Source organism: Haplochromis burtoni, unplaced genomic scaffold, assembly GCF_018398535.1.
Source record: "Haplochromis burtoni strain Fernald_Lab_line unplaced genomic scaffold, NCSU_Asbu1 Contig_153, whole genome shotgun sequence".
In the NCBI taxonomy this organism is placed as follows: Eukaryota; Metazoa; Chordata; class Actinopteri; order Cichliformes; family Cichlidae; genus Haplochromis; species Haplochromis burtoni.
Window position 1 is genome coordinate 1,035,781 of NW_024582514.1, and position 60,948 is coordinate 1,096,728.

General features: G+C 42.7%; 3 protein-coding genes across 5 annotated transcripts; 1 reads left to right on the forward strand and 2 right to left on the reverse strand.

Moving 5' to 3' along the window:
* Nucleotides 1–6,539: 6,539 nt before the first annotated feature.
* On the reverse strand, nucleotides 6,540–20,854 carry zc3h4 (zinc finger CCCH-type containing 4). Of its 3 annotated transcripts, none has more exons than XM_005932620.3 (14): nucleotides 19,337–20,854; nucleotides 15,715–16,006; nucleotides 15,518–15,622; nucleotides 15,207–15,411; nucleotides 14,687–14,838; nucleotides 14,310–14,403; nucleotides 13,750–13,883; nucleotides 13,529–13,642; nucleotides 13,101–13,212; nucleotides 12,478–12,587; nucleotides 11,812–12,284; nucleotides 11,038–11,360; nucleotides 10,688–10,936; nucleotides 6,540–10,456 (listed from the first exon to the last, which is right to left on the reverse strand). In XM_005932620.3, the coding sequence occupies exons 2-14, from the start codon at nucleotides 15,952–15,954 to the stop codon at nucleotides 8,757–8,759; spliced, it is 4,011 nt and encodes a 1,336-aa protein (XP_005932682.1). In that variant the 5' UTR covers nucleotides 15,955–16,006; nucleotides 19,337–20,854; the 3' UTR covers nucleotides 6,540–8,756. The 3 variants fall into 3 exon arrangements, with proteins under 3 accessions (XP_005932682.1, XP_042080799.1, XP_014192393.1); XM_042224865.1 differs by having other exon boundaries at nucleotides 11,038–11,357; nucleotides 20,530–20,853; XM_014336907.2 differs by having other exon boundaries at nucleotides 20,530–20,853.
* Nucleotides 20,855–21,621: 767 nt separating this feature from the next.
* sae1 (SUMO1 activating enzyme subunit 1) lies at nucleotides 21,622–41,934 on the forward strand. Its single transcript, XM_005932616.2, has 9 exons — nucleotides 21,622–21,848; nucleotides 22,429–22,540; nucleotides 23,528–23,701; nucleotides 30,956–31,101; nucleotides 31,242–31,341; nucleotides 31,847–31,952; nucleotides 37,653–37,797; nucleotides 39,129–39,198; nucleotides 41,632–41,934. Exons 1-9 carry the CDS (start codon nucleotides 21,757–21,759, stop codon nucleotides 41,722–41,724), a joined length of 1,038 nt encoding a protein of 345 aa, XP_005932678.1. The 5' UTR covers nucleotides 21,622–21,756; the 3' UTR covers nucleotides 41,725–41,934.
* Nucleotides 41,935–47,130: 5,196 nt separating this feature from the next.
* On the reverse strand, nucleotides 47,131–59,785 carry LOC102305517. Its single transcript, XM_005932627.2, has 4 exons — nucleotides 59,429–59,785; nucleotides 57,858–58,251; nucleotides 53,360–53,565; nucleotides 47,131–50,444 (listed from the first exon to the last, which is right to left on the reverse strand). Exons 1-4 carry the CDS (start codon nucleotides 59,498–59,500, stop codon nucleotides 50,349–50,351), a joined length of 768 nt encoding a protein of 255 aa, XP_005932689.1. The 5' UTR covers nucleotides 59,501–59,785; the 3' UTR covers nucleotides 47,131–50,348.
* Nucleotides 59,786–60,948: the final 1,163 nt, after the last annotated feature.

Genomic DNA, 60,948 nt, shown 5'->3' on the forward strand with positions numbered 1-60,948 from the left:
CAAAACAACATAACATACATGTGCTCAGGCTCTCAGTTCTCCTTGAAGTCTGATCGTTTGTTTGTTTGTTGGTTGGTTTGTTTTTCAGATAATGTGTTAAATCAATCAGCTGTTGATTTCATCATCTCACATTATCCGCCTGTAAAGTCCTAGTCCCAGTTAGATATCCCTGACAGCATCAGGAGCAGAGTTCCCACGACACTCTGGGGGGTCTAAAGGTCTCCATAATAATCCAGCAGTCTTTAAAAACATCTAAGTGGAGGCTTCACAGACAGATACAGAAGCAACCAAAACATCAGGACCACTGTAGTCAAAGGGACGTCGTTATTTCCATCTGCATATACATGATTCTGTTTTTCCATGTGCACATGTGGAAAGCGTGAGTCCGAAAGTAGCATCAAGATCCCAGCACCGAACAGAGCAGGCCTCAGTGGCAACAAGTCAGATATGGCATCCAGGGAGGAGGTGGGCTGCAAAGTAGCTTCACATTCACTATACAAACAGACACACTTATGCAGACAGACACATTTGTGGAACCATAAATTACGCTTAAACAGCTCCACCTGTATAATGTCTACCAATTGGATCTGTTGAAGGGTATCAGCTGAGCCATCAGCTGATGTTGGTAGGAATTGGCGGAAATGGACGGTGTGGTCCAGAAGTAACACAATTCTGCATGAAAACATGCAGAATTGCAGGGTTTCTTTCATCCACATGTCGCGTTCATTCAAGGTAATTCAATCAGAACATACAGTGAGTATTTCCAGCACTCAAGGTTCTTTGTACTGTAAGTTAAAGACCTTTGAATAATAATTTTAAAAAACCCAATATTCAACCAACTGTCACGGTCTGGCTGGCTCTCCCGACGTGTCCTCTTCCCAGTGTTAGTGCTCCTGTCTCCGCTTCTCCGTGATGAGCACCCCGTGCTCGCTGCCCTCTCGTCTCTCGCTACTCCTGGGAACATAAGAGAGAGGCAGCTGTCAGACACGCAATAATGCAGGAGACTCAAACTAAGAACTGGTCGAGAGACTAACGTGAAGCCACGCAATGATCCAGCGTCGGAGAGAGCTCCACCACACTATCAAGTAGCTCCTCCGATGAGGCCTGATCAGCTGCAGGTGTCACATGGTCTTCAGGTGTGGCCAATCACCTGCCAGGGCCACACCCACACAGACACATATGCAGGGAGAACGAGGGACAGCAATACAAAATACATATATTATAATATTAGTCCAAAACTGCTCAGTTTTGACACCAACCCCCTGTGAGAAGGCACTTTGTGACAGTGGGAAGGAAAAACTCCCTTTTAACAGGAAGAAACCTCCAGCAGGACCAGGGGAGGGGCGGGGCCATCTGCAGTGAACAATCGAAGGTGAGGGAGGGCAAAAGGGCAACACAAACAGTGTGGAAGAGATTTAGAGATTAGTAATAACTAATGATCGAATACAACATGGTGTATAAACAAATAGGAGATTGAAGAAGAAACACTCGGTGCATCATGGGAAGCCCCCAGCAGCCAAGGCCTATTGCAGATAACTAAAGGGAGAGTGAGTCTAAGGGTTCATTCTGGTCAGGATTATCTAATCCAGATGAGTTTGATATCAAACTCACTCTTTGCTACACTGTCACAAAAAATGATCTCAGGGTTGTATTTACTGTAAGTGAAATGATGATTAATACAAACAGCCACACACACGAAGGCCGATGCAACACAGATACTGAGCTGTGAGGCTGATCTATAGGAACGCACACAGGCACTTATGTGCACAGGCACAAGCATGTGTCTTCCACAAAGGCTCCAGTCACATGTTGAACAGATACATACCAGCACAGTGATGTCAGTTTGTTCATCCCAACCTCACACTGCTGATCTATTCATCAGAAACTCTGCAGCTGAAGGCCACAGTGAACACTGCCAAGTCTTTTAGCTGTCAGAGTCTCTCAGAAATCATTTGTTCTTAGGGTCTTCTGACGTCACGATAGGCTGTGTGAAACTCATCGGGTGTAGCTGTGCGCTTACATTTTCTGGAGCACCAGATGGGTGGAGTCAGCGCAGTAACAGAAGATGCAAGAAGTGGCACCAGGCGAGTTTTAAAGAAAATCCTTCTGACGCAGCAGGTGGAGCTGACACAGAAGGGAGCGTCCTGTTCTCGACTTTTCTTCTCATGCAGGAGAACCGGTCGCGATTCCTTCACCATCTCCAACAAAAAGTCGTTGCAGAACTCGTGTTAATCTGATTCCTGGTGGATCAAATACGTCAAACTTTAAGTGATCTATCATATGATTTGATACATTGTAAGTCTGATTCCCTCAAGAAGGATTCAGACTTTTAATTACTGTAAACAACAATATGTTTTTAAAATAGCTGATGTTTGCAGAAAGCATCAGCAGAAAATAGAGGTGTTAAACTCAGTTGGATATCGATTTGCTGTATCCCACCAGGTGCAGTTTGCTGAGGCATGTTGCCAGTTTGTGTAGAGGTCACAAACTGGCAACATGCCTCAGCAGGAGCAGAAACAGATTCATGGCTCACCTTCAGGGTTTCTCACCATTTCTACCCAAAGCACAATAAATCGTCCTGATATTACCACAGAGACAGTGTCATCAAACCTGAACTTGATTCTTTAACAAATTAAACATTTGATTTTATGTTTTTTTCCTCAGCACATAAAAATAACACTAAAGGGACATTCCACACGTTTGAACTTTTTATCATTTCCTGCATTTTCTGTACATTTTCTCCCATAAACACATTACATGAGGCCTAATATGGTCAGTCTGAAACATTCCCAACTTGCTGTTACTCTACTGATCACACGGACCACATAGCATTGACATTAGCTCAAAAAAATTAAAGGAACAGGTTTTAATCAGCGTCAGTTAAACTTCTGGGATATTTCCTCCCTTCTCATCTTTTCTGACTGTTATTTCACTTGATTTGCATTTGACTCGGGTCATGGTCACTACTGGTAGCATGAGGTGATACCTGGACCCTACAGGCACATGCTTGCTGAGGATGCACAGGTAGTCCAACTCCTCCAGGATGGCACATAAATACAAGCCGATGCCAGAAGACTTGCTGTGTCTCCAAGCTCAATAGCATGGAGGAGATTCCAGGAGACAGGTGCTTACTCTATGAGAGCTGGGCAGAGCCGTAGAAGATCCTTAACCAGTCAGCGGGACCAGTATCTGCTTCTTAGTGACAGGAGGAACAGGATGAGCACTGCCAGAGCTACAAAATGCAGCTGGTGTGAATGTCTCTAACCAAACAATCAGAAGCGTACTTCACGAGGGTGGACCCTGCGCTCACTGCCCAGCACCATCGAGCCCGACTTGCATTTGGCACAAAATACCAGAATTACCAGGTGCACCACTGTGCCTTTCACACATGACAGCAGGGTTACCTTGAGCACACGTGACAAACGTTAAAGGGTCTAGAGAAGCTGTGCAGAGGGTTCCTCCTGGTCCACGACAATGTCTGGCCTAAATCCAATAGAACACCTCAGGGACGTTATGTTTTGGTCCATGCGACACCTCAGATTATCCAGTGTCTTTGAATTGTTTGCTTGTTTACACAACAATCAAAACAACAAAGTAATATCCAGTGGGATTAGGATTAGACGGCTATGAATCAGGTCAAAGTTTGAGTCTGTTATTTAATAAAATAAGCTTTAATCAGGTTACAACACAGCATCTGAGGGTTTTTTGTGTGTATTGTGGATAAAAACTACTACCGTGTGCTACTAACGGTAATGAACAGAACTATGTATGTATGTGGCATTTTCTTTGCTGCTCTGTTCGGTTCAGCGCACACAGTTCCTACTTTCCTGCCAAACACGAGGATTAAAAATAAGCCTAATAACTAATAAGTCTCTGAGCTGGATCTGCTGCAGGATTCGGTCGCAGTTTTCACAGAGTTCAGAAAGACTTTCTGGCAGTTGTGTTAAAATGATCAGCTTGGCTGTCCCAACATAATAATAAGACAAAGAGGAGAAATGAGAGGTGGAGTTTACATTTGTGTATTTCTGGCGTTAACAGACACTCTTATCTGAATCAGCTTCCAACAAGCAGCTCACAGAGACAGACAGACTCCCTGTCTGGAGAGCGTGGGCGCCTGGGAGACAAAACGACCACAGGACAGTAATATGTTCTTTACTTTTATTTGACGCAGATGATGGGATTAGTTGGTTAATTGTTTAAGCAAAGAAGCTCTTTAATAGTAATTCCCAGTCCTCTGGGTGCAATAAATCCCTTTAGTCCTTTAACATCTGTGTCCTCCACTCTTCAGCGTGCAGCATGTGGGAATTTTTTAGAGACTCTCATGATAGCGAGACAGACGGGCACAAAAGAGAGAGACATAAGAGATCCTGTGAATGGAGATTGAAAGTTCAGCCCGGCCACCAACGTCACCCTTCTCACACTGCGCCCCCACAGGCGCAGGACCAGCACTGCGAGCACTGCGGCTCACAGACCATCAGAGTCCAAATCCAAGCTGAAGTCGTCCTCTAAGAGGATCACGTCTTCTAAATATACTCTCACCACAGGTAGTTTCCCCGAACAGGGAGCTAAGCAGATTACTGATAACAGATACGCCGAACGCACAACTCAGAGTGTGAGGGAACTCTGGGAAAACACCACTATCAGTACAGGTCATCCACTTAACAATACAAAAAAACCCAACGCATCATACTAAAAGCAGATGACAGCGCTCCACATTTCCCTATTTCAGCAATGAGGTTGCATGTTCTCGGAAGTCTGGATCACCATATTCCATCCCACGGATCTTATCTGGAAAACTTCAGCTGTGCTGAAGAGTGAAGAACGTTTTTGTGATTTCTTTTTTTTTGTTTGTTTTAAATTTAGTGGGTTTTCCAGACTGTCTTTACTTTACTTTCAGTTTTGTCATTATTAAAAATGTAAACCTATTTAGCTGTTTTAATGTTTTATAAATAAATTATAATGGAGAAGAAGTTGAGAATAGATATTACAATACAAACCAAAGTTTATTGAAGGCAGTTCACGTGCAGATGTCCCAAATTTTGATAAACATCTGCACCACAGCCTCCTCAGGCCAAATTAAGAAAGATAAATGTGACCTAATCAGGGCAGTCTTTACAGTTTTAAAAGCGCTTTGTCACATTAAATTATATTTTTATTTATAACCATGCTAAAATATTTTCTGATAAAACAATACAATGGTTTAAATCATAACTGTCTTACCATGAAATATATTTTATTGTCAAGAATGAAAAATCTTGACTTCTAAAACGTTGTTCCTCAGGGGTCTGCACACACTTGGGATCATTGTCCTTCTGCAGAGCAGAGCAACCAACCTGCCAGACGGCCTCACATTTCACTCTAGATTACTTTGGTAAACAGAGTAGTTCACTGTCGACTCGGTGACTGTAAGGTGCTTAAGCCTCGTGGCTGCAAAACCAGCCCAAATCATCACCCCTCCAACAGCGTGCTGGCAGTTGGCTTGAGGTGTTTGTGCTGATGTTCTGGGTTCTTTAGTTGATGCTGTGCATCGTTGTCAAACATCTCCACTTTAGTCTGCCGTGCTCCTGAAGTCTTTTGGTTTGTTCAGATACAACTTTGCAAACGTGAGCTGGAAACACGTCCAAACAAGCCCCACTTGTTCATTCTTTTTCTAATTTTGTCGTCATGAGCCAGCCGAGGCCTGAACATCACCGTGGGGTGAATTTGCTGAGACATTTGCCGACTCCATGTTTGTCCAACGCCTTACAAAAAGTAGTGTACAACTGATAATCACTGCCCTGTAGTTTTTGTTAAATAATTTTGTAATGTCATACTTTGTTTCTACCTAATCTTTAGACAATACTAATATTTTCCAATTTCTAAAACCTTAGAATTTAAAGTTGAATTTATGATGTTGTAGATTTGGTGTTTTACGTTACTTCGTTTGGCCAAGGAAGACATACGAGATTTAATGTCTGAGACTTCCTAATTAAATAAAGGTAATAATCATTTTAATTAGCTATTGGATAACCTTGTATAACATTGTGTTGTGCTGTGCTGAAGGTCACAGGCGGGTACAACACGTAGAACCAAACTGGCAGAGGAGAACATGTGCGCTCGCGTGTGTGATAGGAAACCTTTGAGGTTCGGGATGAATAGTTTGTCTTCCTGGAGCCAGCGCTGCAGGATGGGAGGGTAGCAGGAAGTGAGTCAGTAGTGGATCGTACTTAACCAGGAAACAGCCTGTGTGCTGCTGAGGTACTGATCCAAATCCACAGGGGCCGAGCCAAGAACTGCACGGTTCAGGTCTAAATATATAAAAGAACAAGATAAAAAAAAAACTGACAGCCTGCTTGTGAAAAATACATCTGAAAAGCAGGCCAAAGGGCGTTTTTAGATAATCAGATTTGACTGGAGACGCAGACAGCTCAGCGCTCACAACCTTCATCCGGCTGAACAATCGTGACTTCAATGAATTACTTAGAGACTTTGACAGAAAACAAAAATGCGTCAAATGAATCATCCGAGGTACTGACAACACAGGAAATACTTGAAACTGGTTGATCATGTATTAATTTTATTTAAATACTTACAACCTCACCTACAGTGTACAGTTAGAAAACTCCAGTCCTCCAAAGACGGGAACTGGATACTGGTCAAATTTACATAGTGAGGAAAAAAAGGAACCAAACAAAAAGAAATCCATAAAAGAAAAAACAAACAACTTTCACACTTGCTATAGCTGACACTCAGCCTCCTGACAGGCTTTTAAATGGACTGGCAGGGAGGACGACATAATAGTGAGTTTTTCTTATCTGAATCTTCATACACAAAACCAGACGTGAACGTCGTTCCTCTCCTCACACTGCTGCAGCGCGCCGACGCCCCACTGAGGTGAGTGGTAATCTCTGACATACAAAATGATTCAGCTCAAAATTTACAAGTGAGGAAGTATATTTACTCAAGTATAAAAAATAAATTAAAACGTTTATACACAAGATGGACGAACACGATCCTGAGAGCTGTTGTACAATCTTCACTTTCTGGAGGTCAAAAACATCTGAACCCGCCACAACTGACCGCTCACGTACAGATTCGCCAACGAGACTGGCAATGAAACCGCTCCCCCCTTACAACAAACAGGAACAACCGCTTTCCCTCACCCTAATTCAGACGCTGGATTCACTTCTAATTCACACAGTTCATGGCGTTTACGGCAGACGTACTGGAGAGAAGACTTGCACTCTCATCTAAGCTGCGAGTCCAAACCGTGAACATTTCCACAATTACACGTCCACTTTTTCAAACATTTTTTTTAGTTTGTTTCATTTATTTTGGTTGGCATGGTTCAGATGAAAAGCAGGAGGGAGCACAGATGAGTGCGACACGTACAAGTCATCTGAATTTTAGGTCCAAATGTAGTTTATGATTGTCATGGTGCCACCAGCCAAGCGTTTCAATTGAGAATGCAAGGCAAACTTCTCTATTCAGAACAGCTAATAAAACAAAGAAACTAAACGCTGAGATGTAGATGACTTTTAATTCAGTGGTCCAAATTCAAATGTAATTAGGAGGAAATACATGGAAATAACTTTGACAAAACCAGTTTTGGCAGCAGAGATAAAAGGACATGATTCAATGGATAACTAACCGCTACCTAAATGTGCCATTGGAGAGCGAAGTGACAGAGTCAGTCATCAGTCTGAGCAGCTAAACCTGTTTCCTGCTTTTTCCTAACGCCCCCTTAAGCTTTACGGAAACTAGAGCTTAAGTGCTCTCCATATTCACAAACCGATAAAAATAAATGTTCAAGTGAAAGTCTGTTTCTCCTCACAGCAACAAGACTGGAGTAAAGGCAAAATCTGTGAGAATTAGGGGCTTCAACGGTTGTGTAGTGATTAAAGAGCCTGTCACCTGTAAGAGCTAAACACCTGAAATGGAGCTGTACATGAACAGCCTGAAGGGTTACAGCCACTCAAAATATAAATACAAGCCTCAGAGACACAAGCTGACAGTGCAAAGGAGTAGAAAAATACTTAAAAAAGCATTTAAGTAGAATAAAGACCATTTCAGTCATTTCTGCAGAAAAAAAGTAACGTGGAAAGAAAAAAAAATGCTTTAGTTTGATGTGACGCCAAAGACAGTGGATGAAAGCAAAGGCAGTGATGTGGAGGGCATTTAGTTTTTGACAGGTGTAAAGTAAGTTGCCTCAGTGCTCTTGATTCTGTTTAAAGAAACACCAAAAATAAACAATATATTGTTGGGAAAATCAGATATAAAAAAAGCTTTTAATTTGTTACAAAGAGCACAGCCATCTGTAACTAACCAGAAAATATGCATATATACACGAGCACATCAGCTTTAAGAAGAGAAGGAATATGAAACAGAAGGATGTGAGAAACTTAAATAAAAGGAGATTTAAACACATGTGATGCTTAAAGTTTCATTCCATATAAATGTGTGTCTGTTGTCAGGATAATCATTTTCATTAAGCACTGAGATGAGAGAATACATCTATTTATACATCAATAAGTCTGTTTAAAATAGAGATTTCACTTTAAACTTTAAACGCTACCCGAGAGTCTTTTATAGAATCTGAAACACTGTGTTTGGGTGTGTGTGTGTAATATGTCTGCTGCCAATCTTATCAAAACTCGTCTTACAGGCAGTTGCCGCAGTGCACGTTTCTCTTTGCACTGACATTTTCAGTGTCCAAAAACCTGAAACAACCCACACCCAGCTGCCACATCTGGGGCGTCAGGGTCCCAGGATCAGTGTCACTGGCAGAAGGGAGAGGCTGTGGGGTCAAAGCCTTTGAAAACTTCCTTCAGGGAGCCGTTGTCCTGCTCTGCGGCCGCCTGATCAGACTGTGCAGGGCTGTTTCCCCCAAAGGGGCTGCTTGTCCCGCCAGGCTTACTAGCCTGCTTCACAACACCAAATAAAGAGGATACTGGTAGGTTATGGACCCCTGCGGGCGCCTGGTCTACAGCAGATCCAGGAGCACCCTGACCTCCAGCTGCAGCCACCCCAGCTGCAGCAGCCCCGCCCTGAGCTGTGGAGTTAGGTGAGGGCGCAGGTTTGGGCCGGGGCCTGTTATAGCTGTTGTATCTATCCGTGCCTTGCTCTGTACTTTTCTCTGGCTCAGGTTGGTCCAATGCAGACTTCCGAACAAAGAGGGGCTCCTTGGATTTAGGTTTACTCGTTGTGGGGTCACTGAGTTTGGACTCAGTTTGGCTGGCTGAGTTAGGAGAGTTGTTAGAGCCACTGCTGGTACCAGGGCTGCCTGGTTTGTTAGTCCGAGGGTCATACAGACTAATGCTGCTCAGCACACTGGCACCCCCTGGTGTCCCGGCCCCTACACTGCGCCCTGCCCCAACTGAGGAGAGCAGCCGTGGGTCATAGGGAGCAATGGCAGGTGGAGAAGAACTAGATGTTGGTGCAGGAGATGTGGACGGAGGGGGCACAGGTTCTGATGGCTGCTTCAGTGCCGACTTCGGTGGCTGGAGACGGGGATCAGAGGGGACTTTGCGGGCAACACGGGGGTCAACAGGCTTTTCTATAGAAGCTGCAGGCATGGACTGAGGTTGACCCATAACTGGCATAGTGGTAGGGGGTGTGGGTAAATGAGGAGGTGAAGGAGTCTGGGACGTGCTGGAGTTAACATTCTTCAGGATGCGAGACAGAAATTCAAATTCTGGGAGGGTAGAAGCTGAGGAGGATGGAGCAGGGGCGTCTAAGGAAGGAGGAGGCTGTACGGAAGGAGGTTGCGAGTGAGTGAGTGGCGTGTGTAACTGCTGCTGCTGACCGCGGGACAGACGTGAGTCAAGGGTGGACACGGGAGGGATGCCCGGGGGTAGAGGAAGCAGGTCCTGCTTGGGAATAGGGAGCGGAAGCAGATCTTCAGGAGACCAGGTGATGGTTTTAGCGAATGCTGGCATGTGAAGAACAATATCCTTCTTGATGTGGCTGAACTGCTGCAACTGGGAACGTGGGTCTTTCAGAGCCATACCCATGAGCGGATCCAGAGGAATCGGCACGGGCTTGTCCCGTAGAACCCGCTCAGTCTCCTCCTCATCCACTGCCGGGGTCGTGAGCGGAGGGGGCTTATAGACCAGGGGAGGTTCAGGCTTAGCAGCTGGAGGCGAATGGGAGGCAGATCCTGCTGAGGCAGCAGCAGCTAGCCTAGCTAGCCTGGGGTCTGCAGGTGGTCCAGATGACGATGGAGCGAGTGTGGAGTGGGTGGGGTCAGAGATTTGAGCTGACTCAGCAGCACGTGCCAAGCGTGGATCCCGAGCTAAGCGGGGGTCTGCTGGGCGAGCCGGAGGGTGGGAAGGAGAGGCTTTCACAAGGCGTGGGTCGCTCGGATGCACGTCAGATTTTTGAGGAGCCTGGGTCTGCTGACGGAGGGTCTTCAGGATGGAAGTCACGCTCCCACCGCCATCCTCATCCTCGCTAGAATACCAGTTCCCTGAGTCACCTAGGAAAAGAGGGATTTGACATTTTGGTCAACTCTAAGCAATCACTGAAAGGGTCACCTCCGTCTCATTTCTGTTACACACAAAATGGTTTTAAGTCTTAAGTCTTTGGTTTTACAGGTTTCTCCTGTTCTTAGACAGTCATACGGAAAGAGGAATACTTGCAAAGGATGCTACATCTCACTATGCCACAGGAATCATTTATACACAGATGCAGGTGCTGTTCCCTCTACCTTCAGTGTCTCTGCTTTTTTCTGCTCCTCCCTCAGCCATCCTGCGAGCTCTTTCCTCTTCCTCTTGCTGCTTCTGTTGGATCCTCATGAAGAGGACGCGCTGAGCAGGTGGCAGAAAGTCAGGCACAGAAATCCCCCCCTGATTGGCTGTGGCTCCATTAGCAGGGCCTTCCTGGTTGCCTGACTGATTTCCAAATGTTCCTGTGCCTCCTCTCTCGTCCATACCGGAAAAACCCTGGTAACTGTCACCTGATAGGGAACAGACAACATTCTCATAAGTTTAAGAGCCACTATTGTTTGAAGTAAGCTGCTCCAACTCTATTTTGGTATTTAGTATAAAATGATCTCACCTTCTTGAACCACACCCTCCATCTTCATACCCTCTTGCTGATTGTAGAAGTTATTGTAGAAGTTTCCTCCTCCCTGAGGAGGACCTGGAGGCATAGCACCTCCATGTGGAGGGCCCTCTCCTGTTGGAAATCCTCCCATCATTGGTGGTCCACCGGGTCCCATGTTGGGAGGGCCCTGGTTCATTCCAAGGTTGGGGCCCATGTTCTGCATGTCAGGGGGCATCATACCTGGAGGGGCAGGGAATCTTGGAGGAGGGGCACCAGGGGGCCCTTGAGGTCCAGGTGTTGGGGTCTGACCCTGGTTGGTACTGGGGGCCTGGCTTCTAATACAAAAGCGGGAGTGTGCTTTAGAATTCGGATAGTGACTCTCAAAGCAAACATTTTTTTTAATTATTTAGAGTTAATTTAAAAAATGTAGATACTAGTTCCTGTTACACATTATTCTCTCTGCTAGTTGTGCATTTCCTAGAAGTCTGACAAAACCAATAACCAAACACTAAAATAATTATTGCACTGAAAATCCTTTGTCTACTCAACACTCAGGGCCCGCGGGTTTTGGGAGGAACCTTTGAGCTGTTGTGAATCTAAGCAGCTGCTTCTCAGCCTTAACGCAGTTTCACAGATGTTCAGAAAACGTTTTCAGTTCTCAGAGTAAAAACCTCAGACGGTATTCCTACATTCCAAAAACTGAGAACTTGGATCTTCTTACAGACAAAGTCAGGATGCGGATTATACAAATACTCACTTTAATTCTTTGCATTTCTGATCTCTTACCTAACTGCGAGTTTCTGGGCCAGCTGTCCTGTGGGCTGAACTTTAATCTCAAACAACGAGGGGATCTTCTTCCCCATGCCTCCTCCTCCTCCACCAGCAGGAGGTGGGGGACCCATGTGGGGAGGAGGAGGAAGGCCAGGGGGATTCGGCGGGCCACCTTGGAAGGGACTTCCATCAGGACCGTGGACAGGTGGACCGATGCAGGGACCAGGGACAGGAACAGGCCCTGGTCCTGGGGGACCTTTGACAGCCATGGGCACCTGATTAGGTCCAGGAAGACCCCCAAAGTCACCAGCTGGAGGCCCAGCAAAATCCACACCACCTGTGTTGGTTTCAACAGGAACGGGCCGGGGAGGGGTTGGAAGGAGGCCGACTCCAGGAGGGGGCTTAGGAAGCGGGTTAATTCCTTGCTTCTTCAGCTCCTCCACCTCTTTTTCGTCCTCAGCTCCAGCTTCTGCATCCTCTGCCAGCATCTACAAAACCAAAAAAAATACTCTGCTGGGTGAATCTTAAAGAAACACAACTGAAGGCAAACAAAAACAACAGTCTGTCAACTTAAACTGGCAGACTGTGCGAGTGACAAAAATCTAACTTATATACACTTAATATTGTGAGAGTTTACAGAAAATAAACGAGGTGACTGTCTTCGAGGTCGGAGGTTCCTACCTTGTTAAGCAGCTCCCGAGTATCATCATTGAGTTCCTCGTGGGAGAACATACACTCGTCACCATTGACACACTTCCCTGTGGTGTGGAACAGCTTACAGGGGAATTCACGTAGCACAGGAGTCAAGGAGGAACACTCGTGTCACATTATCAGCTGTGTCAACATCAGACAAAGTGGGTACGAGGACTGATACAGCACTGCATCATAATTAACCTCCCTCACATACAGCAGTACATCAGTTACCCTGATTATTGGATAAAACAATTTGCTAGTTCATCTTTGCTTCATAGTGTTAATGGTTGTTAAAACTAATATGAAAACTAAATGGTCATTTTAACGATTGGAGCTTTTAAAAAACAAACCCTGAAACAAAACACTGGTGCACATATCGAGCAAAGGGTCAACTTTGGCCTGGTGGCCCGAATAAACAGGTGTAAACCCTGGATTGATTTCACTTATGCAACTTCATACTGGTAAATATTGCCAGCTTGACTCTTAACTTGACATACTAGTCAGAGATTCAAGTTTAATTTGATTGGAAAAACTGGTTCTGATCCACAACTCCAGACTGCCTTATCTATACTGATAAATAGGCTCTCCATGTGGTCAACAGCAAAGGATATCATGCATGTAAGGACAGTGGTCAGCTCGGGCACAGAATCCAGTGATGTAGAACTTGCACAACTCCTTCTTCTTTGGCAGCTCAATGTCATGGCTGAAGTTACAGTGGTCGCCCTGTTGTATGGGAAAAAAGTGTGTGTTATGGATGTCAGGGCTGAGACAGCAGCCAACAGATAATTTGTAGACCAAAATAAACAACACAGAAGACATTTCCTCTGCATCTTGCAGCTGTGGTTATTACATGCTGCTGTAAGAGTTTATATTAGTATAAAGCCTTTTATAATATTTGCATTAAGCTATAGATTCCTGGCACCAAACGTTGAATGTAATACAAAATTTGTATATGTGCACTTTGAAAAGTGAACTTAACTGTATGTATACAATAAAAGAGCATTAATAATACATATTATTGATATTTGTGCCATCCTACCCAAGTGCATCTCCCCTCGATGTAGTACTTGCAGATGGCCTTTCCTTTCTTGTCCTGGTGCTTTTCATTCTGATTCCTCCTCCCCATTCCCGGTCCATCACCTCCAACACCATCCTGAATCCACCCCACACAACAAGCAAATACAAATTAGCTGTACTGTCCAGTTTGTTACCAGATCAGGGCGCTTTAGGCTGAGCTCATAATAATTATGAAAGTTTTACCCCGTTGTCCATGTCTCCGTTGTCATCATCATTCCCCATGTCTCCTCTTCCTCTCCCTCTGTTTCGACCCTTTGCTCCTCTAATCATGCCACGCCCTCCTTTACCTCTGCCTCGCCCGCGGCCCCCTTTACCACCTGGTGGAGGAATCAAAAGACAGTGTGAGTGAACTTTTGGGCAAAAAAAAGGATATATTTCCCCATTAATTTTGCATAAATCCTAGTTTTAGCCATTTTAGTTCCCTTAACCCTCCCTTTAATGCAACTTTCTGCTGATTGGCCTCACAAACTGTGTGCCATAGTATGGACATCTAGCTTCTATGACATCAACAGGATGAAAGATTTTAAAAGGAATACTGAAACTGAGTGTTTAGAACAGTCTGGTACCTCAGTTTTTGGCTCACAGAAACACTTGCACATACACTGATGGCATTATTTGAGTCTTTGTCCATATTTAATACGTGCACACACAATTACCTCAATAACATATGAAAACAAGAAAAAACAAACAACGTAGGTCAAATTTAAATAAAAGGAAACGGAAGGAAGAGACGAAAAACAAACCTCTGCCTCTGTCTTTGGACTTCTTGTACTGGTTGAGCTCTTTCGAGTAGTCATCATAGTCATCATCACCCATGTCGTAGTCATCATCTCCATACTGTAAGGACGGGGATTATTATTGTCATTTAACTGACTCTTCGTGAACTTGGAGGAAAATATAAATAGAACAGAAGTTGTATGTTTGTCTAAGCCAGATCAGGCTCGTTTTCTGAAGTAAATTATTGCTCCGTGTGGTCTTTGTTTACTGGCACACTTCCAGTATATTTAAACAACTGCACACACACACAAAACACAGGAAATGTAGGAGGGAAAAATTTTTGCCTTCTAAACTTTGACCAAAGCAAAAGACAATGGGTTTTATTCTGAGCTCTAATCCTCACCTCCATTTCATCTCCGTAGCCGTCTCCATCATCATCTCCTCCCATCTTTCCTCCTCCGCCTCGCCCTCCTCTTCCTCTGCCTCCTCCTCTTCCCCTCCTCCCTCCTCTCATTAATCCACGGCCTCTGTGGTTCTTCATACGACCTCTGGCCCCTGCACGAAGACAAAGAGAGAAGTGAGAATAAGCTACAAAAGTGGGACTCCACCTGTCAGCAACTTATCTGAAATTTGTATTGATAAGAGAACTTGTGTGTATGTATGCAAATATGCTCGAGTGCAAATTCAACTGTGGTGCAGGTAAAATAGTGAACTTTGATAACACAGTGATACATTTTTCTCTTTCCTTGTTTGAAAACATCCCCAGAAAAGACGGCCGGCCTTGTCACAACGTTGGATCTTAGGTTTGATTTTTCCGTGTACAGTCTTGCTATGAAACCGTGTTGACTTGTCAGCTGAGCACATATTTAGCATACAGCAGAATATGTTTAAAGAGTCTATTTTTCAAACTGCCGTGAAATTACCTCGCCCACCACGGCCGCCTCCTCCCTCCTTGGCCTTTCGGTACTGGTTGAGCTCCTTGGTGAAGTCATCGTAGTCGTCATCCCCCATGTCTTCATCTTCCTCTCCCTCAAAGTTGTCATCTTCGTAGTCATCGTAACCTCCGTAACCCTGTTTCTCCATCTTCATGTAACCACCCCTCTTTGAGCCACCGTAGCTCCCACGAGACTAGAGAGAGATAAGACATTGATAAACTGAGAATACTTTCATAATGTTCACATTATATTATGCACATGTAACATGTGTGTTGGGAAAGTTTTCTTTTCAGACTTACAGAACCGTACTGGGGGCTGTACTCTCTATATTTCCTTTTCTCACTGGGACTGTAGTCAGACTCATCACTGTAGTCTGAGTGGTCATCATCCGAGGACGCATGACGCTGAGAGAAAAAGGGACAAATGTTAGAGTTGATATTTTTGGGTTAAGCCAGAAAACGGGTGTTTTCATCTCTGCGTTTACTACAATTCTTACTTTATGTCGTGATTTGCGTTTCTTCTTGGACCTCCTCTTTTCTCTTTCCCGCTCCTTCTTCCGCTTCCTCTTACGACGGTGGGCTCTCTCATCGTCTGAACCGCTGCTAGCGTGGCGCTCCCTACTTCGCCGAGGCCGCTCCGCCGACCCTTCGTGGCCTCCTTCACCTCCACCCACTTCTTCACCGTCTCCACCTGGACCGACTGCTGACACACCTCCTGCTATTTCTTCCTCCTCCATTTCTCCCCCATCATCTTCCAACTCACCCTCCTCCAGCTCTCCATCTTCTGCCCTGTATATGAAAAGAAAGCCATCTTTAATATTATGGTCACAAAATTTTACAAAGATAAATGCACAATAAAATTATACAAACAAAGAGGAGGAAGCAAGAACGACTTTATACACGCAGCTGGGGGTAAATCGGCGAAAACAAGTACAGAGGCTCGGCGAATTTGAAAATTGAAGATACAGGGATACACGCACAATTCAAGAACGAGTCATCGATCATAATCTGCTGCTAATATCATAGATGGTGCCATTTTTTCCCGATTGAGCCGTTGCGATTTCAGACTTTTCAGAAAATTATCGGTCAAATTAATCTAGATCCTTGTTTACTGTTTGTTGTATTTTTGTATCCTAGGTATGCCGCTGAGAGGAGACCCTGGGATAGATACAGGACATGCTGGAGAGATCATGTCTCTCAACTGGCTCAGGAACCCCTCCGTGTCCCCTTGGAGAGCTGGAGGATCTGGCTGGGGGGGTCTGGGGGTCTCTGCTTACACTGCTGCCATGTGACTGTGATATGAAACACGAGCTGATGGTTGTATATAATTCTAAAAGAGACTATTAATCTGTAGCACGTACCACTTTCTGCCAGGAAAATTTCTGATGCTGAAGATTTACAAGGTTATACGGTGTATTCTGATGGACCGTCTGTCACACCGTTAGATGGGTAAATGTAAATTTAACTGCAGAATTTGAAATCTATGGCAGGTTGATGTTAAAGTTAATGATTTTGTATTTGTATACACATGCATTCCTGTAAAGACTGCACATAATAAGTACCTGGGATTGCCATAAGAATAAGATGACCTTTCAATCGTATAAGCCAGGTGAAGGAAACACTAAAATGTCAAACACAACACTTTATGCATACACTGGGAGGGCTATATAATCGCACTCAAGATTAAAAAACAAACTCAAACGCTCCTGCAGTGAGGTTAGACTGCACAGCTGCTTATTGACATATTATCTAGGTCATCCAAACAGAAGGATAGATAAAAACACGCTGAATGGTGAACTAAAATACTGTGTATTCAAGGCGAACTTTCTACATCGTCTACACAGCTTCCAGAAAGCATCAACACCTTCCCTTTGGATTTAATCTCATAACGTGACGAGCACGAACAATTTCAGACTTCAAATTAGGTCATGTGTATATGTAATACTGTGCTCCTATTATTAACACTCACGACAGCAATACTGGTGTGTTTTCACCTCGTGAGCCTCTGTGCGTGTGTTATCATACACAGATAAAATGCAATCATCACTCCTACAGCAGCAGAAGTAACCACAAAGGAAGTCTGCGCAATATGCCAAGTGTTTGTGTTTTTGTCTGTACGCAGACAGATTTTAGCCACCACAGCTGGAACACTGCCAGGGTAAAAAATACCCTATAAGGCCTTTTTTTTTTTTTAATGTATTTTAACTTCTAATATGAAGGACATCCATCTGGTGTAGAAAAAAAAATAAACAGACAGTTCCTGCTGTTTGATGTCTGCTGTTACTGAGGACTACCTCAGAGAAGGTTGAGTACTTTAACGTGTTTATGTTTGGCCATCTCTCAAAACAACAACAAGAACTTGCAACAGAGTGTTGCAGTAATGGGTCTTAATCTCAGATTAAATTGCCGAACAAAATATGTATTTATCATAAACTTTTATTTCCCACAGAGCACATTTCCTGCCACAATCTAGAAGCCCGTGGAAACTTCCTACTGGCTTTTAGCTGAGGGAGCCAGATCGATGCCAACTTCTGGGCCAGCCCACAAAAGGAAAAGAAAAACCCTGTGGCGCTCTGTTACGTCAAAACTGTGCAAGACACACGTCATAAAATGTTGACACAAAAATGTTAGTAACAAAGAAAAGAAAAAATATTAGTACCTCCCTAAAGGCCAACACCCAAAGTAGGCTGACAAGCACTGTGTCCAGCAGTCAGAGAGAGGTCTGAGCTCTGGATGATGTGAACAGGAGTTAACTGATTCACTGAGAAGACTACTGCCATTCAGTATCAGACTCTCAAAGGCAGGTTTTGTCCTCCTCTGAGCCCACAGTGAGCTAAGATGGAGCAGGTGGTGGAAGACAGCTGATCTGCTTTTGAGGCAAAATGTCAACTCCACTGTACGTGTAGTCTGCACCACATCCTCAGCTCACCGGCTTTCTCAGGGGAAGCAAATTAATCAGCCTTAATCATCAGAGCCCAATTTCTCCCCTCAAAACAGCAAATATATTATTAAAAAAAGAGAGAATGCCACAAACACGTTAGCTTAAAGAATGAAAACTGTCTACAGCAAAGTCCAACTTCCACCACAAACCCTGGCTGCTACCAAGATGTAGCCTGCCAAGGGACTGCTTCAAGGAGTACAAAGGTCATCTTTCATTAGTAGCTGTTCCAGATTTGACTGATTTTTAGGTTTTAGAGTGCAAAGATATCCACAGATGACCTAGTAAAGTCTCACTTTTATTAAAAATGGGCTCACAAAACCTGGATTCACTGCCAGAAAAAAAAAATCAGTTATCTGCTAATGGCTCACAAGACACAATCCAGAATAAACTACAAAATCTGTCTTCATATTTGGTACTCGGGACCATGAGCCAGAATTAAACTACACTTATTCTCTCTGGAAATATGTAAAAAGACACGCAGTATCAGATACCAACTAACCCAGTCCAGTCCATTTTTGACATATTATCTAAAACACTTTAACAGACTCTATAAGATGATTTGTCCTAAAAAAGCTATCAGCTTTTAATCAAACACCACAAACTCAGTCCCCTACTTTATGACTGGCATGATTGCACAGACCTGTTACAAAGGAGCGCTCCCTTTCATAGCACAGGGATTTGGCTGTATTGTGGAGGCAGGTTGTTGTGAATAGGGGGTGGCTGGGAATCGCTATGGGCACAAGCTGTTGCCCCCCCTGCAATTCTGAAATACCCCCATACACACACATATCACCTGCTGCTTCCTAATTTAGGGAATAACATAAAACAGCAAACCCCATTCAAGCTTACTCTATACTACCAAAACAAGCTTAGCTGTACAGAGCTGTGGAGAGGAAAAACTGTTATTTACTTTGTTATTTGTAAGCTGAGCACAATAAAGACCAGTCCTGTGCATGATCAGTTCGCCATGTTAGTTACACCAGACAGTTTCCATTTATATCCAAAGTGTAAAATCTCCAAACAAACCTCCTACCAGACAGCTTAGGTTTAGCAGAGCACATGATTATTCCGGATCAAATGGTTTACCATGCATTATGGCACATTATTAGCTCAATATTCGACTCCATAACTTAACTCTATAAGCACAAAGGGCCACATTTAAAATGGGGAATACTTACTGTGACGGGCTTTCTTCACATTTTGCACTCAAAACAACAAAAAAATAAAGCTTCTCGCTAAACTTTCGGGGACACTAAGTGGGAGTTTGTGGGGATTGGAAAGTGGGGGACCAACCGGGTACAGCAAATTTTGCCAACTGGGGACAGTGGAGAAGGGAACTTTTGTGTTTGACTTTAAACACTTTTGGGATGCTTTGCAGACGTTTTACACTTTTTGGGGGAGGTGGGGGGACTTCGGGGGGATGTTGGGGACGAGTCAGTGTGGGCACGACTGTGAATAAAAATGGCATGTTAGTTAAAATACATCCATAACTACAGTAAAACGAAAAAAAAAATCTAAATTTAACGACAATTAAACTTAAATGTTTGAGGGCGTTCATAAGGGGAGCTAAAGGGTTTTTCTTATTTGAGTTATTTACAATTAATGAGACGATGACAATTTTAAGTGCGTAACGCCAAGGGTGCAATTAAGCGCTACGCTCCGCCAACGGCACATATGCATTTGAACCGATAATAATCGACGATAGTGATCAAATAACTTAAAGTTTGGCTACTTAAAAAACAGCAGCCATTAGAAATATCGACGACCTTAAAAATCACAGTCAACATAAGTATTAGCCCTTAGCTTAGCCTTTCTCTGTTGTTGCCAACAGCATACGTTAGTAACACCAGCTAACATGCTAACGCTGCTAGCCTGAGTAGGCCTCACCGTTAGCAAAAAAACCCACCAGTTTAATGTTTGTTTGTTTTTTCCTTTTACCGCTGTGATCGCTACTGATACCAAACACACACGATTAATTGAACTAATTAGTTAAGTTTTTTAAGAGAGGGTGATTAGTTAACCAAGGCGCCGTGATCAATCGTCGAATTGTTAAGTATGGTCGCTTAAAGTATGATTTATCAGCCGTTTCAACCTCATCTCTTTTCCTTGAGACAGGCTGGCTCGAGTCGATTGCTCGTTGATTGTGATAAACGTAAATAAAACACAGGGAACAGCGTTATCCCAGAAGTTTTTTTGGCCTCCCAGTTGGCGTTGTCGTATCAACATGGCGTTACCTCTGTACTCGTTTTCCAGAAAAGGCGAATTTAATCCCTCTGACAGAAAAAAAGGAAAAAGAAACCCCGGGCTTTTTGTGTAAAAGCACAGGACAAATAAATAATTTCATTTAAATATGACTGTAGAATTACTCGACCTTTCGTCAGTCAGGAGACTGTTGTGTTCGTGGTTGGTAGTTGGGGAGTTTGGATGGACAGTCATGCTTTCCACAGCCATTTCCTCTAGCTACATTGAGGTGCAAAAAATTACAACTCGACACTGGAAACTACTGGCTTATGCGTCACTTCACACTAGGATCTAATTGTTTTGATTTTAGGAAGAGTTTCAGTTCATAGTAGGCAATTCTCCACTACAGTTGTAAGAGAAATATTGAGTCCTGACGTTCTCCGTCCTACTGTAGCGATGTGAAATGACGACTGATGAACCTAAAATGGCCGACCGTCTTCTCCAAGGAGAAAAGGGGCTGGCCTTCCCGAGAGTGACATCATGACGAATAGCGTACGCTCCTCACGGAAATCAACGAATGGCAAATTTGCAGGGTAAAATGTGGCCTGGATATTGACTTGCAGGTAAACCGTCTCCCCCAAGTAATCTTATTCGATTATTAACGATTTCGAAACGTATATATTTTTTTAATGTTCGTACTAGATCGATGTATTTCTCCCTGTTATTTACGTTGGCTTGAAGTCAATTTCATTCACTGTATTTTATTCTTAGGTCGCTGTATTATCTTTCGTATAATATTTCGTGTTAGTGAATAAAAAGATTGGTCATTCTACATCCCATTTTCTCCCGTGGCCTCGTACTTGTTAGGGTCATTATAACACAAAGGTTCAATATGTTCTTAAATTCTCGACACTCTGCGGGCAGTCTGATTTTAAGGCAATACCCAGGGAAAACTCTGCCCCAATCTCCTGCACAGTTACGTGACAAAGCTGAAACTTACTTAATTACGTACGCTTTCAAGTTTAAAATTTAAGGGCTCAGTGACCAATGCATACGCTAAATCGCAGCACGGCGATATATGTATATGTTTCTATATCTATATTTCTAATACTGAACTCATTAAAAGTTAAAACGACATTAATTATTATTATTATTAAGTGAAATTAATATAAATATAGCATTCTATTTACAACATGTGAAACTACGAATAAGAAAAAATACATATCCTCAAAAAAAAGTTCGTTAGAAAAGGACTTCGTTAAAAAAAAAGTCATCTATTGTTTTGTTCTGTCGACGTCATCAGCTAGCGCCTGTTCAGCGGGACCGTCGCGGCATTTGAAACAGCTCCATCTGTAGCTGCACAAAATATTAATTTACCCCGGATTTACCTTCATTGGAACGAATTGAAGTGATCGATATGATCGAGAAGGAGGACCCGGTTATTAGTGAGGAGGAAGCGGCACAGTACGACCGCCAGATCCGACTGTGGGGACTGGATGCCCAGAAGAGGTCAGTTAGCTCGGGAGGCTAATCGGTGCAGCCGGAGCTTTGACTTGCTGTACTTACTCTGCACCGATTTTCAGCAGAGTACATCGTTAAAGAAATCTATCTTTTACAAAAAGCCACGATTAAATTATATAATTTACTAATGAATAATAAATGTGTTATGCGATCTTACTTGAAAATATTGATAATTAGCTGAGTAGGTAATTTCTGTGATTGCTTCATTCAAACAGATGATGTAAATAATATCGGCACAGACTTCTTGTTCAAACTGGAATTATTACATGTGAATTAACTGTTTAAGGATATATTTCAGTTAATGCTCACGTGATATTAAAGCTTCAAAAGGCTGCTGAATCTCACAAAATCAAGCTTTAGTTTCACTCTCAAACGGCTCAATATGCGTTATTTGTAACAGCTGCTCGTTTTATTCTGTCTGAATGTTTTTTTTAAGAATCTCTTTAATGTAGTCAAAATGTTTACAGAACATTTCATTATGATTTTCTTCCAATCAGCACACAATTACTTCTGAAACCACACAGTAAGCAGTACTTAAACTGGTTTTTAAATTCTGTCTGTATTCCAGGTTGCGAGGGTCTCGAGTGCTCCTGGCAGGTTTGGGTGGTCTCGGGGCTGAAGTGGCCAAGAACTTAATCTTAGCTGGCGTTAAAGGACTCACCTTGCTGGACCATGAACAGGTAAGCACTCTTCATCGTTATCCCTGATTAGAGATGTCACATCAAGAGCAGCAGGAATTCTTTTACACATTTTTCAAACAAAACACATTTACTCAAATCCAATAAAACAGTGGAATAGTATGTGAGACCTTTAGATTTGCAGTACTAAAAATGCACACTAGGTGGTTCCAGTAGCTAGATCTTTTCAAAGCTATTGATAAAAAGTGCATTTAAGTATTAAAATAACAACAAATGAAAAATGTTTTAAGTACAACAAAAGATGAAATACAGTGCGTCAAAATGCAAACCTTTTTTTTTTGTACAGGTAATCCCCAGATAGAAAAAGAACAGTTGCTTTGGTACTTGTTTCTCCTACTGAAATGTTGCATCCAGAGAAACTGAATTAGTTTTTGACAGAAAGGATGTAAATAACTAATATTCACTTTGAACATTTCCACATCTTGCCATAGAAGATATCTTCTGTTCAGTATTTGTCTGATACCCTCCAACCTCAACCCCACTCTGTGCATTTTTCCAGTTCCAGGCCAATAAGACGAGACTGATCAGGGTTTATTTAAGCAGTTTTTGTTGTTGTTTCTTTCAAAAACATCAAAATTCATATAAAAAAATGTTCCTCTGATAATCTGACGACAGGCTCGTATTATTAAGCGTGTTTGTATCAAATTACATCAAACACCAAATGTGCAATCAATCTGTCAGCGGGAATTCACATTTTGTGGGAAAGTAAAACTGAACATTGTAATTTAGCTGTTCTGTGATGATTTTATAATAAAAGTTACACACTTCTGTCTTCTTGTTCCTTGTTCTCTGACACTACATGAGGGAAAAGTGGAGTAAAAATATGATAATTTATATTTATGATCATATATTAACACCTGTCTGTGTGTATTTAGTATAATAGGAGATCTGTTATGTGAGCACAACAGCAGTAACAGTTGCGGTAAGAGCCTCATCCAGCTGTGCGCTCCCTGTCGGGGTGTCTTCCAGGTGTCGGAGGAGTCATGCCGAGCTCAGTTCTTGGTTCCAGTCACGGCTCAGGGTCAGAATCGTGCCAAGGCCTCTCTGGAGCGAGCGCAGAACCTCAACCCAATGGTGAAAGTGCACGCTGACCCAGACAGAATCGAAGACAAACCAGACGACTTCTTCCTCCAGTTCGATGCGGTGAGTTTAACATGCTGACTCCTTTCTTCGCTGACTTCCCTCTCGTCACCAGAGGTGCAAGATAAGGAGGTGAGGCAGCAGAAATTTAAACCAATGAGACATGCTTACCTCAGAGCTGCTGTTTTAAAGTAAATTCCAGTTAAAAATGACACCTGGTTGTCAGGCCAGCCTCTTGAAGTCTGTTTTTGTCTGTTTGGTCAGAATTCACACCAGTGGCCCATTGGAGGTCACTTTATAGCTCTGACAGCGCTCATCCTCTTCCTCCTCACCTAAAGGAACAGATACCGATCCTGCTTCTTGGTTACGGGCTTTCTACGGTCCTGTGCAGCTCTCTTGGAATAACTGTTTGTCTCCCAGAATGTCCTCCATGTTCTTGAGACTGTGCTGGGAGACACAGCAATAACACAGCAGTAACAATAAGTAATCCTGGAGGAGGTGGCCTACCTGTGCAACCTCTATAGGCGTCCAGTATCGCCTCATGCTACCAGTCTTCACACTGACCCAACCAAATGCAAAACAGTCAGAAAAGATGAGGAGGGAGAACATTTCTCCACCTGTAAAACCATTCCTGTTTTGAGGATCGTCTCATTATTGCCCCTCCAGTGCACCTGCTGTTAATTTCAGTGACCCCGAAACAGCTGAAACTGATTAAAAACCCGCCCTGCTGCTTAACCGACCAGATCGATATCCCAGAAGAACAACTCTGATTAAAAAATGTCCTGTTACATTTTTCAGCTGTGTGTTGACTGACTGCACCTCACAGGTTGACCACTAGGTGGCGTTATCAGACCACGTGGTGCACTGAAACACCTGCGGTGAGATAATGTCTGCAAGGTGTGGTAATGACATGAGCTTCATTGTCCAGCCAGTGAAAATAGTGACGTTTAGAATTAGATGCTACACTGATATAATTAATATATAATTATATGCAGATTATAAACACAGCCATGCTGCTGTGTATGTGAGGAGATTAAACCTGAAACTGAACAACTTAAAACCCGAGAGGCTGGAAGGAAGAAGGGCCACATTAACCCCCCCAACCCTAACCCACCTTTCACTAAGACCACACTGACTTAAAGTACCCACCTGTCAAACCACGGTGAGCAGACTTTCCTTGTTTGTGTAGACTTTGCCTGAGGGAATTACCCACACTTCAGACTGTTGCAACATTAAACACGGGGGTAACAGGGGAAGCCCTGAAGCTCTAGGGAAAAGGGCAAACAAGGAATAAAAAGACTAAACTAAGCGAATGGATTTTTTAACAGCGTCGTTCACTCAGTGAGCCGGCAGAAGGATGTCCGGGTCAGCGAGTCGGTCAGTCGGTCTCTTTGCTGATTTGAAAATCAAACTTTCTAATCAAAAAGCAGCACAGGACATGTTATTGCATGATACATAACATAAGATCAGGTGGTGCGTCTCATTCCTGTTTATTTAGTCTGAGTCACCTGTGATGGTTTAATGCCGTTTGGAATGGAGCCCTAAATATTGTCACGCATATTTATTTCAGTTAAAGGAGGAGTTCTTACAGTTGTTTTCTTTTTATTAGCTTTTGATTTCTTGGAGTCTTTATTTTATTTCAGTTCAGTGTTTTTGGAGCGGTGACGCAGCGGTGCAGCATGGAGGTTGTGGGTTTGAATCCGGCAGCTGGCTGGCTCGGGCACTTCTGTGTGGAGTTTGCATGTTCTTCCTTTGCCTGTGTGAGTTTCTCTGGGTCGTCCTGCTTCCTGGTTGTCTTCCTGATTGCTGCTTGTCCTGGGTGCCTTTCACCCTACGCTAGGTGGGCTCTGGCGCGCACGCCATTACCAGGAGATCATGAAAACTGGTTCCAGATCAAGACCTAGTTGAATTTTCTTACTGCATCACCAGGATCAGGAGATACTTTTAACAAAGGAGTAATAATAATTACCTTTTTCATAGTGTAGGAGCTCAGGATTAAGATATTACATTTCTGTTTTCCTTGTAATAGAAATTTACTTCCCTCTTTGAGTTCATCGTGTAAAATATGATGTAGTGAGTAGCTGGTGCTAAATACCGTGACAGTATTTTTGTGTTGTTGTCAGGAAAAACAAATGAATTATTGCATTTTAAATTTGGTTTCATTGCTTAGGCGCGATCTAAGTTTTGTCAGCTGACGGTGAGAATTCATTTGAACACCATCAGAAGAATAACAGATTTTTTCCCCTCCCGTTGAGCCAGAATCGTCGGCAGTCTTCCTCCCTCCGGGGGTGCTAAATGAGTGTCAGGAGGAGGGAAAGTAGTACAGGAGGAAGACGAGGGTGGGAGCAGTAAGACAAAAAAGAGTGAGGACAGGTTGAGAAGGATGTTAGTAGGACAGATGGAGGGAGGATGAAACTTTTAAAGAAGAGAAGGTGAAACAAAAAATAGAAAAATGATTAAAAAAAGGTGGAAAACAGAAGGGGGTCTCTGCTGCTTTTATCTGCTTCCACTGATGTATCTGTGTGTGGCTCAGCGGGAAGATGGAGGGTGATTAAAGCGGAGCAGTTGGAGTGTGGTCGCAGTTTTCATCTGAGAAGCCCAATTACTGAGGGATGAATACAATAGAAAAGCACACAGTGTCCATCTGTGTGCCTGCAAAGAGCTGCCGACAGTGTTTACAATTCAGACTCTTTGGTTTCAAGTAGGAAAGAAAAGGAAAAATCGCACGTCATAACTAACAAACACGCTGATAAATCTGAAATGTATCCTTTACCCTTTTTTATTTATGTATTGCTAAAAAAAATATAATTATCTGCATTTTTTTCCTTTAAAGACAATAAATCTGTGCTGCTAATTTTACAGGGTTTTCCTGTTATATCTGACAGTTTGATCAATAAAATGCAGCGTTGTGCACGAGTAAATAAAACTCACAATTAACAAAATGGTTAAAAAGATAGATGCTGGTCATTTCCCTCGGCTCGGTTTGGGGCAGGCACCAAAATTCACCAAAGTTTCTTGTTTAAAAAAACCTCCTCAAACATCGACCTTTGAAATGTAATCCAAGGTTTTCCAAGCGTGCAAGAGGTGTTTCCTCTCCCAGTGGTCCAAACTCTTCAGTGTTCAGCCGAACTGAAACATCTGGCTACAGCGAGCCTCTCGTGGTTATTTCTGATGCTGCTCTTATATATAAAACATTTCTACAAAAAAGATTTCAGCCTTGCCTCAAAGGAGAATCTGTAACTATTTTATTTAAGTGGACTTAAATGTACGTGAAATGGTATTTGATTAATGGTAAAACACTGGCTTAGACTCACTGCCTAATCTGTATGCCGACGAATCGTGCTTCATTTCCCAAAGGCCAATTATGAGGCAGAACCAACCCAGTCGTGTTCTCAGAAGTTCTTATTTTTACCTCCCTGTTATTATTCCACAAAGACGCTTTTAACAGCTATGTGTTTGGTCCTGCATGCGTCTCTGCTCGTAACTTCATTTTTCTACATTTTCTGTATTTGGATGTGAACAAAGGTCGTCTGTTACAGTGAAAACACAGGCGCACATTAAAATACCCGTGGTTATCTAATATGAAAAACATAAACATCTTCTTTGGACACTGGTTTGGCTGCGTGCAGCTTGTTTGTGAGCAGTAAGAGGTCGTGCATTTGCCGAGACCTGGAAACCACCAGCTATCGTTGGTTTCACTTTGTAAAAGCACTCTGACCTGTGCAACAGTGCATACTGTGAGATGTATAACTGCTATCATTATGCCTCAGTTAAACACTGAAAAGTAATTAATGCTGGAAGTATTCAAAAACGCTGTATGTTTCCATACAATGGCTCACCAGAGCGTGTGTGTGTTTGGGTTTGATTTTGTTTGTCTATGGCTCGACCCCCAGGGGGCGCTTTTGTCTCTTTTTTCTCGGGTTTATTGAAATTGTTTTCGTGAACCATTTTTTGCAGTTTGAAGCTGAAGTTTTTGCATATTTTCTGACTACGTTCGTTCGTTTAGAGAGTAAAGTTTATTTTCACCTCCGTTTTTTGACACAATACTACGCCGAATGTCTAGAAGACTAACATGCCAGGTTACTCATACGAAGATTCCCATTATGAAAGCAGTTTGTGCAGCTGCTCGCGCCTGTTGTTACTCTTTCTATTAGAGGTGAAATGGGGACGTTTCGTTTTAATTGCTGGGTTGTGTTTTCAGCTATCGGCCGTCTTGCAGATAATGTGTTGTACTGTACAGCTTGTCATAGTGTGGGTGTGTAAATGATAACAATTATTTATCTCGAGACTCCTCAAATCTCCAGAGAGTGTTTTAAAAACACTGGTCCTGTAGCCCCGGTCTGCCCGGCGCGATGAGGGGGTGTCGGCAGCCGTCTTATCTGTGGGTTTAGGGTGTTTTGGGTGTTCTGGACTGGGTCAGTTGGATAAGGTAGACCCTGCCCACCGGTCAGTTGTTTACAGTCATACATGAGCCCACTCTGGTTATATCATAGCCCACTGCGTCTCTCGCCACGCAGAGATGTTGGTGTTTTTTCTACAACTTCAACAACTTCATATCATCATCGCTCCAGGAAGTTTGGCTTTGGTGCTTCAAACACAGAAAGACATTTTAATACATGACTAACACTGTAAAAAGGTGGTGTTTTTGTTTTTTGAGCCACCCAAACCGAAACCTAAAACTGAAAATATTTTTTATGATGATTCCACTGGGTCTAAAATAATAATTCTGCTTTTGCTTCTGGTTTCACAAGGGACACCAACTCAAGTGTTGTGGGTGGAAATCATTTGTTTAACCCTTTCACCCACCACAACCTACACTTCCTCTGCTGCAAGAGACTCAAATAATGAGGTGCCTAAAACATAAAATCCAGTTAACCATAAAAAAATTAATGACTAAATAAATAAAAAATACGCCAAACAAACAACCAGGGCTTGAGTTACATGTAGTGTTTTATATTCATTCAGTATTAAAGGTGGTGCTGGTTATTTTAGATTACTATGAAGTGCAGGTAAGTGCCTGCTTTAGTATTTTTTTCCCTAAGGATGCCTCTGTGGTGTCGCATCAACGTGATTGGTCAGTTCAGCGATGATCCCGTAGCAACACCAACACAAAGACATCAAAAACACCATCAGTCAGCCTGGCTTTAATATAGTACACTGTGTCACTTTAATGACTTTAATCTCGTTTCACTCGGTGGTAAACTGCTGCAGTAGGTGTGTCTCGAGTGTTTTGGCAGCTCACCAGCTGCTGTTCAGCATCTCTGTTGTTCCAGGAATGAACATGCAGTGAAAGTTTCAGGTGTTTTTGCTTTTTTTTGTTTTTTAAAGGGGGATTACAGGTGATTTTTAAGTAAAATAACTTCTTTTGGGACCAAATGTTTCTAAGCAGTTGGGTCTTTCCACGCGAAACCAGTAAATCTGAGAAATGTCCTCAGAATCAGCTGATTTTATTTTATTTATTTGTTGTATAACAGCTTCATCATTTAAATTTTACCTTCACACAATGAAAATTGCGAGAGTTGTAAGCCCTTGAAGTGCATACGGTTGGGTCAGAATTTAGTTTCTTAATTAACTTTAACTTGCTCCAAGTGTCACAATCTAATTACTGTAAGATTTTATCTACAACTACAGTAATTTAATGTCTGACATAGACAGAGATGAAGTTGTGTGGAAGAAAATAAGATGACTTATGACAAAAATTTCCACGCACCCCTGTGTTCTTCAAGAGCCTGAACCTCAGAAAGTATTTATAGTATGGAGGTCAGATTTGACACAAATTCATTAAATATAGTGACAGTCTTGTACACAAAGAGTCTTTTAATTCTGGGATTAATAGATGTTTTTCATAGAATGTTTATATCAATGGGAAATCCAGCGTATTTCTTTTGAAGCCCGGTGTAGAAAGGAATAAGCAGCTGACGTGGTGTCGTGTTTTTTCCAGAGCAGCTTACTGGGGCATAGGTCTGAATTTATGGTGTGCAAGTTGCACCCGTTAAGGAAAGAAGTGCACAAAACACAAAAACAGCCAAACAGGATGCAAAAGAGGGTAGAAGTTCATGCTGAATATAAAGTAACTTTAAGAATTTTCCTTTATTCTGCTCAGCCTGTGTGTCTCATTTTAATAAAACAAAAATGTTTTCTTTAATCTCTCATAAATATTCACGTTTGTTTAAAGGTATACCGTCGCAGAGGAGGTTTTCTAGGACGGAATAAAAATAATTAACAGTGCAAAGACAAAACTCCCAACGACTGTGGAGTGGGAGTTAAAGTCATATGTTTCAACCAGTGCAAAAAAAGTGTAGAGATTTTAGAGTAAATGTCAAGTTTTCAATAAAATGTAACAGTAACCTTGATCATACGACTTGAAAGTTGTTTGTGTCTCCGTCTGAGAGCGTTACGAAACTGCTCGGTCTGCCCTGAAGAAAAACTGCTTTGTTATCTGTAACTGGAAAGATTTGCTCGTTAGCCTTCAGGTTCTGATGATTGAGATCAAGATAAGACTGGGAAAACAAGAATTTTTTGAGTGGGAGAAAAGACTTGATATTAGTAGAACGGGATTTTTAAAAAAAAAAAAATAAAATGTCACATGAAAAGGAGTCTACACTTTCAACCTCATGTTTGCAAACTGTAGGATTTGTATTAAAGGGGACCTATCATGCTCATTTCCACCGCAGTGTGTTTACTAAAGTATCTTTGCATGACTCAAAGATCATAATAATCCTAATCCTTATCTCATACTGGTGCAGCCTCCAGTTCGTCCTCTGTCTGAAACAAGCTGTTCCAACTCCTTCCCCTTTAAACAACCTCTATTCTGATTGGCTGCCCCTCACAAACAGATGGTTTAAATATGCTCGAGATGACCTTATTAGGGATATCTGCACTCAGCGTCATCACACAGAGCCAAGGGTAGAAAAAACTGTCTGAAACAGAGCATTTAGGTAAACCTTTTTACTCACTGGGATTAATTGTACATATGTTGATCTCATTATGGCTCTCTTGCAGAGCATGTCTTTATCCTGTCTTCCTTCTCTCACCCCAACTGGTCCCAGCAGATGGCCCCGCCCCTCCCTGAGCCTAGTTCTGCCGGAGGTTTCTTCCTGTTAAAAGGGAGTTTTTCCTTCCCACTGTCACCAAAGTGCTTGCTCATAGGGGGTCATATGATTAACTTACAATATAAAGCGCCTTGACACGACTGTTGTTGTGATTTGGTGCTGTATAAATACAACTGAATTGAGTTGAATTATTTCAATATCTGAATCCCTAACGAGCCTTTAACACTTTGTTTTTGTGTTTGTTTGGGAATTTTTTGTCCCTCAGGTGTGTCTGACAGGCTGTTCCAGAGACCTGATGATACGCGTTGACCAGCTCTGCTCCAAACACAACATCAAAGTGTTCTGTGGAGATGTCTACGGTTACTACGGTTACATGTTCTGCAACCTGGGACAGGCACACAACTATGTCGAGTAAGTGCGATGGGGGCAGGTTATATTCCCAGTTGTTGAGAATAAAGCTGGTCGTTGTGTGTTTTGTGTATTGTAACACAGCCTCAGACATATTAAGAAACCTTCATTTTTACTTTCTTCTTCTTGTTTCTTCTTTAAAGGGAGAAACCCAAAGTAGTAAAACCCAGCGGTGAGTCCAACGACGGCCCGAAGGCAAAGAAAGCCAAAGTCGACCCCAACGAGACCACCATGGTGAAAAAGGTACGTGCACAATTATCAGCTTTCACCGTATCACAGGTTTATTCGTCTTAACTGTGTAGACTGAAAGAACGGACATAAACAAAGATATTTTTTAACTTAAACAAGGAGATGTATTAGCAATCTTGCCTTTAGTTAAGAAAGGAATATTGAATATAACAGCACTTACCCTCATTTTTAGTTCTTTCTTTCTCAAAGGCTTAAACTAAAATCGATCTTTCTTTTGTATGCTCTTTCTAATTTATGTTTTTTAAAAAGGGCTTATATGATATCACATTAGCAATAACAGTATCAGACACATTCATTACTTGTTTTTTGAGGAATTAAACTTGAAACTGGAAAAAAACATAGAAAAAGAACATTATCGATGTTAAATGTTTAAAATTAGCGTTCTATTAAATAGGAGGTTGTCATCATATAAATTGCTTTATATTTGTCCTAAAAACAAGGAACGAACAAATCAGTTCAAAACCTATTCACTCCATATTGATCTTCTCCAACCAATCAGACGGCCAGTTTTTGCACTCTGAAGGAGGCTCTGGCGGTCGACTGGACAAGCGAGAAGGCCAAAGCCGGTCTCAAGCGAACACCAGTGGACTACTTCCTGCTCCAAGGTACATAAAGCCATTTTTTGTTTCCAAATGTGGGATGATTGAGTTTTTAAATGTAAAAATAAACTTTCCAGCATCATTTTTAGAAAATCTGTTGTAGTAACAGCTGATCATTTTTCAGTTTGTGAATTAAGTGAAATTATAATCAGAATATCAACATGTTACAGAAAATTATGAAGAATTTTTCGAAGTCTGTTTAAAAGTTTCTGGCATGTACTACTTTTAAACTTTGTCTTTAAAAATGACCATTTGAATTCTGTATAATTATTTCTCATGTGTATGAACACTTTTCTCTAAAGTTTTAGCCTTTAGAGATTTTGTGAAGAAGTTGCAAAGGTTTTTTAAATTTAATTTAATTTTAATTCACCTTTAGGTGATGTTGTTTCATTAGCACGTACATGTGAATATTTGTTGCATTTCTGTGGCAGGCAAGATTTCCCATGCATCGATTTGGGCAAATAACATAAAGAATCCTGAAGGGTTTAAATAAGTATAGAAAATGGAAACTGAAAAAGCGTAGGGTCCTGCAGCTAGACTGAAACACATACCATGAACATGCAAAAATCACTGTTCCAGTTTAGCTGATGAAATATCGCCGCACATGCGTTGAAGGTCATGTCCGTAAAGCGTGGTAAATGTCATCTAAATATAAACGCCAGTGGGATTTGAGCAAGATTGTCTTCTAGATAAAACACAGTAGCTTTAGATTTTGTCAAATATATTCGGTAACTGTTGGAAAATAAAGAGTATTCTTAAAACACAGCGATGGTATCCTGCTCCAAATGATATATTGGAATCGTTTCTGTTAAATGCTCCGTAACCGTGGCCCCAAATTTTGATCCATGAGATAAATTTACCTTCCTGTTTTTCAGGTTATTTATGTGTGTCTGATGACCTTCTCCACAGAGTTGTTATTGTCCCTCCTGTCACCTGGCCCTGCACCATTCCCACACTCTGCACGCTAGTTTCCATCACAAGCTGTCCATGGCCAGTCATGTGCACTGAGCGTAGAACAGAGAGCGGCCCGACACCTACACCGCACGACAACAAGCATATCAGAACAGGAAATACAAAGACAACTATTAAAGGTGTTAACTCAGAAAACACTTGTGTGCATAAATACGCTAAACCACAGTTTATGGGAAATTTCACTGGTTGAATTGATCACAAATATTAACCACAATGCGCTACGTTCAAAACGTTTCGTAGAATTTCCCCATGGGGCTGCGTCGATAAGGGCATGCAGCGTAAAAATCTGCCAAATCAAATATGCTGAGCTACCTGCTGTGGAGATCCCCTGTGAATAAGGGAGCTGCTGAGAGTTACAGAGTTTGCAGTTACCCTCTATTATCAGCATTTTATTTGTATTCATTTTATTTTTTGCAATAGTCAGTTAACATTGTTGACTAATGCTGTCATAGACTAAATAAAACTGGTATTTTATTAATAAGCTTTTAAATACTGACCTGGAATGATTTCAGAGTTTAAACATCTAAGTGTGTTTTTAAGTGGAACACACACATAATGCTTTCATATTCAAGCTGTAGAACAGTTTTACTCAAAGCACAAACCTATTATTAACCCCTCTCATTACATCAGTTCCATTTTGATGGAATTGACATGAGGTCAGTCTCCTTCTGACCTCATGTTCCTTTAGGGAGGGGGTGGTGAGGTGGGTGAAGGGGGAGGGGCGGTCTCAAACCAAGCAAAGAGCTCCTCTGGAGTTTGAGGTTACTGTCGGGGGTTGGGGGGCTCTGGCCTTTGTAGTTGTCGAATCATCAGTCCTCATTGTGCATACCTTTGTCCAGTAGCCCGCCCTACATTAATATATCCTGGTACCTCAAAACCCGACGCAGACTTTAAGTTGGATGATATCTGAGCTGCTTCAGTTATGTATATCTTGCTCATGTTCTGAGGTAGACTTTAGCACTGGATCTCAGCTTGGGGATCTTTACTGGATGCATAGCCTGGCTGGGATTTGAGCTCATGATCTATTGTTTCAAAGATCATAATCTCTAATTTGATCATCTCAGGCACACAGTTCTGACTGTGAGTGCAAAAGCTCCACCTACTTGTGTTGGACAGCCAATCAGAAGAAAGTTGACTTAAAGAGGGAGGGGCTAAAGTGGCATCCTCTAAGGCAGTGGTGTCCAAACCCAGGCCTCGAGGGCCGGTGTCCTGCAGGTTTTGGATGTGTCCTTGATCCATCACAGCTGATTTAAATGGCTAAATGACCTCCTCATCATATCTTGCAGTTCTCCAGAGGCCTGGTAATGAACTAATCATTTGATTCAGGTGTGTAGACCCAGGGTGAGATCTACAACCTGCAGGACACCGGCCCTCGAGGCCTGGAGTTGGCCAAGCCGGCACTAAGGACTGGTATAAGATAACTATTTTGATCAGTGAATCATGCAAAGCTACTCTGTTAGAGCCCAAAAATAAGATTCTGAAAAAGAGCATTAGAGATTCCCTTTAAGACTGTTTCACACCCACTCACAGCAGCCACATGCAGTCATGTGACAGTGGCTGTCTGCTTTATTTGCTTACTAAACGGTCAACCTGCTCCTCAGTTTCTCATCTCGTTCCGGTGGATTTTGCATTGAGGCAGCCTTGTCTGGTTAATTTTAGTTTTTGCCCGCTGTCATGGCCTTTAGTCTAATAACACCCCATCTGAAACCCACCTACCCGCTGCAGCCTCGCCCTGTCTTCAGTCTGGTGAGTTTCAGGCTAATTTCTGAGTGGAAACACCACCTAGTTGTTGTTTTTTTGTTTTGTGAAGGCGAGATGGGAGGCAGTGTTATTATTCGTCTGCTGTTGCTATAATTGGAAGTTGTGGTGGTTGTTTGGTACCACCAATGAGGAAGTGGCTCTTCCTCTGTTATAACTGCTTCCTGTCTCACTAGGAACAGTCGAGAGATGTGAACCGTGTGTAGGGTGTATGCCTTTGTCTTTGCTTTTATGATCTCTTTAATTCCTCTTTTTATTTAAGATGTAGTCAGAGGGAAAAAATGACCAGCAGAAGATAAGATGACACTTGAACACAAGCGTTTCCTCCTTTTTTTTAAAAAAACAACAAAAAAAAAACTTTTATCTGAAACTAAGGCTTTAATTACCTTTAAAATCAGCCTCACAGAGATTTCTGAATTGTTTTTCTTTCCTAAAATTATCATTTAAATATCAGCCCCATGCATCCAAGAACTGGGAGAAGCGTAAATTCAAATAAAATTGGCCATCCAGCCAAGATTTTTGCAACATGGCTGAAACTTGTACTACAAATGTGTGTGAGGCATTTTGTATTTTGTGCAGAAAGTATTTCAGACTTCAAAGGATGCGATTTTAAATTCAAGCTCCAGTGTAAGCTGTTTCATTAAGTTAGCTCAGTGGTTCTCAAATAGAGACTGTGCCGTGGAATTTTGTGACAGCGGTGCATCATGAATGCACAACATAACAGCACAAAGGGTATCAGTACTTTATATGGACTCATACAAAGTACTCTAACGCAATCCTTTAAAAAGCTCCTGTCATCGAGAACTCGTCGGTTTGCACAACTGTCGACTGCGTGACACATCAAAGGCCCCAACTGACAGCGGGGAGGTTAATAACGGGAAAAGGCATTGCTTTCTTGTGATGAGCAAACTAAAGACAACAGAAAATGTGTCATAAATTCTACATGTCTTATGATTTCAGCTGAAGCAAGGATGTCAGTAGCTCTCCACCCAAGTATGTTGTCTGTTGGATCGTTAGCTAATGCAAAACAATGCGTCAATCAAGGTAAAGAGGCACGTGGAAACCAAATGTCCCTTATAAGAGATTTCACAGGAGGCAAAGTATATATTAGTGGTGTGGGTGCAAAAGATAAATAAATACGAGTACTTTTCCTTCTGCAGAGTGCTGTTTGATTTAGTACCATTAGAAAACTACCATCCATCCACACTTGACAGATAATCACCTCCATGTGTGGTAAGATATGCCTCGAACACCTTAGGTGCCCAGGAGACATCCCCAGAACCGCCTCAGCTAGCTCTCTTTAATGTGATCTCCTCATCACCCTATCTGTTAGGGAGAGGCCCGAACCAATCAGAAAGCTCGTTTCCGTGGTCCCTGTCTTCGGTCACTACCCAGAGCTCATGGTCAGGAAAGTAACGTAGACTGCCGACCAATCAGCAGCTTTGCTTTTACACTCAGCTCTGTTTTCACCACAACATCCTCATCACTGCTGACTGTTCCCGCTCCCCTCACTCGTGAAGTCCTCCACTCAGGGCAGCAACTCATCCCTGAGTCAACGCGAGCACTTCAGCCTTTCCCTGCTGAGAAACTGTCTGAGGGCATTAGAATACCTACATGGATGTTACATTCAAACCTCACCAGTTTTTGTGTTAGAGGTCCTGATGATGGAGGGATTTCTGGAGTTTCATGTGAACTAAACTGATGTGCTCTGTTTGTGGTTTGTTTGTTAAAACAGTCTCATTTATTTGTTTTAGTCAATTTCAGAGTGGAAATGTTATTTTTCACTTTCACTTTCTGCAAAAGTAAAAACCAATGAATAAAAGAAGAGCTTGCTGGATGATGTCGAGGCTGTTTTACGTAGATAATGCCACCGATATGTTGTTTTAATGTGTTTGGTGTGCCGTGGACACAAACAGGTTTAGTTGTAGGTGCTAATATGGAGGTAACACACATTTTTCGTGTCTTAAATCTGAGGTGTACATGTAATAAAGGAAAGATTTAGTTGTGCTAATAAATATCCACCTGCCTACCTCTGCAAGATGAACATGATTCTCACTCTGTCCATTGTTTTTGATCTGAATGTGCAGGATTTGGCATTAAGGACCATCTCGAGCATTTCCCCTCCACTCTAATCTGCGATGGTATCACCGCTGCCTGTGTATGTTCAGAGATGGTATCTTTGTTCCATCCATGTTCACATTATTATATCGTGTTATGAAATTCAGTTTGATTTCCTTCCCGAGCGTGATGCCATTTGTACCAGCCTGTAACTTTCTACTAACAAAGTTTCACTGATAAAGGGCAGAGCCGAGGTGTGAGAATGATTCATCGCTGCTACATGTGAGCACGTACTGTGTGTGCGGTGTGCCACGCTGGTGGAAATGGCCGTGGGAGGACTTGACTTCCTCATGTGGTTTTGAGTTAATGGACGAACAGGAAATACGGGGGCGAGGTGTTGATGTGTGCATCTGTGTGGTGCAGCTGGAGAAGTCGGTTGTTGTTTGAAATATTGCACATGACCAAATAGTTTGTTCTTTTGATTTTTAATTTCTCAATCGGTCCTAAAGCCGACACAGGAAAGGTTTGGGTTGTTTTTTTTTTTTTCATCTTTCTCGCTCTGAGAGGCAGACTTAATACTTCCTCTGTGATCCTGTGCAGGTGGATGTGTGTTGCACGCAGGAGTCTGTGACTGCGCGCTCTTAATTTGATGTGGGGGAAACGTGGGCCTAATCGGATGAAATGGTTGATGGTGCAACCACATACTGATGTTATCCTGGTTCAAAGGGAGCAGCAGGGGAGATGTTGTCTTTCCATAAGATGATAATTCACTGTGGAAGTCACTTAAAAGCGTGATGTAATTATAAATGGCAATAGTGCAATAGATTATGTGGAAAATATTGCCTTAGTTAAATGGTTCAAACTTCTTTCCTGCGTCTCAACTGTCATTTCTTTCCTCCCGTCTGCTGCTCTCCACAGTTCTGCTGAAGTTTCGTACAGACAAAGGCCGTGACCCCGACCCGCAGTCCTTTCCAGAAGACAGTCAACTCTTGAGGCAAATCCGCGACGACGTCCTCGAGTCCCTGTCATTGAACAGCGACCTCCTGAATGACGACTTCATCAGGTGACTTTAAATAAGTCGATTCAGAATAGATCATCTGCTCTTTCAAACACAAACACACCAAACTTCCCCTGATAGACATTATTTTATATAATCAAGATGAATGTACTTTTTTAGAAGGTCGAAGCCACCTTCCTCACTTTGACCCTCTTGTCGGCCATAATGCCTCTCCGTGCATCTCCTCTGTGACCTTAAGGAAAGTTAAATCTCTAAGCAGGACCATAACTGTGCATGCAGCCTTTATTCCTTTATTCCTTTACAGTAATGTGTGATCTCTGCAGAGATCAGAGAGTTAGAGGCACTAGTTGCAGTTTAATGTCAGCGATCCACCACAACATAAAATCTCTGAATAACATTGAAGGTGTTTGCTTTTCCATATTTCCTGTCACATATTTACTGCCACATGGGCGGATGTTCATATTAAAGATGATCAAAATTTCAAATAATGAGCTCGCTGTATGTAGAATACCTGTGAAATCCTTTTTGTCTGCTAAAAAAAATGCTTTTCAGAAGCCACCAAGGCCCAGTGTTCATGAGAAGCTAGTCTAGTAGTTCAAGGATAAAATTACTGAGCTGGAAATCACAATAAGAAGTTCAAGTTACTGATCCCAGAAAAAAGTCTGAAGTGTTAGCCAAGCTTTCAAAGTCTTCAGACTCCAACCCAGACAATCCCAGACAGCATACATGTACACACACAGCAGTATAGATGTGGTTTTAATGTCAGGGCTTGTTGATGGCTTGCATGGCTGTTATCAGCTGTTCTAACAGGAAAATTCAACTTTAAAAAACGTGGCACACACGGGCACGAGGGCCGATGAAGACTCAGCAGCTGGCTCTGATTAAAGGCCGACTGTTAGCTGCTCTCAGTCTGCAGATGAGTTTCCTGGCTGTAATTTCACCTTCACTGCTTTTGATTTTCGACACGGTGGGTTGCCAGTTTTTGGCTTATAAACACAAGCTCATTAATCCACTACTACATCCTCACATCCACCCTGATGGCAGGAAGAAGCACATTAATGTTAGCTTTTCTCAAAGTCTCTCTAATCAATTTCTCACCAGTGTTTTGAGACAAAATAACATCACCTGGGGGAGGGGGCGATGGCAAACCGATTTACCCAAACACACATGCTTCTAGTGTCAGTGAAAAGACGTTTGTTTAGTTCACATCAGCCATAGCAAGACAAATAAATCAGCTGGCAGATGAGACTATGGAACATTTTTTTTTCTTTGTTTTGTGGCTCTTGTGCTCTTTTTTTAGTTACTTAGTTAGTCACTTCCTTAGCGTTACACTTTCTATTTAGTGGTTAATGTTTCCTTGCACTGTTTATCCTCAGCTACTGCTTCTCTGAGATGTCTCCAGTGTGTGCAGTCGTGGGAGGAGTTCTGGGACAGGAAGTTGTTAAGGTGAGGATGTAAACATGAAGATTTTTGGGGCAGTGTGCAAATTGCACACAGAATTGTATGAATCTTGCAGCTTCAGGAAACGTTGTGAAAGGGCTGATGTCATCGCCTCTGAAGCGTCTAACGGTATTCAGTCGGTGACTTTGTGATGAAGACGGCAGGTCTGGTGTGTCAGCTGACATGTGGCCACTCGGCTGGTCGCTGGGTTGGATCCAGAGAAGCGGCGGCGGCTCTGCTCGGTGCAGAAGCGATTTTCGCTGTGACCACAGTGCAGCTCGGTGTGACGCTCTGGCAGCAGCCGTTTAAATGGAGAGATGATTTGTACTGTTCTCGAGCTGAAGCCGTAATGACCCCATTCATAAAAGAGCCTAATGAAAGCTGTTAGTGGGAAGAAAAGCGGCTGAACGGTGACACCAACACCTTTCCTACATGCTGTAATCTCAGGGTAACAATCAAGCCTGTTCTGTTGTTTTAATTCCCTCAGGCTAATCAGTTTATTAAAAATAACAAAACCTCCTTGAAATTGTGCCAAAATCTATGCAGTGAAATATCTTACAGAGCAATCACTCTTTTCTTTGTTTCTACATGAATCAGTTTGCTGATAATCAACAATACTTGACATAAATTCAGCTGATCTCCTCTTCAACCCCTCCTCCTTGGGCAGCACAGCCTCCATGTTTAGATCTGTCTGTGGAAGTCTTGTTCTGTGAACTCTCAGACTTCACCGTGAACCTCAAACTGCAGCACTGAGGTGCTCTGGCTCCCATCCACAGTCCAAAGACATGCAGTTGGTGAGGTTAGGTTCATAGGTGAATTTAAATTGCCCAGAGCTGGGAATGGTAGTCTGTCTCTCTGTGTTCGCCCTGGGTCAGCCTGGCCACCTGTCCAGGGTGTACCCCGCTTCTCGCCCTATGGCAGCTGGGATAGGATCTAGTCCTCCTGCCCCAGAATTGCATATGTGGAAAAAATTAATGGAATATTGGAAACTGACCTGACTTTCATGTTTCTCTGCTGACATCACACCGGTCCACCTTGCTCTGTTACCCACTCTCTGACAGAACAGTGAGTTTTTTGACAGAGAACCATGTTGCCAGATGTGGAGATGCAGACTCATCCAGGCAGTGACCTTCAGAATTAATCAACAGAACACAAGCAGGAGTACTACACACACTGATCACTCGAGCTACGCCTTAAGGTCCTGTCCATAAACATAACGAACAGATCTGAGGACAAAGGGCAGCTCAAGGAGTCCAAAACTCACTGAAAATGTGCTTGACTGTGCACCAGATGTTCTCAGTTCTCACTTTGAGTATACAGGGACCCAACAGCTCGTAACAAATTTGGATCAGCTCTCAAACTTCGTACACTACAGCCCACAGGTGTCCCAGGGGTCGCCCAGTTTTCAGCATTCCTGAAGAATGTGTAGATTAGATGGTCAAACTCCCATACTTCCTCCAGAATTTGGAGGGATTATGGGAATAATGTTATAGTCAATGATGCTATAGTGATTTGATGCCTGCATGTTTCTAATACAACATCCAGATCAGAATCAGGGAGTTCTGCTGTCACATCCCGATGGAGACGTTCAGGCTAAAGCTCCCGAACTGTGTCAGTCTCCACTCGTCAGATGCCCTAGTTGCCAGATTTGACTCTCTGTGACTTTGTCCTATTCCCAAACTCAACGCCTGGGAGGAGATCAAACGCAAAAAGCAAATCCGGGGCATGGAGGGAAGGACAGCCGAAAGAGTTGCAGGGCTGCTCAAAGCGACAGCCTTTAAGGGAAGATCAGCTGGATTTAAATTGATATTGTATTTTATTTTTTATAAGTGAAGTCAGGGAGCTTTCTAAGTCTTTAGTGTGATTTTTGCTGACCAGCGACTCTTGTGGTTAAACCCAACAGTCAACATGTTGCCTGTTTTTTTTTTTACCTAAAAACATTTCAGATAGGCGCAGTTAAGATTAGAAACCTGTTTTTCTTTCTGGGGTGAGCGCAGGGCGACACAAATGGGCGAGTTCATTTCAGGGTGAGTGTGTGAGACAGGCCGGGGGGGGAAGAGAGGACAGACAGTTCAGAATCAGGCTGCGTTATATTGGCACAAGGCCAACCTGCTGTCTGGATGATGATGATGATGAAACCTGCTGCAACAGCCAGACTGATGTCTCTCACAGTGAATCTGACTGAGTTGTCTTGTACACAGAAACATTAAGTCCATTTATGAACTGACAGAAGTGTGACAGGCTCTAGTCAAGTTAAACCCCGGCATTGAAACTTGGTTAGCTGCAGTAGAGTACTTCATCCTGCCGACGAAGCACGTGGAGGTTTTATTTCTCGCAGATTCGACAAGAGGCCGAACTTTTGCAAGCAGCCACTGTAGTTCCTCTTTAAATAACATAACATAACATAACATAACATTTTTCTCCCCTCTTTGTCTTCAGGCTCTCTCTCAGAGAGACGCTCCTCACCGCAACTTCTTCTTCTTCGACGGTCGTAAAGGCAACGGCGTGGTGGACTACTTTGGACCAAACTGAACGTGTCAGGCTACGCCGGCTTACAGGCAAACTTCAGTTTGTCCTGTCTGATTATTTATGGCAGCGCTTGTTCTACTCGTTCAGTTTTTCTTTCTTTCTTTTTATTTTTTTCACAGTTGGATTCATTTCGCCCCAAAATCTGATACAAGAACAGCAGGAAGTTTTTTGTTTTTTTACATTTGTTAATAAAACATTGTGTAGTAAAATGTTTCAGCTTCTCGTGTCTGCTTTTTATTAAATCTTCCACCAAACTGTACTGATGATTCTCCTTCCTTTGCTGCTGGGGACATTTTAAAGTCCAGGACTTGAGCTGCAGCGTTGCATCGGCATGAGAGAGAAATCACACGCAGGCTAGATTCAGGGCTGATATCAGTGTGGTTTATCTGAAGGGGAGAGACAACCGACAACACCAACAACACATGATGTCTCGCAGAGTGTATGACTGTATTTGGTCATAGCCTCCCATCGCCTGACATGTGACTCATCCAGCCAAACATGGTGGTGTAGTGAGTATGTCACAGCACAGCAAAGAAATAGGAAAGGGCGGTGGCTGCCATTCAAATGAGACGTGACATAAAGTCACAGCATTTCCTCTCTTATGCCCCAAAACAGGGCAGCAACAACAGCATTAGCACAGACAGGCAGCATCATTACATCAGCCCCTAGGTGTGGTGTTTATGCTGCTGCCCTCATACCTGTGAAACCTGATGCTCAGTGGAAAAAGTGACTTATGTTTTGATCCTGGCTCACCTCGGCGAGTGCTGACTGCTGCATGTCGGTGATCTCTGAAAGCAGTGCAGCTTATAACTGATGCAGCACGTTCACCAGATAAGTGCACATCATCACGATACTGTGAACCTTTGCATGCAAACGAGGCTGTCAGACATGGTCTGCGATAAATGACCTTTCTTATTTTAAAGCAAATATAATGTGAAGTCTTGTTTAAATCATAAAGAGTGAAAGTTACCTCAGGCTCGTCCTCGTTTTGGTTGCCTTTTTCCTTTGGTAACGCTTTCTAATACAGCCTCTGACTAAAGGCCATAATTCCTCAGTAATTAAAAAGAATATTTAATTTGAAATTGCATACAAATACCTAAAGGTAGGTACATTAGAACAAGGGAATAACAAGTCAGGTTTTTACAGAAAACAAACAAATAACTATATCTTAAATATTTTAAGTACTGCCTAATTTCCTGGTAATTTAGCAGGAAAAACAAACAATATTTTCTCATCTTGCAGTACGCTGTAAAGTACTTTTTGAGACGTGGGTTGTGTTATGGAGTGGCTTCACCTTGTATAACCTCAACTAAATAATAGAAAATCTATTGTGTAAAAAAATAAAGGTTTAAAAACAATAAAAGGGTAATTCACTCAATATGGCCTGCACCCCAAAAAGCATAGCACACTTATGATGTAAGATTGGGAAGTGTTTTTCTGCAAAACACTACTTAAAATCATTTACAGTATCATTTGTGTCTCCTTTCCTGTAAAATACCCAAAATACTCTTTCACACATAAAGACGACATCTGACAACCTCTGTTGTAGCCTTAAAGATGAGTTTTGATACCTTATCATATATCATTGAAGTTGTGGTTTGGTGACTATTAGGATCGTAGAGATCGGCCTCACTAACGTCTGATGTGAACCCAGTCATTTTGTCTATAAGGTCTTAAATGAAAGCTTCAATGGGTAAAGAGTTAATGTTGTGGCTCAACATCCAAACTTTTAAACCACTGAGTTCACTGTAATTTGTTGTGTAAAATGTACACAAATCCTGTAAAGGAAAGTGTATTTTTAAGGTATTTTACAGTAAGACTAATGTGGGACTTGTATCTGCGTTTGTAGAACAGCTCTAACACTCATTCAAGGGGTTTTATGAAAAAGTAAACAAGAATCTCGGGCAGCTGTAACTTGCCCCACATAAAAGCCGTCATGTCAAATTGGTATTAGTCTGATTCTGTCAGAACTCAAGACGGAGATATTTCTATCCCTTGACTCACACTTGTTCTTGGCTCCTGCTGCAGAAATGAACATATTTTTAAATTAAGATGGGACCGGGTCTATTCACACACGGGGTTCACTGCAAGTTCAACGCAGAACGAGGAGAATGAAAAACGAGGTTGAGTCCGGGTGCGGAAAAATACCCACGTATGGAGTAACTCCGCGTACTTTTGAGTGGTGTCGTGTTTTTGTCTGATTGAGGGCTATAGAGCACCAAAACAAGCCGAGCCTTGTGATGAAACCAGAGGGGCGATTAGGCAGCACGGGTGCTGCTCTTTTCCCGGGATTAGCAAAGCAGATTAATTATGGAAGGTCCCTTTAAGCTCATTCTGCCCCTTTAATTAAACCTAAACTCTTATCTACCAACACACACATTCATTTCACTCTCCGTGCTCTCAGGACTACATGCTGACTCCACTGCACTTTATCTCTTTCTCTCCATCCCCTTCTTCTCTCATCCTCCTTCTTTCTGTCCTCTCCTCCTCCTCCTTCTTCTTTTTCTTCTTCTCCCCCCACACACAGTTAAATCCCAGCCCGGTGCTCCTGCTGTGTGGTCACTCTCTCCGTTTCGGCCTCCACTTAGCAGCAAAAACCAAGTGCCTATTGTGGCAGCCAATCACATCCCGAGTTTTACTCTCAGAGCTAAGTGATTGGCTCTTTGTGCTGAGCAGTTTTAGTGAGGCTATCTAGTTCCAGTGCTGCCTGTTGACTCAGTAACAGACAGTGTGTGTGTGTGTGTGTGTGTGTGTGTGTGTGTGTGTGTGTGTGTGTGTGTGTGTGTGTGTGTGTGTGTGTGTGTGTGTGTGTGGGCTCAGCAGCAGGTCTGTCTCTGATAAAGTTGTGTCTTTTGTGGATTATGTAAAATGTATCAAGGCTCCAACTAACAGTCATTTCCAATTCCAGTTGATCGCCCAAATATTTTTTCTTTATCCATTTAGTCTCATAAATTCGTAAAACATGTCCTGATGTGCCACAGGTCGGCTTAACAACCTTAAAATATCTTGATTTAACAGAAACATGTGCTACGTCATACGCTGACATCATTACTTCTAACTGGTCGTGTTCAATACAAGCGTCTGCCACTTCAGCGGTATTTATATTTTTCACTAGACTTGAAACTTGAAACAACCTCCTTGCTCAGTATCACTGATGCAGTTATTATTGTTGTGTTTGTGTACACTGAATTTTCTGAATTTGATATCTGAATATGAAACTTTGCCAAAAGATTCACGGAAATATAAAGAACTATGCTTAAATCAATAATCAGGAGTGCCATAAACATTGTTTCAGTCATCGTGGCTTCCAGTGTTAGTGTGGCTGAACAGTGTAAAGGCTCACCAGAACTCTTTTAGCAGTTAATTGCATGTCTTTGGACTGTGGGAGGAAGCTGGAGTGCACGCAGGGAACAAACAAACAAACTGAACAGTGGATCTGAAGCCAACAGCCCTAATGTAGCACCTACCACATGAGCTATCCCAGTCCAGGTGAATGCAGCCTGGACAGGCCGCCAGCCAATCACAAGGGCTAACATACAGAGAGCCAGGAGAGGCTCCAGCGCCCAGAAATTTTATTTTACTTTTCCTTTGTCTTTAAATATGACTTAAATAATGGTTAAATAAAATAAGGTTTCTATAAATAAAATGGCTTTTATTTTTTTCATGCACTGAGTTTACACACTCTTCTTTAACTAAAGCTAGCCTGTTACATCATCAGTGCACTGCTAAGAGGAAGTCTAAAGAAAAATTGCACTTTATTACATTTTTAAAAAATGAATCAACCACACAGCAAACAATCCTAAAACTGATAACTGATGAAGTAAATTTAATATCAATATCTCAGAGTAAACATTAAATGACAGAGGAGTCACACATGGCCTCTTTAGAAGCCCCCAAACATGTGCCTGCGTACGTATTTCAGTCCTGATCTGGTGTCAGATTGTTGCATTGATAATCGCTGTAAACACTTGTGGTGTGTCTGTGAGCAGCGAGGGTCTCGACCTCATGTCTGCTAATCTGCTCCAGATGTCCACCACCCGCTGTCACGCAGAGCCACAGAGCGCCAACATCTGTAAACATCTGATGAACAACATCCTAAAACGGTGCTGCTGTCCTCGCCTGTATCACCAGAGTGATGTCATCCCACAAATCAAAATGAAACTACAAGCTTCCAGCTGGGCTTCCTGCTAATATTAGTGCGACGCTGGTTATTTAAACGGATTTATTATTAGCTTTAAATGTATTTTCTTACATTACATCACCACGAGAGAGAATTAAGTGAGCATCTGCCAACGTACACACCTCGGCACCCTTTATGTATTAGCTTTAAGCTAATAAGCCTGCAGACAGTCTTTATCTTTAGACCTTAAAGGCAGTATGAAATCATTGTAAGGTGATAATTAAAGCTGAACAAACAGCAGCTTAATAATCTGTCAGTTGCATGAAAACAGACAAATCCTAAAATCTGGGAACAGATATGAACAAAGTTCTCAAGCCACCCCTCATTTCTTTACATTTTGCCTCCAAGGGCCCAGACTTTCTCCTCAGTCTTAAACTGTTCTTGAATAATAGTTGTTTAGACATTTGGCTGCTTGTTCACTCATTTTCAGTCCAGTCCTTGTACCTGACAATTTCCAGGGGAATGTTGTTTTGTTTGTTAAGCCAATGCACACTAACCAATGAATCATTAAAACATTTTTACAAGAACCAAACTCCAGTGATGAGCATGTGTTGTGTCTACATGTGACAGTCAACTTCGCAAAGAAATCATTTAAAACTCTTCCCACCCCCAAGCACGGTGGTGCAGTGGTCAACAGGTCCTTCCTGTGGAGAGTTTACATGTTGTCTGCGTGGGTGAGTACTCTGGTTTCCTCCCACAGTATAAAGACATACAGTTAGTGAGGTAGGTTTATCTGGTGGTGTGTATGCCACCTCTCATCCTACGGCAGCTGGGATAGGCTTGAGGCTCAGGGCCAACAGGTCTTCTGGAGTTATGCATCCACATTGCAAATTTTTTGATTCAAGTAATTTGGGAGGTCAGGTGAGAGGTACAACAGTGACTGTCTACATGCAGCCAAACTTCTATCAAAACTGATGGAAATATGAATAATTGGGCAGGGATAGCTCAGTAGGTAGAGTGGTGGCCCCATGATCGGAAGGTCGGGGGTTCGATTCCCCTGAACAGCTACCCTGAGGTACCCCTGAGCAAGGTACCGTCCCTACACACTGCTCCCCGGGCGCCCAATGGCTGCCCACTGCTTCACTGAGTGAATGGGTTAAATGCAGAGAGGGATTTTCCCCACGGGGACCAATAAAGTACACTTTCTTCTTCTTCTAAAAAAGAAAAGTAGCATCAAATTTGACTGTAAAATCAGATGCAGGATCCTCTGGAAAAGCATCTGATTGGAAACGTAATCATATTTCAGTATGATAGTTATCCCAAACACACTGCCAGGGGAGCAAAAGCATGTGAGGATAGAAGAAAACAGAATGGTCAGCCATTAGTTGGCCTCCCCAGAGCCCGGACCTCATCGTTATTATAAAAAGTGTGAGATCGTCCTGACAAAGAGCAGAACAAAAGGCAGCCAAAGAACTTTGAATGTCCTTTAAGAATCCTGGAGACCTTTTCCTGCAGAATAATTAAATAAATGTAGAGAAAGATGCCAGGAGAATAAAGAGGGTCATACCAAGTATCGACTTTCAGGCTTGTTGGAAATGTGCTTTTGTGTTTTTGTCTCATAAACTGTACTTTTGTGTATGTTTGCAGATGTTTAAAAAAAATCCCTGCACATTATTTCGATTTTCATACTAAAGTATTAAGAAACTACAGGTGGCTAAAGACTTTTGCACAGTACTGCATAAAGAAGTAAACCCTGTGAGTTAGAAGCTCAGGCTTTAGACTCAAGAGAATTTTATGTTTTTACTTTTAGCTCTGGAGCTCCTGGAGTTAAAATCACTTGTGTGAAACAGGTAATGAACTAAAGGCCTGAGGAAAGGTGTGGTATAACACAAATGTGGATTATTTTGAACTGAATCATGCAAAGCTACTCTAGCAGAGTCAAAGAGTAAAAATGTGAAACTAGAAAACAGCATAGGACCTGAAGGACACATCATTCATCCCACTTTCCTGATAAAACTTAGAAATCAAACTCCAAACACGGAAAAATATTTATTCTTATCTTTATTGTATAAAAACAAAAAAAGTACAAAATTCATGTAGAAATTTTACAATAGAAAAAAAGTTGAAAACAGCAAATACAAACTGCATGTGACTGGCCGACCGACACTGAGCTTTGCTGGTAGGAAAGAGGCGAGCGCTAAACCAGGAGAAACATCAGCTGCGAGCTCGCAGAGTTCACCGGCCGCTCTGATGACGGCAAACACGGCTAAAAGCACTGCGAGCAAAAGGCCGGACAAATATAAATATACAGGCTGTGAAGGAGAGTCTACGGAGCGAGCGGTTTAACCTCTGCTCAGCTCAGAGTCAGCTGAACTACAGGCTGTGGTATCGTTACGACTTTATACACAAAGGCTTTCAAAAGTCTTAAAAACAAGGCCCCGTGCTAAAAACGTAGAAAACGGCCGAGTGAGAGCGGCGTTTCAGACAGGCTGAAAGGCCCCACGTTTCCTGAAATAAAATGAAAACCGATAAGTGGGCACTTTAATCCAAAGTACGTTACAGTACATCAATCTGCATTCTTGAGCATGTGTAGCACCAGCAGCACTACAGCTGTCGAATAAAAACAGAAATCACACGGTTTTGGAAATAAATTTACAAAGAAAATCGTCACAGACGACTCGGCGTCCGTTTGGTTCGGCCCAGTCGATTCAAGCTGCTAAACACTGAGTATTGCTATGAGCCTGCGACGGCACATTTCTTCTTCTTTGTGCTTTAAAAGAGGCTAAAGGGAAACTTTTTGGTACCATTTCTTCCCCATCTCATTTCATATTCACAAATGTGGCTTTCACATGGTTCAGTAATGCTCCTCACGTCTCATTTTTCACATTTGCTTCGTGGCCAAAGACAGCAGAGAACAGAGTGTGAGTGAGGCCGTTTGTAATGCTTTCTAACACAGTACTGCTGAGAGTGTTTCTGCATGAATGAGTGTTTTCACTGTGGGTGATTTCTAAATCAGTCCGTTTTTTAACTGTTTCAACTCAAGTAGCGCTTAAATTAAAGTTTTTGATCAGGAATGTGTGAAAAAAACAAACAATAACATAAAAAACCCCAAACAAAAACCATGCTACAGCTAGGCTACTTTTCAAAATAAATTATGCTCTTAATACGAGCAATCGACCCCCCCCCTCCCCCCGCTTTTTAAACTACAATGAAAATAATCCCACAACCAGAGGGCTCACTTGACAAACATCATCGAATACTTTCCAACAATCATAAAGATCCAAATCATATATTTCTCTTTTGCTGATATCTTCCCAAATCCACTGGATTTAAATTCAGACTTGCTCTACAGTTACAACATAAAAAACAAAACATCTTCCAAGTCTCCATCCAAACCTTTGGATTGGGATAAGTTTCATCTTCCAAAAGAATATTTACAGTTGATCAAGTAACTATGAACACTGTCAACACAGGCGGGCGAGCGAGTGAAGCTGGAACGTTTGAATGCAATGTGAACGCTCGAATCCAGTGACTGCAAACAAGCCACTCCAACATTAAGTGTGTTTTATTCACTCTGTGTGTGTGTGGGGGGGGGCTGATTGTCCTGGTGTTGGAGATTAGACCTCAACAGAGCGCCAAGCAGAAAGGCACATTGTACACTGACATGAAGCAGATTGAGAGAAAGGTTTCGGTCTGTGCTTCGCTCCGTTTTGTTTTTCCCTGCGATGCAACCACAGCGCCCAGTTTTCACAGTTTATAAGAAGAGGGACACAGGTTGCACGATAAAGACACAACGGCAACACGCACACATCAGACGAGGGTCAAATCGTGCCTTTGACAGTCCTGTAATGCTGAACACCGCAGCAGAAAAACACAATTTTTTATATATTCAGAGGGAAGAGCTGGAGAGATGCAGTCTATTGAAACTGAAATGATTTTGCATCCTCCAGCTGATATTAAAATCAAAAGATTTACCATCCTAATTTTAAATATCATTTCTGTACTTTAACCCTGGAAGAGCATCACAAATCCCAAACTCTGACAGCACGGGGTTGGAATTAGGGCTAAGGCTCAGAGGTTCACATACCTCATACACTTTAGTGGCTTTAAACTTTTCTAAGGACCTCACAGCTTCTGTTTGACCCACATCTTCCATGTGTGCACACACACATACACTTCGACTCACACGAGCTGAGTCACACCTGCTACATAAAGAGCTGAGCCCCGAGACACGACATTGAGAAAAAATAATAATAACAATTTTACAAAATATACAGGTCAGTCCATCAGCAGCGGTCCGTACCAGCAGACGGGCTGACGGGCTGACTGACAGGCAGTCAGACGGACAGGCAGGGTCCAGTTTCCACAGGAAGCAGCCCGATCCAGCTGCTGCTTTCATCTTCCCAACGCCTCTTTTGTTCAACGGATGTTTTCAGTCGCAGCTCCAGGTGTGAGTGACGATGAAGAGCAGCAGCCAGTCCGGGTTGTCTTGTTCGCTACAGCAAGTCTATGTGAGCCTGTAGAGAGTGCTGAGAGTCTGGGTGATGAAGCTGAGGAGGCCTCGGCAGACGTCTCTGAAGTCGTGCCAGTGAGGGCCGCCGTGCTGGAGGGAGAAGGAAAAGACCAAATGAAGTCCAAATAAGATTCAGCAACATTTCATTATTCAACAACTGACCTTTTTAGATGCTAAAAATGCGCATGCATTGACAAAATGACCCCGAAACAGCTCATAGAAGAGACTTAATCACATGGCTGCAGCTTCATGCAAGTCAATATTGTCTCCAGATGCCCTTGTTGACACACGGAGGAGCAGCAGCAACAACAAAGTGATTGAAACTATATAAACGATGTCAGCTGATCATTTATGAACTTTCAGAGATGCTACATTGGTTGAAGATTATGAAGAAAACTGTGCAGACACCTCTCTGAATGAAGAGAACGTTTATATACCAGAATCATGTTTAACCTCGATTTACTCAAATCATATCAGCTGCAAACATCTGCCCAGTTATTTAATCCCATTTTTAACTTCTTAGGTGCAAAGGTTAACTCAGGCTCAGTGGATGCTGCTCAGAAACCGCTTATCCTGCAGAGGTAGCCCCGTCGTGACATGGCAAGTACTCGTGACGCTGTAATCGCCTAATCTGACAAAGTCACCGTGTTATTGGACACAAATGTCACATGATTGAACATAAATGTGCCATTGTCTTACTCCTAGGAAGAGAAGTAACCAGAAAAGACACATACGTCAACCCCACTGTGACAAAGAATAACATCTACTAAAGGAAAATTCTCTCTTATTAATTCTTGAATGGACAAAAAAAATATATAGATGCATTTAGATGTTTCCATGTTGAGCTATGAAAGGTGCCTTTTCCTGCTTTTTGATTTGTTTTCATGTTTTTAAAATATTAATAAATTTATGCTTCTGAAACAAGAAGTGGCCAGAAAGAGATAAATGGAGAGAAAGACTAATAATGAGGAGCGCTGAGCCCGAACACGAGGAAAACAAGAGTGTTCCTGTGTGGAGGACGATGAACCTCTGTGGCTGTGGTTGTGGTTACACCTCCCTATATGCTTCCTTTGCAACCTCCATCCCTCCTTCCTCCCTTTCCTCATTGCTTTTGTTTCAAAGTGCTCGTTCAGAAAAACTGACTAGATCATAAACAACACGCACAGTTTCCTCAGTTTCCCCCGGAGACTGAAGTATCTCTCTCAGTGTGAAGACAGAGCGGCAGACAGTTACACGAGAAGCAAACCCTGAAACCTGCTGCACTTGTCTGCAAGGAGGAGTACACGGGGAGGCGGGTGGGTGGCTACATCCTCATAAAGTGAGCAACTCATGTCTGAGTGCGAGCCAGGAGGAGGTGACGTCATCTTTGTTTGTGTGCAAAAGGCGGGATGGTGAGGGAGTGAGAGGGGAGAGGAGGTGGGAGGGAGGAGGAGGGGAGGGGGGGGGAGGTCACTGCCGACTCCTCACGCGATGTAGAGCACAGAGGCAGGGCGGGGCCGGAGAGAGAGCGAGATAAAGAAATAACAATCAAAAGAAACAGACAGTAAAGGGAGGAGAACGCTGTCATTCAGACAAAAGGAAGAAAAAAAAAGGATTAAAGAGCTCCATGTGTGACCTAATTTCTGAATGAAAGGAGAGAAAGAAGAAAGAGCTAGATGATGCAAATTCTGGAGAAACCTCAGGATTGCTGCTATTGCAGGTCTTAGTTTCTTACCTGCAGCTGAAAAAAAACAAATACTAGACACAAGGCCTTTATTGTGCTTTTATTCTTCATTTATAACTAACTTGGGGCTCTTATTGTGAAACTCTGACATAATTATGACCATTCCGAGGGTTTGATATCTACAAGGGACTTGTAATTTGAAAAATCCAGCAGAATTAAAGCATCCTAATAACTTCCCATATATAACTGAAGGCTTTTATTTTGAAAACAACAACAGTTTAACAAAATAATGGATTTTATTTTGAAAATATGAAATACCTGATCTTTCTGATTACTTTCTTCAACTAACAGTGGCTTTTATTTTGAAAAAAAATGCATATTTTAAAGCACATTGTAACGTGTAATGTAATGTGTAATGTGTATGTGTTAGTCCCCGTAGGGAAATTACTCCTCTGCATTTAACCCATTCACCCAGTGAAGCAGTGGGCAGCGCCCGGGGTACCTCAGGGTTGCCATTCAGTGGAGTTGAACCCCCAACCTTCCGATCATGGTGCAACCACTCTACCTACTGAGCTATCCCTGCCCCCCTAACTTCAACTAACAGTGGCATTTAGTGCACACATAAAGCAACTTCTTATGGAGCAGCTGTTGCCTAGGCTACCATCTAACGTATCTGCCACACCCTCATGTATCAACAGTATCCTTTGCTACAACTGCTTCCCTCGCCTCACTTGCTTCAGGGTGAGAAAAGTTTAACTATGGCCTTGCAGCATTCATTATTTTACACCTGCTCCCTTGTACTTGCTGAAACTCAGTCACTACAGAGTCTTTGGGCACCAGGTTGCTCTAAGTCACTTCCTGTGTGGATGCTCCTTCATGGCAAAAAATGTATTGAAACAACTAAGGGCTTTTACTTTTAAAATCTGACATGATCTGCTAACATCCAGCGACTAACTGTGGGTCCTTCCCTGCTGCCCAGATAGAAAACAGATAACTAATGAACAGGAGCAAACAATGAATAAAAGATGGAGATAGGAGCGCACACAGTTGTAATTGATCCACTCGCTCGCACTCACAAATATCGATCTCTCTTCGCTCTTATGGACACGTGCAATTACTCATTGAACTCACATCCACTTATAAACCTGATAACAATGAAAGAGCAGGGCGGGGGAAAGAATCGATGTAACTGCGCTGCTTTCAAGGACTAGAAAGCACTTCGCACTTACGTCACCATCAACTCCACACTGAAAAAAACCCCATTGCAGTCGCCAAAACAGCTCAGCGACTTTAGGGTTAAAGGTTAAAACTGAGCCCAGTTATTTCCCGTCACCCTCCTTACCGCTCTGCGGAGGAGCGTGACGTTCAGCTCATCTCCAATTGTCCTCAGCTGGTTCGCCACCCTCCTGATCTCCTGCTCCTGCACTGCTTCTCCCCCAGGAGCTCTGCGGCGAGGCGAAGCCCAGGATGGCCGCTCATTTCGGGGCAACATGTTAGACTGAGGTCGCAGCCGGCTGGAGGGCTGCTGGAGCTCCTGTCTGCTCGAGTCTGCAGAAGAAAAGAAAACTGCATATAAGAATTTATTTTTACCTTCCCCATGAACTCCATCTGCCTCTCAAGTGAGAAGAAATGTTCACGTGTGAACGGCCAGAAGCTCCTGCAGAGTTTCTGATTATCATCAATTGATTGTCAACAAGCAGCATACATTAATGGCCTCCTTGTGCAGACAGGTTAAGTCAGAGGGGATGTGTGCCCACACAGACACTGAACTCCTCCACAGAGGAAAACCAGATTAAAAATTACATCCAGGGGAATCATAATAATTTAAATTTTATGCATTTCAGTGGGAAAAGAGGCAGAGGAGGTGGATTTTCTTGACCTCTGAGAGTAAATCAGGCTAAAAATAAATGTTTCGTTTTCTCACACAGACCGACAAACATACAAATTTCTTAAGGAGGAGGCTGATGGGGTGACTTATCTTCCTCTTCATGGAACTTGGGAGAGTAATCTCTTAATCTGCTTAATAAGTCTGGCATAGAGAGCTTTTGTGTGTTTGTTGTGTTTACAGAATGTTTTTTGTTTTGTTTTCTTGGACAAGCAGATACCTGAGCCTCCAGTCTGATTCCTCGGTCGTGAGAATCCAAACTAAAATCAGACCTGAATCTGTTTGAGATATTATGACTTTAAGAAAACTCGATATATATCATCTTATCCTTTTCATTTACATATCTGTACTTACTTTGTGCATTTTGGTTTAAGTGTTTCTTAAATCCTTTTTCATAGTGTGGAAAGCATCGTAACCGGATAAATACTTTAACTACCTCAGTCTTTTAATTTTGATGCAGATGAACTAATTAAAAGTTAATCATCTTCTGGCTTGTTTCGATTTTAGATTTCAGCCTCTTTGGTTTGAATAACTCGTCTCTAAAAGCTGAACAGATGCCTTCTGTGACCTCCCTACGGCACACCTTTGGTTCCCCGGCTTGTTTTCTACTTCGTCCAATCACACAGCTTCTTTGAAACAACCCCTGTCTCCGGCACAACGCCGAGCGCCGGTGGCGCCCCCGGCAACCGCAGCATCCACTTTGCTAGGAGGATTATAACTTATCCTTTAAAGATGCAGGTGACTAGACAGAGAGAGACGGAGTGAGACGGCGAGAGAGAGAGAGAGAGGAAGAGAGAAAAGAGAGAGCGGCGAGGAAAAAAAAAAAAAAAACACAAACAGGAAAACCCTGGCTTGTTGCCAAGGTAACTCTGAGGCAGCACTCCTGGAGACATCTGCGTGCGATTGGAAGACAGCACAGGGGGCCGAGCTGTGATAGGATGACCTAGAGGAAAGGGGGCGGGTTTCTAGACGAACCTGTCCCTCTGATAGGCTGATGGGGTGACAAGGTGACAGAGAGACCCCCTTGACCAGTTAAGTGTGGGAGCCACTAGAGACAGAAGGGGTGGGTGAGGTGAAGAGGGGGTGGCATTAAAAACCTCAGACTAAACCTAAAGACACACCGACGGGGGAGGCAGAAGGCTTAATGGTGAGCTGGATAACTCTACCTACTTTAGTTCTGTTATTAATATTTCACTAATATCTATAAGCTTGGGATGCAACAAGCCTCCAAAACCACCATTTCTAATGATCTTTAAGCAGTACAGCTCTCATCAGGCTAATATGGCCATAACGTTATGGGAGGATGTCCCGTGACACGATACCGTGGACGTCTGTAATGCAGTGTCTTTACTTTTATAACACCCGTATAAGAAACAGATACCTGCAGATGAACCGAAACAGAGAAGAGCAAAACAGGGAACTGGGAACTATCTAGTTCACTGAATTTCCGCTGACTGCGCTGGAAGCTCTGAAACATTGTTTCCTTAACAAATACACAACCTAAGCAAATGCGCTGCACACGAGCACGCGAATGACGTGACCGCAAAGGAGCGCATTGTACGGCAAAGCAAACTATCTCACCTTGATGACTCGCTGCGAGCTTTGGAGCAATTAACTAATGAGTAAACCATTTTAAGACTCGCGGCCACAAACTTTCCTAGACATCACCTGAAAGCATAAAAATCTGGCACATTATCCGGTCTTTAACCTGTCAGCTTCCTGGTAAAAGATAAAGAAAAAAAATCTGTGTAATGTTTGATTGCGGTGATGTGTGAATAGCAGCTATTCAGGTGTCTCTCTCACCTAAAGTACTTCCTGCAGCGACAGAACATTTGAAGCGGACTACTTCCTGCTGTAAAGCATCCTGACCAGGAATCATCCAACATTCATGTGTGAAAACAGTCTGACCCTCTGGTTTATTAAATAATTGGCTGACTGATGATGGCTCAATAATTATTACAGCTTTACGACTAATTGATTAACTCGGTTTCTGTGCAGATAGCTGAATAATCAACTTACCCACTCACTGAATAACAAATCCACTTGCCCATTAACTGGCTTAATGATTGACTCATAAGCCTGCTTAGCAAACTTTTAATCTGATAAACCGACTTTTGTAAAGCTGTTTTTTTAAATAATAATTAAAAAAAAAAAACTAACTGAATAAATCCCTGCAGCTTTGACTCTTTGGCCTCATTTCCTGCTGGTGACACACTGACAGGCTGACCTGACTCTGTGCTGCCGGGCTGAGCCTCTCATGAGGAGGAAACTGCAGATTGTTTCTTTATTGCAGGCGGGGACATGTCTCAACATGCCTGCATGCACAGCTGAACTACAGCTGAGAGAGGAGGAGGAGGAGGATGGTAAGATATTTGTTTACATTGCTACAGCCCTGTCACAACAGCATGGGTTAAAGTCAAACCTGCTGAGCCACTTCTGCAGCCTCACCTGAATTCACCTTTCTGATAAATTTTCCTCCAGGATACAGACTCTTGGGCTTACTTCACCTGATTCCTGAATCGCCCGGAGAGGTGATTTTCTTTCTGAAGCGGAGGGCTGAATGTCTTAAACAGCCTCAGGCACAAATCAACATCTTATCACAGACACCTTATTCAGAGCGACAGCAGCACAATGAGCTTTCAGAGCCCTTTTTACTAATATTACAAAGTGGCAGCGACTCTAATGTCCCCTGAAATGAATCCGGCCTTGCGCCATAAACTCTGAGCAGTTTGAGGCGTCTGTGGTGCCTTGGGCAGCTTCTTGAAAGATCAGCATAAAGGCCAGCTGGCCTCAAGGTCACTCTGCCAAAGAGGGACCACATGTTGATCCCTGCGACAGCTGGAGCACATCTCATCTCTACCCTCCACCTGTCCCCACTCATCAGCGCTGCCCAAACAAACTCATGTCAAGTAAATAAAGCCACGGCTCCAGTAAACACATAACCAACCGATACTCTCCTGCTAACTGATAACGCTGGTGTTTACTTAAGGGTGGGGGTCTGGAAGGCAAACACTTGCGTGTGGTTGTGGCTGAGTCACATCTGATCACAACCGCTACTGCTCGTTGTGTATACATGCAGCTTGCTTCCTGCTGCAGCGGCTTTTAAAATCAGATTTGCTAAGGCTCACCTGACCAGCCGAGACAAACTGAGACAGATTCTGACATTTTGATCTGTTACACTGTAAGACAGAGACTTTTTCTTTTCTGGAATATGTTAAAAACTACCACAAATTAAAAGAAATAAAGCTTCAATTAAAGCTGCAAGCTGAAATAATATAATCTGTTTTAAGTGTGCTTCTGTTGCTGCTAGGTGGCGCTGCGACTCAGTGGTGGTATGCAGATGTTTTCGGGTTGGGACTCTTATCGCACATGAGAAGTTTGGGGCAGACTGGATGGTTTATATGTGAATTCATACAACATAAAGTGATCAAAATGCACCACGGTGCCACAGACACACCCTTCGACAAACACTTGCTGTAACATCCCTAAAGTCTTTACAGCAGACAGACCACATATGAAGACGAGCAGTCTAAATCACCAGGAGGAGACGTTTGTTAGAAAAAATAGTCCCAAAATTGCATATAATGAAAACTGGGAAAAACCTGCAGCTCAAAAAGATTTATCAGGGGATGGATTGATCTGCATAAGTGTACTGCACAAGACAAAGTTTAGCTTCCCTGAGTTGTTGAACAAGAGTTGTTGTATTTGTGCTATATCCCTGACAGAATGTGCCCCACATGGCTTCACACAAACATACTATGTCCCACATTTACTCTGTTGGAATCACTCTGGCTGTGGCTGAAAGGGTTAATGATTAACACCGCACTCGGGCTTGGTGTTACATTAACCTTCTTTTCTGCCTGCCTGTCAAAACAAGTAGAACTACCCCACGTAGTTTTAATATTACACCATGCTACAACTCACTGTGTGCAAAACTGTAAATATTCAATATTACCTGAACGCTCTCCTGAGACGTCACCGGGTGCAGGTGCACCTCTGCACCTCAAATCCCTCCGGTTGGGAGGCGATGCTGCGGGTAACTGCTGGTGAACTCGGGGGTCGTCGTTGTCGTCTGGGTGGGAGTACGACAGCGGGTACGACACATAGAGAGCCTGCATGGGCTGCAGGTGATGGTGGTGATGGTGATAGTGGTGGATGTGTATGGCACCAGTGCTGGTCCCAGAGGAGGAGGGGGTGGTGGTCGTACTATTGAGCATCCCAGGCCAGGTGTGGAGGGGGCAAGGCAGCTCCACTCGGCAGGTGTTGTGACACGGAAGAGAGGAGTTTCCTCCAGCAGGGGTTTCTCCAGCGCTCTGTATGGTCTGTGCTCTGGCCATATCAGTTGTAGCCTAATTAAGGAAGACAGAAGTTTTAAAATTTTGTGTTAGTTTTCAATTCAGTTGTGTTTTTACAGTTTAAAGTTTTAGTTCTGTTTTTATTGGTTTCAGCGTTGGTTTTGGTTTTTGTTATGGCTGCCATTCATCAGAAAGTATAACACACACCCCAGTCTCCATAAACACAGGCACTAAAGCTTAAAGACTCAAAATTAAGACCTCTCCCATATATAGATTTTTTATTATTTTGCCCATTTTTATAAATATCCAATGTTATTTTAGTTTTCATTGTTTTAAAAGGTTTTTACTGGTTTTTAAAGGTTACGTTGTTTTTAAAGGTGCAAATATACAAGACTGTGTAAATTAACTTATTATAACAACTAAAAATACGTCAGACAATAATCATTTTAGTTTGTTGAGCGCACAGAGGCAGCTGGACTGTGTAAAAACAAGTAAACTGAAGATTTAAAAAAAATAAAATAAAAATCCACAGATCTATTTTTAGCACCTCTGATTTTTCCTCCGGTATATTCTGCTGTAGGCCGCTAGGGGGCACCAGCGGCTCCATTTTCGGAGCACGAGACCTGTGTTTGTAAACAAATCCGTGCCGCCCGTGCACGAGGCAGCGCGCTCGCGAACTCACACAGCGAAGAACAGGGACGCGCGCGCTGATTTAACGGCGGAACACTTCGATGTTCGCTGTCACCGAGCAGAAAGCGGGGCACGAACAAAACTCAACAAAACCGTTTATTTAATATTTTGTCGCCACAAATGCACCCAATGTTGTTCATTTCCGGGCACAGAGTCAACACTGACAATTTAAAAATAAAATCCACGAGAGGAAAAAAACACAGAAACAAAAAAAACAGCGTTGACTTTACGAACTTGTCCGCACTGCCGCGAAACAAAATTAGCTTATATTTATGTTTTTACCGCCACGTTGTTAGCTTTTCGTGCTCTGACATGTCGGGGCTTGTCTCTGTCAGAGCAACGCGAACATCAGCTCACTGCACAAGAAAATAAAACTCTGTGTAAAAATGCACTGTTTGAGTATAAAATCTGAAAGGAGCTTGAAGTAAACGGGCTCGTTCAGGTGAAGTCTAAAGCGCACTCCTGATCCCCACAGCTGGGCAGATGATGCAACTTTGCGCTGCCAACTTCTGCAGAGAGAAATCCGGCGGAAAGCGCTTACTTGGTGGAGGTTTTCTGAAGATCCGCGGCGAGGCTGTCTGCAGGTCTGAACCTGACGGTAACAGGTGGCCATAAGACGGAATAAAAGCTGCCGAAAGAAACCGTGGATGCGCCGGTGAGAAGGCTCCGGAGATGTTTAAAGTCCGCCCGGAGGAAGCCGTGTCACTCCATCCCCGGTGTCCCGCTGTGAATGGAGTCGGTGAATTTTTTTTAATCTCTTTTTGTCTCGGGTTACGTCATCAAAACAATAATATTGATGAAGATGAGGTGAAGCGGGCAGGTAGCGGGACTACGTTCTGCCTGGCTTGCTGTCTGTCAGGGTTTTCCGTCTGAGCTGGTCCGTCTCGGCTTTTAAAACGCGATCGGTCAAACATCCGGTCTAGCCTTTCACAATAAACTCCACACAATACAACCAAAATAAACACATCTTTCTCTTTCGGCTTCTCCTGTCAGGGGGCTTACCTCCATCTCTGCATGTCTTCCTTCACTTCATCTTCAACAACTTTTGTCCAATATATCCACCATCCCTCCTCTGCAATTGTCTAAACCATCTCAGACACACAATATATCTGCTTTCCTTTTCCCAATCATAGTCCCTACATTTAATATCCCCCCCCTCTCACCTGTATAGTCCCAATCACCGCCTCCAAACACACACCTTCCCTCTTGGACACTGGTGTACAATCACCACTCAAATCTAATAGAAAGCCCCCTTATCTGTTTGCCAAATATGATATTTTAAAAAGATTTCCCATCTTTTCTGTGACAGAATTTTCCCATTTCAATCCAAGGATCTGTGAGTGTCATGCCTCTTTCGCATTCAGTAACGAAGTTAAGCAAAATTGGACTCTAAAACTTTCTAGTTGACTTGCATAAAAATAAAATCACTAAGATGTATTTTAACACTTATTTTAACAAATATCACTAATGATTCAAAAAAATTAATGTCTGTGTAAAAAAAAACACATTAAAGCAAAAGTTAGTGCATATAATAGAAATCACCACATGTGGGCTCACTTTATGTGCAGACTGAGTCACCTATCCAATGATTTGTGCTTAATTTACTTTTGCGTTTGCATTGTTCTTGCTTTAGCTTTTATTTTGATGGGTTTGTCTAACTTCCGGTCCCTCCCTCCCTCTCCTCCTCCACAACAAGTGCAGACATGCTCCTTGACAGGATGCTGCTGTCTTTAACTCCACCGCTGTCCCCTCTGCCTGCCTTCTCTCTTTCTTTTACATTTTCTTTATATTTGACATTTTATCAAAAACTTTTAAATCCTCTTCAGCACGTCTCTATGGTTTTTTTTAAACTCACACATCAAACACTCCTTCATATTTAACAGTTAATGCCCTTCTTGTGCTCTGTTTTTCTTCCCTTCCCCCTTATCTTTAACTTTTTTCATGCCACAGCCCCACACAGCGATCAACAAAACACCCCCCACCTACACACACCTCCTTTCACTCACAACCCCCCCCAGCTGGTTTCCCTCTAATTTCCTTCTCTTTTTCAGACACATCCTC

Excerpts from the sequence above, each read along its gene's own strand:
- zc3h4 (XM_014336907.2), bottom strand. The coding sequence starts at position 20,609 with ATGGCTGTGGAAAGCATGACTGTCCATCCAAACTCCCCAACTACCAAC. Across the intron at positions 15,623-15,714 it reads AACGCAAATCACGACATAAA|CGTCATGCGTCCTCGGATGA; the intron begins GTAAGAATTGTA and ends TTTTTCTCTCAG. Across the intron at positions 10,457-10,687 it reads AAAAAGCAGAGACACTGAAG|GTGACTCAGGGAACTGGTAT; the intron begins GTAGAGGGAACA and ends CTCTTTTCCTAG.
- sae1 (XM_005932616.2), top strand. The coding sequence starts at position 21,757 with ATGATCGAGAAGGAGGACCCGGTTATTAGTGAGGAGGAAGCGGCACAG. Across the intron at positions 22,541-23,527 it reads CCTTGCTGGACCATGAACAG|GTGTCGGAGGAGTCATGCCG; the intron begins GTAAGCACTCTT and ends GGTGTCTTCCAG. Across the intron at positions 31,102-31,241 it reads CAGGCACACAACTATGTCGA|GGAGAAACCCAAAGTAGTAA; the intron begins GTAAGTGCGATG and ends TCTTCTTTAAAG.
- LOC102305517 (XM_005932627.2), bottom strand. The coding sequence starts at position 59,500 with ATGGCCACCTGTTACCGTCAGGTTCAGACCTGCAGACAGCCTCGCCGC. Across the intron at positions 58,252-59,428 it reads CTTCAGAAAACCTCCACCAA|GCTACAACTGATATGGCCAG; the intron begins GTAAGCGCTTTC and ends TTCCTTAATTAG. Across the intron at positions 50,445-53,359 it reads TCACGCTCCTCCGCAGAGCG|CACGGCGGCCCTCACTGGCA; the intron begins GTAAGGAGGGTG and ends TTCTCCCTCCAG.